Source organism: Adiantum capillus-veneris, chromosome 16, assembly GCF_014529385.1.
Source record: "Adiantum capillus-veneris isolate H3 chromosome 16, ASM1452938v2, whole genome shotgun sequence".
Taxonomy (NCBI): Eukaryota; Viridiplantae; Streptophyta; class Polypodiopsida; order Polypodiales; family Pteridaceae; genus Adiantum; species Adiantum capillus-veneris.
This window is the reverse complement of record NC_140946.1, coordinates 20,767,389-20,839,477: the sequence shown is the minus strand read 5'-3', so window position 1 is coordinate 20,839,477 and position 72,089 is coordinate 20,767,389. Positions and strand designations below refer to the sequence as shown.

The 72,089-nt window shown below is 43.8% G+C and overlaps 2 protein-coding genes and 1 pseudogene across 4 annotated transcripts; all 3 read right to left on the bottom strand.

Annotated features, from left to right (window-relative positions):
• Window positions 1-1,910: 1,910 nt before the first annotated feature.
• On the bottom strand, window positions 1,911-5,101 carry LOC147438688 (small ribosomal subunit protein eS1-like). The gene is made up of 7 exons (XM_086484701.1): window positions 4,985-5,101; window positions 4,775-4,822; window positions 4,592-4,697; window positions 3,137-3,274; window positions 2,864-3,049; window positions 2,340-2,540; window positions 1,911-2,248 (listed from the first exon to the last, which is right to left on the bottom strand). Exons 1-7 carry the CDS (start codon window positions 4,993-4,995, stop codon window positions 2,153-2,155), a joined length of 786 nt encoding a protein of 261 aa, XP_086340827.1. The 5' UTR covers window positions 4,996-5,101; the 3' UTR covers window positions 1,911-2,152.
• A 3,819-nt stretch (window positions 5,102-8,920) lies between these two features.
• LOC147438687 (uncharacterized) lies at window positions 8,921-9,455 on the bottom strand (annotated as a pseudogene).
• Window positions 9,456-23,722: 14,267 nt separating this feature from the next.
• On the bottom strand, window positions 23,723-66,948 carry LOC147438686 (uncharacterized). 3 transcript variants are annotated; one of them, XM_086484697.1, is made up of 9 exons: window positions 66,795-66,948; window positions 65,553-66,595; window positions 57,017-57,066; window positions 26,716-26,851; window positions 26,511-26,619; window positions 25,432-26,285; window positions 25,213-25,347; window positions 24,457-24,501; window positions 23,723-24,267 (listed from the first exon to the last, which is right to left on the bottom strand). In XM_086484697.1, the coding sequence occupies exons 2-9, from the start codon at window positions 66,108-66,110 to the stop codon at window positions 24,154-24,156; spliced, it is 2,001 nt and encodes a 666-aa protein (XP_086340823.1). In that variant the 5' UTR covers window positions 66,111-66,595; window positions 66,795-66,948; the 3' UTR covers window positions 23,723-24,153. The 3 variants fall into 3 exon arrangements, with proteins under 3 accessions (XP_086340823.1, XP_086340825.1, XP_086340826.1); XM_086484699.1 differs by having other exon boundaries at window positions 23,723-24,235; XM_086484700.1 differs by having other exon boundaries at window positions 25,432-26,177.
• Window positions 66,949-72,089: the final 5,141 nt, after the last annotated feature.

Here is a 72,089-nt window from a genome sequence, read left to right as displayed (position 1 = left end):
CTCACAAAATCTTCTCTATCCCAATCTCTCTTGTAGTTTTTAACTAAAGAACGATAGATAGTCACATTTGCTTCAATGAGCAGATGGAGAGCTGTCAAACTTGAATCGATAAAGCTGTTGGATAGCCATTGACCCATCATATGAAGGGTAGATGACCGAAAGAAAGAATGGTAAATGTCAAATCCTCTGCCCTTACGCACCTCCTTGATAAAGGAGGCAACACCTTGAGGAGTTGAGTGTTGCATCTCAGCTCTTAAGTACTAACACTATTCTCTCTTTGTCCCCCATGATATGATCTTGACTTGTCTTGCAGGATGAACTTCATATCTTTATGACTCAAATGTCCATTTCCCTTCAAAAGTGTCGCTTGTTTGCCAAGAAAAATGTGAGATCCATGTAATTTTCTTCAAACAATTAAATAAAGCATGGTTTGAAGAAAATTAAATAAAGCATGGTAATGTAAAGAGACAGATTTTCAACTCACCATTACATGCAAGCTTTGGCGATTTTTGTTACCATTGCCAGCGTGGGTAATGCAACACTCACAACACAATTGATCTTCGAAGATAGCTTTCAGAACATTCAACAGAGGTGGGTATAGTAACTTCTAAAATTTTCCAATCAAAGGTAATAAAGATGCATCTTTGGTTGGTATCGACGCCTGTGATGCGGTTCACACCTGTGATTGGGTTCATTTCTTTAAAAATCTCTCCTCTTCCTCGAAAACTCTCCTATGAGTGCATCTTACCTAGGAGGGTAATACAATCAACAAGTGGTCGGGTCCGTCAAACCATGTCCTATGAATGCTTAATTTGACAACATATAACATGTATGTAATAAAACAGAATGATGCAACTCAACAGAAGCAAGTTTCACTCAATATTCCGAAGGTTCACATCTTTCGAGGTTTTGCCAAATGCCCTCTTTGCTTATACATCAGGCTCAAGTAAACCCTCCCTCCACAATGTTATGACACAAAATAACAGTGACTACCTTCTGCTAGTATGAACCACAATTTTAAAAACGTCAATGAAAGTGAGAATTTTGGCAGATATGTTGCCTTAGTTAAAAAAAAGAAACAGGACGGTTGGCAGCAACACAGGCAGCACTAGGCAGGGGAGGCTTTGACCTCTTGCACAAGGCAAGCAGGGAAGAAGGGAGCACGCAAATGTCAGCCATGGGTCACAACAGTGACAAAGAACAGCATCACAACGAACTTCAAAAAATTTGGAAAAGAGTGGACATGGGAGGCAATGAGCCTGAGGTGTGATGGCTTGCATCAGAGTGGGTCCATGGGAGGCAATGAGCCTGAGGTGTGATGGCTTGCATCAGAGTGGGTCCAAATGAGTGGGTGTGAAGTTCAATCCCCACTCCTTGGGTGGCAATTTCTAACTTGGAGCAAAGTCTTGAATGGAATCTGTAGATTACTCCTAATAGAATATACATAAGACAGTAGCCCCTCAATTTCACCATGGACAATACCTTATTTAAAGAGGTCAAAAGCCAAATAGAGCAGCTTTTGAGCAGTACAGATATACATAACCAATGTAAGGCAAGAAAACCGACCAGTTGCAACTATCAGGTGAGTGTAATACAATCCAAGTAGTATTAGTACTCTGCATGAAGCTACAAAAGTGCTCAAAGGTACAGCTACCAGGGCCACACTACATTGGTGTATATATTTAGACAGAAAAAAGTACTCCCTTCAAAAAAGTTGAGCCAAACCTTGCCAGCAAAAATAAAAAAGGACGTAAACCACACAGACCAGCAACCTCGACTGGCAATGTTTCAGAAAGCAAGACCAGTAGCAAGGAACAAGTATGTAGAGTGCTAGCTTTCAAGTAAAATTGATGTCGCCTGATGTGAGAAGTTTTGTTCCTCCTTACAGAAGCTACCCATCAAGACAACCGTTTTGCAAAATACAAAAAGCATGAACTCAATGATAAAACTTGTGCCTTCCACCATACAAAACTTAGGAAACTCAATTCATCAGTATTACAATGCCTATTTTTCAAAAATCTTTGAAGCAGTATCACTCAGGACTAAACTGCCAGCCAAGGTTCTTCCTGAACCTACTCTTCCTAATGAAGGAATCCGCAATAGAAGGCACAACTAGCAATGCGCAAAATTCATAGAAGGCGGGCACTAAAATTTAAGCACCAACCAACTCCATCTCCACCTTGGGCTCTGCATCCTCCGCAGGCCTCTCAACCTTTACACCAACGTCCTCTGAATAATCCCCATGTACCTACAGACAGAAAACTCAAAATCATGTTTGATGCAATTAAAGCATCACAAAATGGTTCAATCAAAAGTAATAGATAGAGACTGGCTATTACCTCCATCAGCTTCCCCAAATCAAATTTGGGTGCTTTCAGAATTTTTACTTTTCTAATGTAAATGTTTTGCAGAGGATAAATGCCTGCAGTGGCCTTCTCAATCTCCTTTCCAATAGCCTCAGGTATAAACTTAGCCACAAGATCCTTCAGGTCACAAGATTGAGCTTCACGGACCATTATCTCAATCATTTTCTTACGGATCTGCATTGCAACAATTCAGTGCATGAGCTTATACACACAGAACACTAACTTCAAAGAGATTCCAACCAAGAAAACAGAGTGAACATTACAATAAAACTATATCAAGCGACAAATCAAGCACACGATTTCCCAGAGAAACAAGAACTTTAGGCTAAGCACACTTGATTTCAGGAAATCACAATGTTAAGCAAACACAATGAGCCACTTCAGACAAGAACTATAGCATAAACACGATATAAAGGAATTGATGCAGCAAAACGAAGGTAACAAACCTAGCAGCAATACAAAACTGCTGCCCTCTAATCTAGTGATGTTAAACTGACCTGTCGAATTTGACTCGTCTGAGCATAGCAAGTCTTCTTAATTTGATTGGGGCGCTTTTTTGTGAAGGCAATACAAAATAACCTCAAAGTGTAGTTGTCAGTGGTCTTCACATCCACATGTGCCTCAATCAATGATTGCCACTTGCGTACGAGGGATCGCAGCTTATCTGTTGTGAAGTCCATCCCCTGCAGCCAGGCAAATTGTTAAATCAAGCAATGATTGGCAAACATCTCCTGCTTCAAATATCTCGATCAGACCGAGAAGCAACCCACCCAGAAGTTTGTGAGGACGTTCTTTCCCTGAACATCTTCAGCGCGGAGCTTGATTTTGCGAGGAGCATGATCCTCGTCATTTTGTAAATCTGCCAGGGACACTTCAAACACCCTCCCTTTCAGACCATCCGCAGCAATCTGCAAACAAGCAGATAGAAAATTAAGCAACTTTTAACACCAACAAGAATGAAGCATCTGTAGGGTGACAATCAGTAACATTTGAGGACAGTACTATTCTTACCATTACGAAACAGCAAGCAGAATACTATAATACAAGATAGTTGCAATGCGCACACAAGCAGTGCATGGAAACCCCATACAAATCACCAGACTAGACAAGCCTCTGGGAAAACTCTAATTTTTCAGACTACAGACAAAAGCCTCCTGCAAGGCATTACTTTTATCTCTTGGCATAATTACTTGATCAACTGTACAGTTCACACCCTGCCCTTGACTCCAATACGGAAAGTATAATCGTTATGAAAATATCTGATCGTAATCTACTAAGCGAGGAATTACCTTCATCATCTCCTTCACAGCAGGACAAGCAGCGCACAAATGATCAACGCAAACAGTCGCTGAGCCCGCAGGGAAGAGGTCAATCCTCAGGTTTCTTGGGTTAAAAGAGACAATAGAAAAATACTAGAAATCATGAACATGTGGATATGGAAAATAGGGAAGTATCCAGGCAAGTATCACCAAACTTACAGGAAACATGTGTGCTACAGCGTGACTCGGGACTCTAGGGACAAGAGCTATTAGTCCTATACAAACTTCCTCTCCAAGATCATAAATTCCAGCTCATGACAACCTGCAAAATAACTAGAACTGTTTCGACAAGAAGTTCTGTAAGGTAGGCATTGCTGGCAATAGATTCTTTAGCATGTCACTATCAGAACCACCTGCCCCCATTTAACCTAAATTCAAGGCACCTCAATACTCAGAAACTAAGCAATTAAATTCTATGTTCTGACTAGTTCTCATTATGAGTGCTAGCAAAAGCTCGCCCCACACATACAATGTCAAATCTGGCTTGAGATGGCAAATTCGAAGGGATATAGCTTGCAGTAGTCCCTGCACCTCTTCCAAATTCTAGCACAATCCCACAACCATTTTGGAAAATGCAAATGGTTCGAAAAGCTAGATGTGACTCAAGATTTCGAATCTCATGTCCACAGTGCCTTTACAGCGAATATGCCATTGGTCATCCACAAAAGAATTCAGATTTGCTCCCCAAAGGTAAGACACTTGGATTGATCATGCCTTCTCCCTACCTTTATATTTTGATGATACGTTCCAGAAGAAGCTCAAAAACGTTCCAGACTTCCAATTAATAATCCACATTCCAGACTCGTAACAGTGCAGTAATCTAGAGATATAGATTCAACATTATGAAACCCGCACCATCTGCTAATGATCCACGCAGGAAACAGTAAATTAACAAAAAAATCTCACCTTAGTACCCTGAGTTCTGGTCACGAGGGTTTTGCCCACGGAGCGAACTTGAAAAGTAGAGGGAGCTTTCACATCATACCAGTCTTTCTTCGAGAAGGGATCAACACTGCCAGAACAATTCAGCCATAAGAAAGCAAAGATGAAACCAGCAGGCAAGGCGCTGGATGGAGAGTAGACTCTTACACTTTTTTCTTGCCGCCCTTCTTGCCCTTAGATATGCGCTTGTTCTTCCTGTAAAAGAAGATGAAGAAATAAGGGATCGTAGACAGATACAGAGTTCCGCAGCTTGCAATTTCGAAGCCAAGCATGGACACATAATGGTAGCATGATGCCTTAACCTAGAATACAAAAAGCTTTAAATGAGGTTGAGACGGATGGATGTAGGCAAATTACCCGACGGCCATGGCTTCTCGCGAGAAGCAGAGAAGGCGAAACGCAGGAGGAAGAGCTCCGTAGCGAAAGAATCAAGCGCCGGGCTATCCTGCTTTACTTATTTCCATGCGAGAAAAACCCTAAACAGACCCCTCCCTTTTCATATACATCACTCCATTTGCCCGCCCGGACAATCCGACTCCTGAGACCTTTAGTTCTATAAGGTCGTAACTACCACCATCAAGTGAGGAGCTTTTGAGCAGAGTAAAAATAAATAAATAGAGATAGGAGATGGCTAGAAGATGAAAAATGAACAACCGGGAAATAAATTTTTTTCGTTTATGTATTGTTGAATTCAATTTGGGGTTGGTGAGAATGTTGCTTTGTGAGGGATGAGGGTTGTACATTATGTGCTCTCTCTCTCTCTCTCTCTCTCTCTCTCTCTCTCTCTCTCTCTCTCAGTGTGAGTAACTCAATGACAATAGTCTTGTGATTCTTCGCACACACTTTATTTCATCACAAGACTATTGTCATTGAGTTACCCACACTCAGAGAGAGAGTTACTCACACTGAGTGTGTGTGTGTGTGTGAGTAACTCTCTCTCTCTCTCTCTCTCTCTCTCTCTCTCTCTCTCTCTCTCTCTCTCTCTCTCTCTCTCTCTCTCTCTCCACACACACACTCAGTGTGAGTAACTCAATGACAATAGTCTTGTGATGAAATAAAGTGTGTGCAAAGAGAACTCTCTCTCTCTCTCTCTCTCTCTCTCTCTCTCTCTCTCTCTCTCTCTCTCTCTCTCTCTCTCTGTGTGAGTGTGAGTAACTCAATGACAATAGTCTTGTGATGAAATAAAGTGTGTGCGAAGAATCACAAGACTATTGTCATTGAGTTACTCACACTGAGAGAGAGAGAGAGAGATAGAGAAGAGATTGTAATCTTAGGGGGAGAGAATATCCTTTTAAGAATTTGCTCGCCCAACTCCAAAAAGCGCTCATTGAATTTTGCTCACCAAAACATCCCCCGTTTTCAATACTCAAATGGGTAGGTCCAATTGCATACAAGCTAGATATGTCCAATTAATCTCCTATCCATCCATTGTCCCATGCAAGCCATGAAGGAAATCCTTCGGCAACAATGCCTATCTTGCAAAAGTGGGTAATAAGATGCCCTTGCAAATACACAAAACAATTGCATATAAGAGGAAACCAGCAAGCATACACACTTGGAGACTCGTGTGTATATGATATCTACAAGGAATACAAGCCGAGAGAGCAAAATAGGAAGAGGACATGTCATACATGCCTTCTTAGCTGAAGTGTTACAGATGCATGCATGAGAGGAGAATACCGACACAAGACCAGGGGGCAAAGGATACTCCACTATCAAGACAAAGGTCCTAAGACCTTAACATGGCCACGTGGGCAAGGTCTAGTGGCATGGCCACATGGACGACATGCATGAGAGCTCTCTCTAGGCCAAGGGCTCTAAGTATAGGAAGGGGATGATTGGGAGGAGTGTCAATCATAACTCTCCAGTGGCCTTGGGCCTTTTCATGGTATCAGAGCAAGCGTGGTCTTTTTGGACACACACACACACACACACACACACACAAAACCGTTGCTTTTGCATGGCATGCAAAGGTTGCTTGGCGGGCATGAAGGGCCGCTTACACACAAGCCAAGGAGGGAGTATAGGTGCATAGAACACAGTGGCTATGGCTCCAAACATGATCGCCCTACCTTCTTGAGTGTTTTTTGCTCCTAGAGTACCTCGAGTCGAGCATGGTAGATCGCGCACCATTAGAATCCATCTCTCTCTCTCTCTCTCTCTCTCTCTCTCTCTCTCTCTCTCTCTCTCTCTCTCTCTCTCTCTCTCTCTCTCTCTCTCTCTCTCTCTCTATGTGCACTGTCATGACCTCATGCCATAGCTCAAGCTTCCCCTTCTCACTTGGGTGCCCTTTAGGGCATTTAAAGTGGCCTCACCCCTTCCAAGGGGAGTATTCTCGTGTACAAGCAATGCTTCAAGTACGTTAAGCTCACATCCTTGGTGATTCTACCCGAAGAGTTGGTCTCAAGAGGCTTTCAAAGAAGGGTAAGCATGTGAGTTTAGAAAGTGAAAAAGAAACTTGTCTCAATTTTGTTTTAAAAATTGCATAATCATAAGGCAAGATGTTGGCGGATCAACTGCTTACGTCCAATCACCACGTCAATTTTGAAACCACTCTACCTTCGGAGCGAATACACCCATGGCGGAAGTGTGGGCTAAGCATAGTGATGGTCTTCGTGACGACCATCACTATGCTTAGCCCCACTATTGACCATCTCTATCCTTGATCGATATCTAAGAGTTTAATGCTCTTCTTTGTTGCACGGGATCAAATGGAGAAGAACTTGGTAGCCATCAACTCAAACTTAGCTACGCTCGTGGAGCTAGTTAACAACTTCATGATGCAAATGGCCAAGGCACAAAATCCGGTTGTGGCCAGTCAAGGGGCTAATGGTAGATCACCACCGCCCGACTCTATTTCAATGGGGCTATTATTGGGCTAATCCGCTAATTGACAAAAGCATGTCATCATACGTAGTGCCAGTTCAAGTCATCAGAACCCCACCGAACCCTATCAAAAATTACAAAGGCAAGCCGCCAGACAAACATTGTATGCATACATAGTGATTCAGGTTTATAATTCATTCGTGAATACAAAGCAATGTCTTTTGTGTCTTGTGCAGTGAGCATTACCCTTTTCCAACCACTCACATAGAGACTTCAGGTCCATAGTTACACTTTCAAAAAGAGGGAACATTTGAACTTCTCGTGACACTTTGGTCGAACACACTTTCTTGAATGTTTATCCAAGTTGACTTCCCAAAGCTAGAGGCAAGTTCGTTCTTCTCCCTCCATAATAGTTTTTGGACCTCCATAAAACACAATCTGCACTATCAACCAATTTTGTTGAGCCTCATCAACCATGGAACTCAGCTTTTGGGTAAGCCTCTATTTCCAACACTTCGCCAAAGTAATATTTGAGCTTGTGTATCCTCACATCCAAACTCATCAATGGCTAGTGTTTGAAGTTCTTGCATGTATGGATTATACAAATGGCATGCCATGGTATACCAATCACTAATCTTCTTCACATGGTCAAAGCATACCCAACAATTGCCCAACTTTCCGGATAGTCGCATTTTATTGATAAGATCTATTACATGAACCAACTCCCTTTGTACTCATCTTGAACACATGGCATGTGACATATTTTGTGGATGAAAACTGACCACGAAATACTACACCACTATGAAGTGCAATTGATTTTTGCTTTTATTTCTAATCCATGTTCTGAAACACACATACTATCTTTGTCATCCCTTTTCCACCTTGCAATCTTATTATAATTAGAAGAAAAGAAAAGCATTCTTAGTATGATTATTAGTAAGAAAAATAGGTAATGCAAGTGAGCGCAACCTTTTGGTACTTAATAATGGTTGAAGTTTCTGAAATAAGCAATAAGCTTCATATTCATCATTTGGCCCATTGTTTTCTATAGATAGCACAACCTCTAGCATGAAGTCTTTTGCTAGCTTTTGCTGCAAAGCCTTAGGTCTTAAACTTGTACCTAGATGCAATATATCTTGTTGCCTTAGTTTCATATCAACCAGGTCTTGCTTTGTAGACCCTTCACCAACCCTATGCATATGATACACCATATGATTGGCATATCATGTTATAGATCTAGTTGATGTATCATGTGGAAGACACAAGTATATTTTACATCCACACTAATCCATACAAGAAGGAGAGCACTTGTAATAAAGACATTTTAGGGATCCTGGAGTAGAATAACCAACATTTGGGACCTTCTTTACACAACCATTCCAATGACATTCATTCCTCATTCCTGTCCTACTTAGATAAAGGAAAAGATCATTCATACAAAACAGTTGGCCATCACACTTCTTAGCCTTACTGTCCCCGTAAATCTTGAGATGTGTGTTGTAACATTTGCACTCCAAAGGTGCCCACTATATTTGGTCTCCATTCCCTTACTCATTGGCCCATCATGAGATGGTGGAAATTGAAATAAAATATTTCCATCATATCTGCTTGGAAGTTCATCAACCTTTTAAAATGATAAAACCAGCTTGAAGGCTAAACGTAGAGTATTACTGGAAGGTAACCGTGCACTCAAGCTAATAATGTTGTTAGGTGATGTGTCTACTTGCAAATCGATTTGGGGGCTTCCAGAAATGTTAGACTTAGTACCAAACTAAATGTCCAAAGGAAATCCTTTGCCATTGTGACCCGCATGGCTCAACATTGCAAATAGAAACTCACCTCCATCCTTGTCATCTACCTGCTAATATAGTTGCAGTGTTTTACTTGTTGTAGTTTGAAGTATGAAGCCAGATATGAAGAACACACAATGGTGGAGACACTCAACATTGAGTTGCAAACCATCGGATTACTCAACACATGCCATTACAACATCATCTACCATGTGTGAGAAGATTCAATGGAGGCATGTGACTATTTGTGAGGTTGATGAAAATGGACGCTTGTAAGTGTGTTTGAAATTTAAGATAAAGTGGGCACAATAAACAGGGGAGTTATCTTGAATACAAGACGCATTGATAAATTGTGGGCACAATAAACAAGAAATTTAGCAACAATATGTGGGAAAAGGGTTTTATTTTGCGAACGTGGGTAGTTATTACTACTTATGAAAAAGTGATATCTTCTGAATTTTGTGATTTGGGATAGATTTGCACAATGTGAATAACGCTTGGTATCTTCCCTCATTGCTTGCATTTATAGGACACCACCATGGATTTTGCCAGCAAAATAGAAGCAAGCAACCTTCTACAAAGTGCTTGGGAAACTCAACTCCACAGTAGATCAGTCTTATCTTGAATCCAGGTAAGCTTAACACAAGATATTAACCCAAGTCAATACTCTAAGTGCTTGTCGAGAAGTTTGAGTACTATTTGGGATGCACATGTTTCTTAGGAAATACATGGATATTTTGATTGTGAAGCTACTATTTAAGTGCTTATTGGAATTAGGGTTGCAGGGAAACACACAGCTTAGAGAAGACGAATGAAACTCAAGGCATACAAAATAGAGTGTACTACTTAGTGTGCAATGGAAAAATCAGATAGCCCTAGAGTGATGGACATATTTACAATGCATGGGGGGAAAAACCTCATAGTGACGGAAAAAATGCCTCGGCACATCACTACCACATTTATATGGTAATAAATCCCACCGAGGAGTGATGCGGTGAACGAGAGCTGGCACATAAAGCATAGGGAAGTGCCATGCCTTGAGGAGATGATCTGTTCACAAAGGGGAGTAAGCCCAAAGCTATGCGGAAAGCTTGAACTTCTCACGAGAGAATGCGTTTGTGAAAAGATATGCGAGGTTGTCGTGTGTTGGCACATAAGCCAAGTTGATCTCTCCTGCTGAGAGTCTCTCCCTAACATAGTGATAATGCACCTCAATGTGCTTTGTGCGAGCATGAAAATATGGGTTCCTCACATCTACCAATGCGCTTTGATTGTCAGTGTAGATGATGTTGGCAGTGTCCTGGCCAACACCCAAATCAACCATAAGGCATATGAGCCATACACACTCAATTGTAGCTATGAAGACTGCCCTGCACTCAACCTCACAATAGGAAGTGGCCACAGTAGGTTGCTTCTTGCTCAAACATGATATGCATGAACTTGTGGACACTCATGTGTCAAAGCAACTAGCCCAATTCGAGTTCAAAAAAGCATGTAAATCTGGTGGCAATGATCCCCCGGGGATAAAACAACCCAAGATGTAAAGTGCCACTCAAGTAGCAAAAGATTTGCTTGACAACTTGCCAATGCTTAGACCATGGGCTACGCATAAATATGTTGACCTGTGAGATTGCAAACTGAATATCTGGCCTTGTCTTGCATACATGAATAAGGCATCCAACAACAGTCTGGTAAAGAGTGACATTAGCAGGATCACTCCTCAAATTTGTCACCATTCAAGAAAGCACTGACAATGTCTAATTGTTGTACATCCCAACCAAAAATGAGATGCCAATGCACATAGAAAATGTACAGTAGTCATACGACAAGTGGGAGCAAAAGTCTCTTCATAATCTTTGCCTTTTTTATGTGCATAGCCTTTTGCAACAAGTCAAGCCTTATAGCGATCAATCCAGTTTGCGTTTTAACTTGTAAACCCACTTTGTACCAATGGCCTTTTTGCCAGGAGGCAAATCACATAAAGTCCATGTGTCATTTCTATAAGTGCATCATATTATGATTGCATGGCAACCATCCAATTTTTTGAATTTTGTGCGTCATCAAAAGATAGAGGTTCCTCAACGTCACATAAACTGGAAACAGCCAAAGCATAGCATTCTGATGCATAAGATGCATGGCGAGAACTGAGTAGTATGACTAGACAAAGGTGCATCCAATTTACAGCCATGCAAAGTATAAAGAACCAGCCATTTTGGCATAACTCTAGCTTGCTCATTCTCGGCCCTTTCCTCATCTAGTACATCATGTACATCTGCATCATAAATTGACTAATCTGTAACATTTTCAAAAACCTCCATAGGCTGTACATTTGCCTCATTGGAATTTACATTCAAACTTCCACCACTAAAAAGAGGCAATAAACTGTCATAAATGTCATATGAGCTTACATTACTGTCTCTAGTACATGACATTGAGGGCTGAAATGAATCTTCCACAAACACAACATCTTGTGAAACTAAGATATGCTTGTTTGTGGATGGTACAACCTGTAACCTTTGCTTTTAGTACTGTAACCAACAAAAATGCATTTAACAGCCTTATCATCCAATTTTCTACGCTTCGTTTGTGGCATCAAAGCATAAGCTAAAAATCTATCATGCCATGCTTCATATGGAGACATAGACTGTAAAGCTTTTGTAGGACACATGTTGAATACATATGTGGCACACCTGATGGCCTCAAGCCAAAACGAATGTGGCAAAGCTTGACTTTTGGCCATACATCTTGCCATCTCTGTAGCGATCTGTTCTTCCTTTCACCAACACCATTTTGTTGAGGCGTATACGGCATTGTACAATGGTGTTTTATCCCACAACTAGCCAAAAATGCATTAAATTCATGAGACATGTACTCGCCCCCTCGATCGGAATCGAGGGTGCCCATAGTATATTTAGAGACATATTCAGCCATAGCCAGAAATTGCTTGAAGCACATAAACACTTCAGATTTCACCTTAAGAAAATACACCCATGCATGCATGGAGTAATCATCAATGAAAGTCATGAAGTAAAGGTAATTGCCCAAGGACGGAGTTTGCATAGGCCCACAAACGCCACTATGCACAAGTTGCAATCTACATGTGGCCGAACCATCCTTTGGAAACTTTGAATGTTGCATCTTACCCAAAATAGAGCCTTCACAAACATGCTTCACAGGTGCTTCAAGAGGCAACAAAGAAGCAAATTTTTACAAACGCAACAAATTGGCAAAATTCATATGCCCAAAACGTGCATGCCAAAGTTTTGAATCTAAAACAGCCTTTGAATCCACAATTGCATTTGCAAAATTCTGCCTACACTTGTCATACAAAGTGAGCTTATATAGTCCATGACACAAAATGCCAGATACAACAATTTCATCACCAAAACTGAGATCATGAACTGTACATCTGTCATTCACAAATTTCACAACATAGCCAAGTCTTGCAAGTGCAGATATAGACAAAAGATTCTTCTTGATCCCAGGTACATAAAACGGAGTAGTCAACACAATCTTTCCAACTCCCTGGACTAGATAAGAGGCATTGTTGGCACAAGTGACTGTATTCCCATGAGGGACAGTCTTGAGAGAGGTAAACAAGTCATGATGTGATGTAATGTGCTTTGTAGCACCATTGTCAAAGTACCACACATGTGAACCTGAAGCAACTGACATACATGCATTGTGGACAGAAGAATCATAAGTGCACTCTGCACTAAATGCCCACTCTGCATATATATCATCATCACAATCTTCTTTCACAGAATATTTTACAATATCTGCATTTGTAGTAAAACTTGCCTCTTTCTTCTTGGCCTCTTTTGCCTTCAATTTAGGACACTACTTGAGCAAGTGATCATTAACTTTACAATAATGGCAACGCATCTTCTTTTTGCCCTTTTCACCAAAATTCCCAGACAAGGTGTTGCCAGTAGAAGCATCAAAAAAAGAACCATGAGAAGTGGCTACATTGTTGTTACCGCCTTTTCTTTGAGCATCGATAAAAGCCTATTCAATTGCACGTTGTTTAGCCTTGTTTTTTCTTGAAAGTGACTCAAGGTGCATAATGCATCAAACTTGACAACATCGGGATTTCCTTGGGTCATAAGTCTCCAAGTACTAGCAAAAGTATGATAGGAATCTAGCAATGCATCAAGAACAGTCTGCACAAGGGAACTGTCTGAAATGACTTTGTCTGCAGAAATGTGTTGCTCATTAATATCCTTGATACCAGCAAGGAAAGTATCCATGTCATCTTCCTCATGCATAATCTTTGACTCCAGCTCTTTACACAACAATGCAATTTTACCTCATTGTTGCGACTTGCATAAAGACCACCTAGAATATCCCAAGCTTGTTTAGCTAACTTAGTTGAGCAAAATGTGAGGAGTAATAGTGCGCTTCATATATAATGCAATCAATGCATGAGCCTGTGCATCTCTAACATCCCAACAAGCCTGCTCAACCATAAACAGCTCTAGCAACAGCAATCCTGCCACCAAAACCTGCAACATCCTCAATAGTGCCCACATCCACAAAATCAGGATGTACATTGATGCCCTGCACAACATTCCAAGCGCCCTTTGACACAAGAAGATGTTGCATCATGTAAGACCACATAGGGTAATTGTCCCCATCCAATCTATCCTCAACATTAAACATCTTGAACACATCTGTGTTGTTGTTAGCAATGGCGTGTGCCTGCACCTGCTGTAAAAATCGCCCAAAAAGAGGGGAAACGAAGTGGGACTATATTGAACAACCCAAAGAAGACTGTAAGGACTTGTTATGTAGAAAATAGCACTGACAAAAATTTTGCACAAAAGGACAAAAATGACTGGGCAGTATTGCTTGTAGTGGAAACGGAGGCCGAAATGAGCCCGAATCAATCCATTACGATGGGCATAGAATGTCAACAATGTCAATCAATATAGCTAGCACCCAACAATCACGAATATTGATTAGAAGAAGGAGCCAACCCCCGCAATGAAGGCTAACTAAGAGTGCCAAGTGGCCCCCAACCAAATAAAACCTAATTGAAATCATCCCCTATTTATAAATATTTGTGAGTACACAATCAACGAAGAGTAAGCAATGCAGTCATCAAGGGTATAAAGACAACGGTCCAAGGGGTAGGGCTTCAATGGCTAGGAACCATAGAATAGCATGCCTGGGGGCATATATAATAGGCAAGGCAAGGCTATATATGGAATGGTTGGGAGGAGCATTAGCTATTAGCCTTCTATTTGGGGCTTGATTAAGGATTGAGGAGGAGCTCTAAGGTGCGCAGCCCCTTTCCCTTCAACCGCATAGTGGTGTCAAGGCTATCTCCTTCCTCTTCCTACATAAAAGCCACCACCGAGGGCAAAACAGAGCAATCGATGCTAGTTGTAGCTCTCAATAGCTACATGTGAGATGGCTCTAGCACACACATAAGGTATTCTTTCAACCTACACTAAATAACACCTAAGAGGGTCAAAGGGAGTACTTCCCTACTCATCAATATTTGTCTCTACATTGAGTCAGGTAGGAAAACACCACCCTATGTCCTTCTCCATACATTTTGCACATTGCCACCATCGTTCTTTGAAAAGCTGCCCACATTCAAGCTCTATTGCGGAAATTTTTTCCACCCAAAATTTGGTTAAGAAGCCCTTCCCACACAACACGTACTTTCCAACCTTCTCAAGTTTTTCCTAACTTTTCTTCGCGTGAAGCCTTTGCTATGCAAAATTATTTAATGTGCCTTTTTTTCCTTGTTTGTCGAATAACTCTCCAAGGTTGGTAATGAGAGATTGGTGCTCCGATATGCTGTAGAGGATGCCTCAATCATTGACAACATGGCAAATTAATTGACATGTATAAGTATCAAAGATGAAGAAACTTACTGCAAGGCACAAAGAAGTAGAAAAATTTGAAGGAGACTATCTTATAGGATTAAATATCTGCAAAGTTGAAAACTTTGAAGAAGGTGGAGATGGAGGCTTAGGGAGTTTTCCTCTAAGAAAGTATCCATACAACATGTGCTCAAAGGAAAAACCCTTTACTTACATGCTATCAAGTACTAAAGTAATCCTTTATTTTTGCCCAAAGTATTGTTTTTTTTTCCAAATTGCAACAAAAATCCCTTTTGTAAGTGTAATCCTATGAAATTTGAAGTTTTTTTGTCAAACTAAGTACCTCTCCTTTTGAACTCTAAAGGTTTACCTATCGTATTAATACAAGATTCCAATGCCGTTGCTAAGACATTATTTTCAATGCTTATGGGTTGCAAAGGTAGTGAGGGTAGACTTGATGCTCAAGATGACTAAGAAACTGGCTAGGAGCTAGCTAGTACCAAGTCTAAGAAGCCATGTGAGGTGTAGGATGTTGATGCCACTATGAATCATGATAAGCAAGTAATTCTAATTCTTAAAGTGCTTTTGTAAGTGTGAATATTGTAGGGGAGTGTTTGACATGAAAGGGAAACACCCGATGCTAGTACCAATATACTGAGAATACTGGTGCAAGCACAACCACTAAAGCTTAGAGATGTCAAGATGGAGAGGATTGTTGCCAATCACCCAAAGGGGCCATTGACACTCAACTAGATTCTACCAATGTTCATTTGAGTGAAGGGATTGTCATAGCCCTATTTGGTTGTAGCAATTATATTGTAAAGAGATAGAGAAGGAGAGAGCTTGAGCTCTTACATGTGTGCTGACCCCCCCCTCCATCCCCCAAAGAGCACACACAAAGATGGAGGCTAAAACTTGATTCATCGTTTCACCACTCAAAACAAGATAGGTCTCCAAACATGACTATGAAATACAACATAGGTAGTAGCTATGTAATTGTATTGGTCAATGTGAAAGGGCTATGGGATGGGCTCACACAATAAGGAGGCAATACTCTAGATAGGTAAACCGTGTCATTGACAATGGTCCATGTGTTCACTATCTCATGGGAGATGCAGTATTACTAGTGATAATTTGTGTGTTTACTACCTTGTACCAAAGATAAATGTAAGTGAATGTCATCCAAGAAAACATGTGTTGAGTTTAATACCCCAACACTCTCCCTCAAGCTCACCGACATCTCTTGTAGTTCAAGCAATGCTCAAAATCACCTCAACTTCTTTACTCCAAGGGCTTTCTTTAAGAAATTTGCAATATGCTCATATGTCTTCATGTAAAGGTGGGTGCCACTAATCAAGACCCTATATTTGATGAATTAGTAGCGAACCTCAATAACCTTCGCCCTTGTGTATAACATCGGCACCAACTATATATTGTTAAGGTTGCCATAGTAAATGATAACTAGCTTTGAACATGTATCTCCAACTCTCTAATGTCAACAACCATGCTACCTCATATGCTACCACTACAACACCCTTGCACTCACCCTCTTTACTCTATTACTTGTTGCTCCATGTCCCCCAAGTAGAATCATAAAACTGTTCGTAAATCACCAATCAAATATACTACCAATGCAATGAATATCTTTCTAATTGACTGGAACTTCGTGTATCATGAAAAATGGATAATTAAAAGGTAGTACTCACATTGCGCAATGTGCGCTTGACTGCATCCAAACATGGCATCTTGGGGAACTGCATAAATTGATTCTCCATCATAATTTATGGCATTTCCAGATTTTGTAAATGATAGTTTCCTTAGCATAATTTTTAATCCATGCTCAAATATTCAACCGCATTAGCAACTATGGATCAAAATTTCCACATTCTTTTAGGAATGTCAAGACATGGGCAAGGATACACTTATGGAAGAGAAGATCCTTGATACATGGCACTAGGCCTTGCACTATGCTAGACACTACTTACAAACCATCAAAATATTGTATTTTAAGTGGATCTAAGTGTTATGCATAGTGAGATTTGCACAATAGAAAAGGGTTAAGATACATAGTCCATAAAGATACCAAATAGCCATTTGTAGTTGCAACATATGGAAGAAAGATAGAGAGTTTTTGTAATGAATAGACAATTTAGACACAAAATACACCATGTTCAAAAGGCAGCTAGCTCCAAACATCAATAAAGTACTTGTACAAAAACATTTCTATATTCGAAGCATTCTTGTATAATTTGATTCAAATGAATAATCATTTCAGCTATCTTAGTATGTCTATAGATGAACTAGGTCTTCATCCTAACCTAAACACCTTTTAGCAAGGATAGGACTCTCACCTGCATCCATTAAAACAAAACACTAGATTTTTTAAAGCCTTGGATAAATATTACAAGTGTCTAAGAGCCTATCAATTGTTATCCATGTCAAAACTTAAATGTTGCTAGATTAATTACAGTCTTACTTAGTTCACTCCAAATACTGGTCTTGAATAACTAAAGTGGGACAGAAAGAGATAGTGACATCCTCAAAGGTTCAGAAAATGTTTCTTTCAAGATCAAGATTCAACTTTTAAGATCAAAGTTCAACTTTTATTTCTTCCTTTCATTTGAATTTCTCTCTCTTGATTTCCATAAAAAGGTCATCAACCCTCTTGATGGGCATGGCTATAAGTGGGGTTTTGTAAAAAAAACACTTGCATCAAATCAATTTTCTCAAAAATCCTCAAAAGAAAACATTTTTTTGTTGATCAGAAATAACCGGTTACAACAAAAAACAATCCACAATCAACATATCATTTTTTTTAAAAGACCAAGGAAAATAAAATTTCACAACTCTATTCTTCAAAAGAGCAATTAATACCTTTTTCATAAAACCATGCCTTCATAAAGCCTACTCACTATGGCTTTAAACACAAAGAGATATCTTATTTCTTCATTTCTAATCAAACCCTGGTCAATGTCTGAACAAGCAACAGTTTCTCTGCTTAATACTTGATCAAAAGAAGATATCCTAAGCTTTTTACATATAAAGAGTATTAAGCTAAACCAAAACCAAAATGATAATCAAACTTTCATTTTATCTCATTTTCTTACACTTAGCAATCTAACTTCCCAAGTTTCCAATTTGCAAATGGTTAGTTTATTTGCATTGGATCAATGAAAACCAATGTGTTTCCACCAAATCCCACTATGATAAAAACATCGAGCTCTAAAAAAGGTCCTCTAGTAAAATCAAGAGCTTAGCCTTAGATCAAAAGACCACCAATTTACTTAGAAGCTCTAGTAAAAAGTCTTAAGTAGCCCCATTTGTCCTCGTATGCCATAACAAGGAACCAAGAGCTCACGGCTAGGTCAGACTTAGAAAATATAGTAGAAAAGCAGATAGCCCCAAGTTTGAATAAACCCAAGCAACTTCAAGTATCATCATACTCAAAAGCTAGAAGGTAAATCAAAACCTATTTCGGTTAGAATCTCAATCTACATCAAAATCATTCAAGATTTCAAAAATGCATATGATTTTCGAGTATGTTTTGGTTTGCTTGAGGATAGTATGTATTCTCACTACAAGATAGTATCACCAAAGTCTTTTTTGAAACAAACAATATAATGGCCTATTGTTATTGATCAATAGGTACTAAAGAGTGTCCATTAACTCGGACTAAGTCTAACAAAGCCAGCACAACTCCCAATCCAACAAAACTGGTTTTTTTCCTGTAAAAAAGAAACGAACGTAGCATCATTTGATTCCAAGCCATATACCACCCAAGCAGTGCTAAATAGCCCCAAGGAACAAATAATAACCAACAGGTCCGTATTTGCTGCAGGTGATTGCCCAATATGCTTTGGATACCAAAAGCACTAGTATGTACCCATGTAATTTCTTTGACTCCTAAAATCATACCCAAGAAATAAGATACCCATTTTTTTACCACTTTAGAATGTCACTAAGAATGTTTAGTATCATCAAGAGCTTAGCAAAAGACATTTAGTATAATCAAAAGGATCAATGAAAGGGATAAGCAACCCTGTCCTCGATAGTATGCCCTATACAAGGTCTTAATAGTAGGTCAAAGTTACTCAATAAGACCAATCTAGTGGGCACTATGATTGTCTAGCAAAACCAAGAGTTTAGCAGTAGGTCCAATACCAAGAGCAAAAATAGAAAGCATGAAAACTCAAGAGATCTGAAAAATTATCAAACCATAATCATAGCCAAGAGTTCAAATGTTCTAAAGGTCCTCAAATATACTAAAAATTGAATAGACAAGAAAAATCGTTGAAGTGACTTTCCTAAAAAATGGGCATAACCAAGGGCTTAGCATTAGATAAAAGCCCATCAAAGACAGTTAGGTGTAGTAAACAATCCCAAGTCAACCCTATTTTTAATAGTATGCCATGACACAGTGCACATAACCACATCAAAAGTAAAGAATCTTATAAAAATCCAAGGACTTAGCAATAGGTCCAACCAAAAACACAATACAAAGCCCTGAGCATCCCCATCTCCCATAGTATGCTATGATAGGAATACTAGGTCAAGTCTTATAAAAGAGAGTATACTTGCTTGAAGTTTTACCATAACAAAGCAATCCATAATAAGCCCTAAAAAAACTAGTTGGTCAATTTTCATTACCAAGTTTCGGTTCTTAAAAACCACCATGTTTTTGCATCAGGCAATTTGAGCCTGTAAGCCACATCGCTGATCTTATCAAGCACTTGAAAAGGCCCATAGTAACGCATGCTGAGCTTAGGAAATAACCGTTCCTTCCCCTTCATCTTCATTAGCCTTGCCTTCTCGAATCTTAACAGAACCCAATCACCAGGTGATAACAGCAATTCACGACGGTGACGATCAGCAACCTTTTTCTGCTTTGCTTGAGTCTTCTCTCCAAGGCAACTTTAATTTTCTTATACATTTCATTCATGTTCTCAACATATCGATCTGCCTCAAAGGTCTTGTCCTTTGTATGCAAAATGGGAGGAACTTTTTTGCCGCCTTAAACAATCTCAAAAGGTGCTTTGCCAGTCGATGAATGCACCGTATTATTGTACGCATACTCAAGCATAGGCAAATACTCTTCCCACTTGCCTTTATCATCTGACACATAGCATTTCAGCAGATCTAAGACATAGAATTAGCCTCTTCTGATTGTCCATCAATTTGTGGATGAAACGAAGACGAGAACTTGAGCATAGTGCCATGTTCTCAAACAATCCTCTCCATAATACACTTGTCATGCAAGGATCACGATCACTGATAATTGATTGTGGCATACCATGGTACTTAAAACACATTGTACATGAACAAGCGTGCCATCTGATCATATTTTATCTTCTTCCTGACATGGATAAAATGGGCCTGCTTGCTGAACCTGCAGATAATGGTCCATATACCATCATTTTCTGTTGGGGTTCTTGGAAGATCAAAGATAAAGTCCATAGCAATGCTTTCCCATGGCTTATCCAGAATTGGCAGTGGTTGTAACAACCCTGGTGCCTTTTGCCTGTCAAACTTGACCTTTTGGCAAATCAAGCATGCTCGCACAAACATCGACATCTCTCCTCAAGGTAGGCCAATAGAAGAATGTTTCTACCGCATTAACTTTCGTATCAATACCATGATGCCCTACATACGGTGGGACACGATTCTCTTCCATGACCTTATGTCGCAATGGCCTAGTGACAAAAATTCTGCCATGCATCATCATAAAACCATCTTTGCGGAGGTAGTGCTCATGATGTTGCCCCTCTTGCAATTGTTCAAAGATCCTTGCAAAATCTTCATCAGTAGCATATTGTTCCTTCATGTCATCCAACTCATGATGATAGGGAATTGACACAACTGAAATTTGTGGCTTCCTTGATAATGCATCAGCCACAACATTGTAGCGTACTACCCACGACCAACTAAGCTCAAATTTCAAGATAATTTACCATGCATCAAAGAATCCAAGCAATTGCCTAGGAGAATTGACAAGCAGTGTGCCACCTGGGAGACCCACATCACTCCTGCAGGAGATCTAGTGGCCAATCTACCACCGGGCGACCTCTCTCTATCTCATCTTGGTTCATACTTGCACACCCTAAAAACGCAGTAGAAAATCAACCCTAATTTGATCATTTTTTGGCAAGACGAACGTACAAAATTTCATGTCTATCTTGCAAAGAGGAACCCTCTTCCACAATGGCCTTCCCTCGGCCATAGTGTAATCCCGCATTCCTGTACTCTGTCTTTATCCAAAACAAGCGAGGCTCACTTCTTGAGGAAAAAGTGATTTATGTCCCGACAACGGAACCTTGAAACCGGCCTGTCGAGCGGTAGGCTTTGGCTTTCACCCGAAATTCTTTACTTTACTTTAGACACACAGAGCGAGAGAGAGCACTTTGGAAAGGTAACATGAGACAAAAATCAACAATTAAGCACACACACGGCTCGGAAGCTAGAATGCTCCGAGCAGACGTCGACAACCTGTAGGTCCCAAAATTGGCGCCCCTTTTGGTATTTCTTTATTCTTTAGGAGTGTAAATTACAAAGAAGAGTCCTAGGAATCCTTTAACTGTATCCTGCTAGCTACCACCTGTTCTGGCAAAATTTTGACAGCATAACAACCCCAAAACTTGCCCGAAACCAATTCCCCTGTTAAAACTAGCTTCTACCGGCTCTGATTCTTGTCCAAAAACAATAAATTCAGCACACTGTATTTATTGATTTTTCATCTGTTTTCAATCCTAAACAACCCCCGAACTGTCGTCTAACAATGGGACACGGTTTCGAATGCTTCTGACGTCATCGCGACTACAAAACAATCCAAAAGCAACACATACACCACCAAAAACGCACATGTTTGGTGAGGTTGACCCTCACCAATGCTTGCTTTGAAGTAACAATTAGCTACTCCTGTTCATGCTTGAGTAGACTCTTGCCTCGACATAAAAGCATGAAATCACACAACTGTCAAATGAAGAGCCCTTTTGTGGAGCATCACATGACTGCACGTAGGGGAGAGAGAGAGAGCAGTGTGTAGTGTGCAGGTCATCACTCCTAGCACCATGCTCTACATAGAGAAGAAAGAATGCACTCCATAGCTCTTAACCTGTAACAAAAGACTACAAATGACCCTCCCAAGTATAAACATCAGCACCCATTTTTTTGCAAAAGAAAATGGCACCATTTTGTGCCACTTGGCGATTACAAGCATTTTTTCGTTTCAGGGTTGCTACCTAAAAATCTCCCGATTGGTTGCCCAATTGACTTTGCGACAGAGTTCTAAAATGTTCCCCTTGTCATTCATTCCGGAGATAATGACCCGAACAAATTTCATGACCCAAAATAGTAGTTCCCTAAATTTTAGGGGATGCTTTCGTTGGACTCCCACTGGTCATTTGACCATCTATCCTCATTGGAATCGCATCCAAAAGTACAATGTGGCCCAACTTTCAGATACTTTCCTTTGGTGATCCCACTTTGGCTCTGTGCCTTTATTGAGTTCACTTCTTAGTATCTTAGTATCCACCAACTTGCTAAGTGCGACAAGGGGACCTACATGATCTTGAACTGACCTAGACATCCTCTTACTATACGAATTCCAATGCCGGCCAACTTCCCGTCTACGAGTGAAACTACCATTCACATTGGCCATACAATGTCCAACCATTTGCAACTTCAAAAAGAGGATCTCAAAAATAAAACAAAAATCATTGGAAAGAAACCAACAACTAAAGTTACCAGTTGCCATGTCCTCGTGACATAGTTAAGAGTTGCCACGTCCTCGTGACATCAATCGCCACTGCTTTTTATAAATTGACAACATTAGAGGACTCTAAAAGTAATGCCTATTCATCAACATCAAAGGCATCATGTATTATGCCACCAAGTGAAATTGATAGAGGCCAGATTGTGCAATCTAGAGACCATCTTAGTGCACCTGTCATTTTGAGAGATACTACACCTAAGCATACATTTAAAGAGATTCGCATATACATGACAGATAAGACTGCCAATCTGACTTGTGAGCCATTATTGAACCATCCACATGTGAGCATTCACCACTTAATCACCATGAGATTCTGCAAACTATTGAAGTCGGAATAGCAGTACCATTAAGTGCAGATGCCCTGTATGTCAAACTCAAAACACTGAAGCAAGAATTTGACACAACAGTCTGCTCCTTTAGCCAGATGATGCAATATTACATTTCACAAAGCTTGGTTGAGAATCATGACCACAGACAAAGAGCGTTACTTCCCTTGAACTGAGTCACGCTACTTGCAACGCTTGTACGCCGAGGCAACTCAACTTTCAAAAGGGCCGTATTGGGCTGCAAGAGGCAGAAAGTTTCGATCCAAGATGCCACCTTGATTACCTGGACTCAGCTTGTAAAGCCTTTGGCTACTTAATGAGAGGATAGCCTTATCAAAGGACTTGTCCCACTCCATGTCGGCACTTGCTGACCAATCACCTGCTTCCCCTTTGCTGAAAGCTCCTTAGCAAAAGCCTGCGTAAATTTCTCCTTACAAATCTGTCTACTCCATCCCTTCTAATTTCCATTACTTCCACCGAATTTCTTCATGACAAAAACTGGTAGCTTGAGAGCATCGTCAAAGAACAGAAAGACAGTAAAAAAAACATCAAGAGAAATTGCAGCCTCTTCCGTCAGAAAGTGCTTTACATGATGCCGAGTACAGTGCACAAGCAAATTATACCACAGAGCTTAAGACCACTTGCTCATACATGGGAGCTGCTGGCCAATTTACATCCATAGACATGAGGGTTCTCAAAAGACACTTCATCTATTCGCGATCAATCCACAGCGGTAGACTACTATTACAAGCAAGATCGCAGCTTAGAGGGATTGAAGGCACTTCATCCTGAAAATCGTAAAGATGTTCTCTCTCGGGAGACAGGCTCTTCCTAAGATGAACCTGTTCGCAGCAGCATTTTACTCGAGGGTTGACGAGTACCTTGAAACGCTATTCCCGCTCTTCATAAGCGAGTGTCCGAACTCCTCAGTTTTGGAAAGGGAAGTACAAAGTAAGATGACTTTTCCTACTTCTGCCTGCTAGCTCAACCCAGTGCTTCCATCATTCTTGAATTTTTGATACAGTAAAGAGGCACCCCGAGTTGCTGGGCCAATTTTTTTCCTAAGAGATTCCAAGAGTGCATCATGAGATTCCTGAAGCCATGAACAAAACATTGAATTGTGACCTTGCCAGGAATAGAGCCCATACATGAGCAATTATCTTTCTACCAACTTCTCCTTGCAAGGAAATAGGAAAACACACCTGTGCAATGCATGCTACAATTACAGGCACATAGCTACAATGCAACAACCAAAATGTTCACTTTCACATTGAAACATTACCTTCAACACTCTCACTTCCGCCTCAAGGGCTGCCGCTGACTCCCTCTGCAAAAAGAATTTGCACTGCTCAAAACCTGTGAGATAATTGGTATGAAGCAAAACTGCTCAAATTTCTAAACAGTGCTAAGGATAAATATCCTTTCTTCTGGAGCAAGCATGCCATAAAAGAAACAGCATTTCAAACATTCAACCGCTGTTGTTTGACTGTCACCCCAACATACTGTTCTGTAACTTGCAGCACTAGAAAACCTTCTTCAGCTTCAACTACGGACAAGCAGGGTCATGATTTTGAGATGCCTTTGATAGCTCAGATATGAGACTAAATAGAAGGAAATAAATATAACTATTTAAGAAAACCAAGACACTTTAAAATAAACATGCTTACATAAGATCAACGAATCGACCACGTACTAGACTACAAATACGGCTCATGCAAATCATTCCAAACCAAATGACAGTAGATATTATGAGGGCAGGAATGTAGCATGCTCAAATTTCCTATTAAAAAACTCCAGATTGTGAATAATAACCATACATATCGGTACACCCACAAAAGGTCAGAAAGTTCTGAACTTTCAAAATGCAAAAGGCACAGAGAAAGCCAAAAACAAAAAAATAAAAAAAATTCACGTACATTTTATAATTCTTCATGCTTGCCATGGCAAGCATGAAAAGAACCTCTCGAGCTGCTTTGCATTTTGCCTTTGCTTCGAAGGCACAACATGTTTCAATATTAACAACGAGAAAACACCGTACCTGTCTGCTGATCTTTCCTTCCAACTCCCGGCTTCTCTCTCTCTCTTCAGCAAGTGCAAGGACAGCAGCCTGACCATTCTGCTCTGCAGCCTCAACAGCTTTGCGAAGCTCCTCAATACGTTTTCTTACACTTGGCTATTAGAAGAAAAGCACATGAACCATTCAAACGCTATAAGAAGACAAATAATTCCCATTACAATAACAAGCAGTATAGCATACTTCCTCCTCTCCCTGTGTAACCGCAGCAGCCCCATCATCTTTTACAAGGCGAAAGTCGTTATCAAACCTCATTGAACCCCCTTGTAATTCGTCCCTTTGGCCTGCAAAGGAGTTTTTGGATGGAAACATTGACTCATTGTCCTCGCAGAGTCCAGCAGTCTCTCGTGCAATTGAAGACGGCGCTGTCGGCTTACTGTCTTCCCTCATCCGAGATACAGAACCAGATTGTCTAATGGACCTGCTGCACTGTCCTGGCTGCTTTCCCCTCATGGACTCAGTCCCTAACTTGGAATTTCTGGTCTTTTGGAACGGAGCAGGAGCATATACATCTTTTTTACTGACACCATACGGTTTAGGAGTCCCATTCTGCACACCATGTCCCAAACTGGATATGTGCCTCCACCGTGGAAATAGCTTTTTCTCATGAACACCCAGAGCATCAGCCTCGCCAAGGGCATTCGTATCTGTAGTATAGGCAGGCTTCCTGCTGGTAAGCTGTGAAATGTTACTCTCAATGCTTGCCCCGTTGGTGCTTGGACTAGTGCTTACCTTCTTCTCATCACTTGATTGAGAGTTGTGCTTCTCTAAATCATTAAATCGAACAATTTTTCGCTTAACAAGGTTGTTTTGAGCAGGTAGGGAAGAGACTCTAGAAATAAGTAAACCGAAGAGGATCCCAACCACTAGGAAAGCAATCCCTGATACGAGCCTGGAATCACCTTCAGGCATTGCTGCTTTGAAAACATCTGCCCATGATGTCAAAAAAGCCTGGATAAGGTAACTACTTTCCAAAACCCCCAAGTTTACATACTTGAAATGTCCTAATGAGCAATCAAACCACTCCGATAAGGATCCTATACAAACACATCAAGAAACATGTATCGGCGTTGAATCTGTGACACAAGAAACAAGAATCTTGTAATGAAAGTTTTAGGTCTATGCAACGAAATTGGCCCTACACAGACCCATCAAGCAGGATATACAATGTCCATTTTGGAACACAAATCGATACTTGTGTAGTGGGAGCTTTAGGTCTAGACTAATATTACAATAAGGATAATTAAGAGGGTGCCAAATACCAGCAAGCTTCATGGGGGTCCAAGATTGGCATACTTGTGCAAAGATATCTGATTTACTTCTAGAGTCACAGTTTTGAACTGCAGCTGATTTGCTGGACTTCTCATCAACCTGGCATAAGTGATTAGAAACACCAAGACTGAATTCTCAAAAGGCTGCATAATAGACAACAAAAGGACGTCATTGGATTACTCTTGAAACACTGACCGCTCTGTGCAAGATTTCGGCAGAGACACTATGCCACAGTGCTTGTTTAGAGAGAGGACCCCATAAACCAGTTTGGCCGACTCCATGAGCTTCTTGAAATTCTCGTAATGCTTGCTTTGTTTCTATACCAAAATACCTACATAACACACTTTTACTAAACCCCCCACACTGATCATTTCCGCAATCTTCAAACTGAACAAAAGCATCTTTGCACAATATAAGCCAAAGAAATAACAAGTAGCAACAGGCCGTGTTTCTAGGAGTCGGAAAACTTGATTTTCTAGGGAAAGAGAACGGGGGGTGGGGGGTTGTGTTGTGGTTCCCTCATTTTTTAAAGCCTGCCACTCTAGAACCATAGATTTAGTCCTGCTGACTCCTGCACTACTCAAGGGTTTGCCTAATTCAGGGGCAATTGGTCTGTATGTCCTTAAATCATACATCCAAGATCGGATGTCACAAAATGGTGACGTGTCATGTTGTGCCCAACTGGACAAAGCAGAGCTGACCAGAAGCAGACTGGAAACAATACCCAAGAGCCGAGTCTGAGTGCAGCTGCCCGCTAATCACAACGCCATTCACGGTGAACTGTATGGACTAAAGATGTGGCAGCTATGTACAGGCTGCTGACATGGCAGCATACGGACATGGCTGACATGGAACTTTTACGCTAGAGATTGTTTTTTGGTGCGTTGCACTAGCAGATGCTTTTGATGTACTTTCAGCACTGTTGTAACAGATCATTTTCAAGCTGCTTTTGGGCTATACTTTCAATAGCCAGTGATTTTTAAGTGACCAAGACTCAAGTGCATACAAAAGGAGAAGCCAGGGTGCAACTAGCACTCAGATTGTATCAGACTGTGTGTGAGATCACACAGACCAGTTGTAGCCACAATAGCTCGTCATGAAAATAAAGAAATACCACCAAAGACACCTAGTTGAGGGGCCACTGCTTGTAAGATTCTATTTTTCTTTCTGCCAAGTTATTTTTCTGTTTTCAGTTCAGTTCATCATTGTTACACTATTGTTACTGCATTCTCAGGTGACTCGCCAGTTTCAGTGGTATCAGAGACGGTATTGTTCTTGCCTTTAGTCAAGCAGTTTGAATAATCCTCATTCTAATACTGTTGGTAGGACTCCCTGTGAAGCTGCTTTTGGCTCTTTGCGTTGTTGCCACCATCACCATGCTCTCTTCACGGGGGAGGGTGTAAAACAACAATAAGGGTGGGTGTGAAGCACGAAGTCTAAATAAAGGCACAGCAGAAGTATGATATTGGTGCAACTAGCATGGGCAGGTGGCAAGGCAGAAGGCGACAAGAGATATGCATAGAAAAAACATGTGTGTAACATCCATCGGCAAAGGTCCTTGGTAAATAATGAAGAAGTAAAGGGACTGCTTGTAGTGGATAGGCAAGGAGGCTGCCTGCTTTACATAAGCAAGGGGGCTATTTTCTCTACAGACTACGTGCTGATTCTCTGATCTTTAAAAACAGCTAGGCTACAAAATTTTTAAAGAACATGTCTTAATCAATGGAGGGAGGAGAAGAAGATGAAATATCTGCCATACTCTCACAAGTGTACAATGCCTAATGTAGAAAAATGAGAAAGTCTTGAAGGCTTGTAAAAGATAGGCCATAGAGATAAATCCCTTACCAAGACACAAAAATATAAATATGGGCAAAGATGTGTATCATGCAACAAGGGCGTGGAAATGAATCCACTGAGACCCTCTGTGCCCAAAAGAATGTGATGAAATGCTCATGGATGAAATGTATGCCAAGGTAAAAGACGGGATGAAAGCTCAAGTATGGGTCGAAACGAAGGTTGCTAACACTTTCACGCATCCTGTGATAAGTAAGGAATGCAAATAGAACTCAACAAAAGCCTATGCTTGACAAGAACTAGATGATTCAAGACTTGCAAAAGGAATTCACAACCTGCAAAGAGAAAAATAAAGAAACATTCCAATTTAATTAGTCTCCAGGTCTTATTGAAGTGCTTAAAAGTTTGTCCCATCTGTTCTCTTCCATTTCTCCCATTGCATTGGTATCAGAACTTCATTCGTGTACACCGGTCCTTCTAGAGAGCAGACAGAGCAAGATGGTGCTTCCAGATTTCACAAGAATTTTTTTTCACTTTTCCGGAGAGAGACCCAAGGAAAGCTTTACAGTTTCTGCTACAGTTTGACAACATCTATGCCATGGGGAACTCCTCACAAGAATCAAGGATTTTTCGAGCCACCGCTTTTCTCAGAGACAGTGCCATGCAGTGGTGGATGTCTATAGCTACCAAGCCGCACACTCCAAGGACTCGGCAAGCTTTTAGATTTTTTTTGCCCGAAGTTACATGCCCTTTGACATCTTCCTTCAAAGTGCAGCTTCTGGCAAAGCACGGTATCCTAAAATGCTGCCACGGAAACCCTAACAAAGTATAACTTAAAATTCATAGGCATCTGTCCTTAGGTGTCTCTCCACGAGATGATAACCTTGGAGGCCCAATGTGATTGCTATCTCGTTGAACTGCCATCACCACTATGGGAACATTGTCTCTCCCAGCCAGTTTCGACCATTCAAGAGCTTAAGGACAATGCCGCGGTTGACTACAACCTTCTAGGAGGAAACTAACCCTAATTTTGGTGTAGGTTTTAGAATGGAAAGCCAGTCGTGTTTTCGAGCTCGACTAACCAAGATACACCGAGATTGCTTTTCAGTCTGATTTAGACACTTTTTGAACTTTGGGTTGCTTTTGCTTGTCAAATTTGACTTTTTGGCATACTAGGCATGATCTTACAAATGTGTCAACATCTTGATGTAAGCTGGCCAATAAAAGAATGCCTCATCTCCTTTCACTGTCGCATCAATTCCATGATGCCCAACATATGGTGGAGCATGACTTTCCATCAAAACCTTTGGCCGCAACTGTTTAGTAACGCATAACTTTCCATGCATCATGTGAAATTCATTCTTAAGCATATAATGTTCATGATGTTGCCCATCAACAAGTTGATCATAAATCCTTGCAAAATCTGAATCTTCAACATATTAAGTCTTCATTTCATCTAGTGCATAATGGTACCGAATTGATACTGCCGAAATTTGGGGCTTTCGTGACAACGCTTCAGCGACCATGTTCCTTTTCCCTTCCACATGCACAATCTAAAAATGGAACATTGACAAGATGTTTGCCCATTGCATGTGTTTCTCACACAACTTCGTTAGAGCGAGAAAGTATCGCAAGGTTTGATGATCTGTTTGGACAACAAAATCAGCTCCTAGCAGATAGTGTTTCCAACTAGTCAAAGCATGAATTCCTACCAATTCTTTCTCATAAACTTGCAAGTTCTTTTTGGTCTTCAAAAGAATTCTACTCTCATATGCAACTACTCGGCCATTCTGCATTAGAACTGCACTAAGATTGTGGCTACATGCATCACATTGAACCACAAAAGGTTTCGAAAGATCTGGCAAAATGATTACTGGTCAGCTTTTCTTTCAAGTGTTTGAAGGCTAAAATTTCCTTGGCTGTCCACTTGAAAGTAACTCCTTTCCCTTGTAGTGCATGGAGTGGAGAAGCAATCTCATTAAATTTCAGATGAATCTCCTATAATAGGAACATAAGCCTAGAAAGCTTCAAATGTCATGTATGAACTTCAAGTTTGGCCATGACCTAATTGCTTCCACTTTGGCCGGATCCATACATACCCCATCCGTTGAAACAATGTGCCCAAGAAAGTGAATCTCTTCCAAAAAGAATTCACTCTTCTTCGCATTAATGAGTGGTCTGTTCTTGCGTAGCTCATTGAAAACTGCAGTCCAATGATCCCTATGCTCCTCTTCACACTTCGAATAGACAATCATGTCATCAAAGAATGTACCCAAGAAGTTTCTATGTGGTCTAAATATTATGTCCATCATTCTAATTTTTATTGAACGTGGTGGAAGCATTTGTGAGACCGAATGGCATGACAAGAAACTCATAGAGACCAAATGTTGTCCCGACGCAGTCTTCTGGACATCTTCTCGCCTAATGCGTATATGATGGTACCCACTCTTTAGGTCTATTCTAGTAATAAACAGTAACGCTCCCTTAAGCCGATCAAGGATGTCATCTATCCTCGGTATGGGTAACTTGTTCTTGATGGTATTCTTATTCAAAGCGCGGTAGTCAATGCACATGCGCCATGAACCATCCCTACGAGTACATGAACAAAAAGGGGAGGTATTGCGCTGAATCAGCCCCTTCTCTAAAAGGTCATTGACCTGACTCATAATCTCTTTCTACAGGGCTGCACTATTCCTGTACACAGGCCTGTTCGGTGGACTAGAACTTGGCACAAGATCTATGGTATGATCCTCAGGTCTCTCAAGAGGTAACTCCCTTGGCAAAGAGTCCGAAAAACAATCACTAAAACCACTCAGAAAAGTTGACCTATCTTTATCTAAGGTAGACAAATTAGATACAACTTCAAGTACTTCTTTTGCAAAGATCAAGTACGTAGAAAGATGATTCTTTATTACAGATGCAATAGCAGAAGCACAAACAGCTGGAACAGACTCGCCTTTAAGCTTTACATCAAGGACATGAGTCTTTCCTCTGTACAATAGTAATCTTTTTGTTGTAAGTATCCACCATAGCATGCAACCTGACACCATAGTATACCTAATAACACATCACAGCCCTCAAGTGGCATAATATGAAATTCTTCCGCATCCACATAACTCTGAATGTGTAAACGAAGTAACAGGCTCTGAATGACCTGGGCATGCTGAACCTGCTTCACCTGTCATACCTATCTCCTCTGCACGAATGCCCAACTTTGATGCCAATTCTCGTGATATGAAATTTGGACGGGCTCTTTGATCAAAGAAAACCAAAACTGTCTGATCTCTAACTTTGTCTGTCACGAATCGGGCACCACGTGCCAAAGGAAAAGAACAGATTGAACAGACTTCAAATAACACTGAACTGAAAGAGATAGACGACACACGAGACAGGGAGTGGCGAAGTTCCACCCCAGAGAGCACTGCCCCAAACCTTGGTGCCCCTTTCGGTATTTCTTTATATTGCTTGACCTCAGTACATCGCCAGTACTCCATCCTCTGCACCTCACACGGAGCATGTCAGAGAATGGGCCCTTGGCTCATATTTGAAGGCCCTTGGCCTATGAAAAGCAGTTTATATGAAAAGCTAGAAACTCAAAACCATGTGGTCCAAAAGTAGAAATCCGTACAGCTCTACCACGTCAACAGTCAGCGTAAAATGCAGAAATCCGTACATGTCTGCCATGTCAGCATGTCAGTGTAAAATCCGAAAATCCATATAGCTCTGTCAGCGCAAAATTCGGGACTCCGTACTGCTGCCACATCTTCTCTGCATGTGTGTATGTGGGCTTGATTTATTTTAATGCGTTTATGTCAATTGGGCCCCATCGGACGGGATCCCATAAGTTGGTGGGAACTTCTTCCGCTTCTTCTTCTTCTGTTGCTTTTGCTTCTTAGGGTTTAAGCTTCTCGGCCGGGATCTGTAGGTTGGCTCCGTTCTTCGATGGCTTGACACATAAACAATTTGTGACATCCCCCCTTCTTGAAAGAAAGTAATCGTCCGCGATTAAAGCATATCTGCAAAACAACTCAAGTTAGCTCAAAATTTTCCGAGGGATGTTCCAAGGGACAATCTGTTTTCTCAATCCAAATTGGAGCTCTTGATTTCCTGGGTCGTTGGCTTCCCAAAAGAATCTCATCCAATAAGGAGTCATTCCAGATTGGAACTCTTGATATCATGGGTCGTTGGTTTCCCAAAAGTATCTCATCCAATAAGGAGCCTCATTCTAGATCGGAACTTGATTCCAAACAGGATCACCAAGTAAGTTCTCAAACAAAACTCAAACTTAAAAGCAATCTCGACATCAATCGAGCTTGAAAAGACGATTGGTTTTCCATTCTGAAACCTGCACCAAGATTAGGGTTAGATTTCTTCTATAAGATTGTAGCCGTCTGCAACATGGTTCATAAGCTCTTGAACATTTGAAACAAGCCTCGATAGACAGTGTTCCTGTGGTGGTGATGGTAGTCCCAAGACATAGCAATCACACTGGACCTCCAAGGTTTTTAGCTCGGGACAAGACAACTGATGAGATATGTCAAGAAATTTCAAGTCGTCATCTTTGCAAGGGTTTCAGTGGCAAGCATTTCAGGACACCCCACTCTACCAGAAACCATATAACTTTGGGTAAAAATTTTCTTGAAAGCTTGCCAAGTCCTTGGAGTGTGTGGCTTGGTAGCTATAGACATCCACCACTGCATGGCACTACCTCTAAGAAAAACAGCGGCTTGAAAAAAAAAATTAATCCTTCTCTGCAATTGATCTTTCCTGTAAGACAGAGCAATGAAGACGGGAGCGCGTTCGATGCGCGATGAAGTAAGGGTGGGAGTGGCTAATAAGTCCGGGATTGGGCCACGAAGATTCTTCGAATAAAATTCCAATAGACTTTGGAAGCACCGGTTTGCTGCTCTTTGGTAGGACCTATATGCTTTCAGAAAAGCACATGCCTGAAGCTTTGATACCACTGTCACAAGACAGGCACCACGTGCCAACAGAAAAGAACAGACTGAATAGACCTTTAGCACTTCAAATAACACTAAATTGAAAGAGATAGACGACACAGGAGACGGGGAGTGGCGGAGTTCCACCCTAAAGAGCACTGGCCCCAAACCTTGGTGCCCCTTTCGGTATTTCTCTATATTGCTTGAACTCAATACATTGCCGGTACTCCATCCTCTGCACCTCACGTGGAGCATGCTAGAGAATGAGCCCTTGACTCATAACTGAAGGCCCTTGGCCTATGAAAAGCAGTTTACATGAAAAGCTAGAAACTCAAAAGCATCTAGTCCAAAAGAAGATGCCCAAAAGTTGCCAGCACAAAAGCAGGAATCCGTACAACTCTGCCACGTCAGTAGTCAACATAAAACACGAAAATCTGTACAGGTTTGCTTGCCACGTCAATATGTCAGTGTAAAATCCAAAAACCCATACAGCTCTGTCACCGCAAAAATCCGGGCCTCCATATTGCTGCCACAACTTCTCCGCGCGTGTGTGTGTGGGCTTGCCTTATTTTAATGCGTTTATGTCACTGGGCCCCATCGGACAGGGTCCCGCAAGTTGGTGGGAACTTCTTCCGCTTCTTCTTCTGCTGCTTTTGCTTCTTAGGGTTTAGGCTTCTCGGCCGGGATCTGTAGGTTGGCTCCGTTCTTCAGTGGCGTGACATGTCAGCAATTTGTGACATCCCCACTTCTTGAAAGAAAGTAATCGTCTGTGATTACAGCATATCTGCAAAACAGCTCAAGTTAGCTCAAAAATTTCCTAGGGACAATCAGTTTTCTCAATCCAAATCGGAGCTCTTGATTTCCTAGGTCGTTGGCTTCCCAGAAGAATCTCATCCAATAAGGAGTCTCATTCCAGATTGGAACTATTGATATCTTGGGTCGTTGGTTTCCCAGAAGTATCTCATCCAATAAGGAGTCTCATTCCATATCGGAACTCTTGATGTCCTACGTCGTTCACTTCCCAGACGTATCTATCCAATAAGGAATATTCAGTGGTTGGCACATCACAATGTAACACAAATGCTCACATATGCATGTTTACAAGACATAGAAACGTAAAGTCACCGATGAATACTCCCGCAAATAACCATCCAGGTCCGGGCCAAGAGTTGTTCAACGACTCCCTCATCACTCCTCCCGCATGACCTAAAAAGGTTCAGGCAGGGAGATATAGAGGCCTTTTACAACCGAATGCCCCCCAGACCGCAGCTTGCGTCGTTTGGAGGTGCTGACAGTAACCACTACTCAAACTACTTAATACTCCCCCCGTAAATAACCACAAGGGTCTGGGCCATGAGTAAAAACAACACTTTTAAACATCACTTTTCAAACATTCAGTACTCCCCCCCGCAAATAACCACAAGGGTTCGGGCCATGAGTATGAACAAGCATTCTCAAACATCATTTTTCAATACTCCACCCGCGAGTACAATCACCAATCATTGAAACCAGTATTAAAACCAGAGCCAAACAATTCAAATCGGCACCAAGACAAGTTCAAAACAGATACCATCCATTTCAAACAAATTCCAAACAGGATCACCAAGCAAGTTCTCAAACAGAACTCAAACTTAAAAAGCAATCTCGACATCAGTCGAGCTTGAAAAGACGACTCACATTCCATTCCGAAACATGCACCAAGATTAGGGTTAGATTTCTTCTATAAGAATGCCGTCCGCAGCATGGTTCATAAGCTCTTGAATGGTTGAAACAAGCCTCGACAGACAGTGTTCCTGTGGTGGTGATGGTAGTCCCAAGACATAGTAATCACACTGGACTTCCAAGGTTTTTAGCTCGGGACGAGACACTTGATGAGATATGTCAAGAAATATCCAATCGTGATCTTTGTAAGGGTTTCCGTGGCAAGCATTTCAAGATACCCCACTCTGCCAGAAGTTGCCGGAAACCATATAGCTTCGGGCAAAAATTTTCTTGAAAGCTTCCCAAGTCCTTGGAGTGTGTGGCTGGGTAGCTACAGACATCCACCACTGCATGGCACTGCCTCTGAGAAAAACAACGGCTTGAAAAAAAAAATTGATCTTTCTCTTCAAGGGATCTTTATGGCTCATGCCCTGCAAGACAGCAATGAAGATGGGAGCGCGGGAGCACACCCAATGCGCGATGTAGTAAGGGTGGGAGTGGCTAATAAGTCCGGGATCAGACCACGAAGATTCTTCAAATAAAATTGCAATAGACTTTGGAAGCGCAAGTTTGCTCTGTCTGCTCTTTGGTAGGACCTATATGCTTTCAGAAAAGCACACGCCTGAAGCTTTGATACCACTGTCACGAGACGGACACCACGTGCCAACGGAAAAGAACAGACTAAACAGACTTTTTGTCATGTGCACATCTAACCCTATGTGTACGTGGATAAGCTACAGTATGACAAGGGTTTAATTCAGTCAAGTCAGCCTAGAATAGGAAGTGATCTGGCACTCTTGTGAGTCTATTCACTGACCGTGCATGTCCAGACACTTAGATTAGATGCATATCCTCTGGTTGCACACAGCATGATCATTAGATTTTCATCAGAACCCATCAGGAGCATTTTTATAGTGCATAGACCTAATTTCCCTATTTTTGACATTTTTCACTTATTATTTTTAAGTGACTTTTGTTGGGAACTAGGTAGGGCAATTTTGCTAAGTTTGTATATATGGAAACCTAGCGCTAGCACTTTTTGGCAGAAGAGGCAGCACGGACTTCGGTTGAACAGGCACCTTCTCAGCCAGACCCCAACAAGCCTAGCGTTTTGCAACACAGCAACAAGGACCTAGCGTTTTGCAACCACAGATCAGCCTTGGCGTTTTTGCGTTGCAGAGTAGCCCCGACGACCACAAGACACAGCAGATCAGCCCTAGCGATAGCAAATCCCCCAGCGACGACAGATCAGCCCTAGCGTTAGCAGTTTCCTCCGCAAGACAGATTTCAGCCCCTAGCGCTTTTTATTTGCATATCAACCTCAGCGTTTTTGCATAGCTTCACGACGGAATCAGCCCTAGACTCAGTGTTTTCGATTTTCAGCAGTCAGTTTCTAGAATACCCTGAACCTCGCAGATCTCACCTTCCCATAGCAGATCCTCGCTGCACGGTCAGATCTAGCGTAGTTTGCAGTTTCAGCCCGGAAAACGCACATTTCAGCATCTGCATTTTCAGCGCATCGTCATCGTCGACACAGAGTCAGAATTCAGCAGATAAAGATTTGCAAATTTCAGCCCTTAGCATTCTCAGATTTCAGTGTCTTATCGTCGTCGACATCGTCGGCAAGTCCAAGCATTGTAGAGATTTGTGCAATCATAAGTAGACCGCTCTCGCCATAGAGAGTGGGGCCTTCACAGGAGGGTTTGACAACATCCTGGTGTCGTATTCTTTTCTCTCTCTATCTCTCAGTGTAAGGTGCAGCGGAAGTGAATGTTGAACTTTGCTCAAGATGAGTGCTCCAAACTGTGCTCAAGGTTCCTTTTACTTACGGAAGGGAGAGCCTTCTGTTCCTTTAGTAAGAGAGTGCAATGGACACAAACAAAGTGGTGAACATTGTGAACGAAGGTGCTGAGACTGAGAGATAGAGAGAGAAGAGAATACAACAGAATGTTATCAAAACCCTCCTCTGAATGTCACGTGACACAGCAAACCCTATGTATCCGTGGACAAGCTACAGCACGACAAGGGTTCAGTTCAGTCAAGTCAGTCTAGAATAGAAAGTGATCTGGCACTTTTGTGAGTCTGTTCGCAGACCGTGCATGTCCAGACACTTAGATTAGATCTGGTTGCACACAGCATGACCATCAAATTCCCATCAGATCCCATCAGTAGCATTTTTACAGTGCATAGATCTATTTTCCCTATTTTTGACATTTTTCACTTATTATTTTTAAGTGACTTTTGTTGGAAAGTAGGCAGGGCAAATTTGCTAAGTTTGTATAAATAGAAACCTAGCGCTAGCACTTTCTGGCAGAAGAGGCAGCAGGAGCACCTTGCTCGATAGGCAACTTCTCAACAAGACCAACCCCCGCAACAACTCTGGCGTTTTCTCTCAACAGAAGGCCTAGCGTATTTGCACCAGATCAGCCAGCGTTTTTGCACTTGCAGATTCCCGGCGACAATAGACAGCAGATCAGCCCTAGCGTTAGCAGATTTCCCCGCAAGGTCAGTTTTCAGCCCTAGAGTTTTTGCAGATCTTCGCGACAGATTCAGCCCTAGAACCAACGTTTTCAGTTTTCAGTAGTTAGACATCGCAGAACAAGTCCCGAACCTCGCAGATCTCACCTCCCCGTAGCAGTTCCTCGCCGCACGGTGGGATCCATCGAAGTTTGCAGTTTCAGCCCGGAAAACGTAGATTCAGCATTTCAGCGGGTCGTCGTCGCATCGTCGCCATCAACATCGTCACTGACATAGAGTCAGAATTCAGCAGATAGAAGATTTCCAGATTTCAGCCCTTATTGTTTTCAGATTTCAGCCCGTCTCCTCGTCGTCGACATGGTCGGCAAGTCCAAGCATTGTAAAGATTTGTGCAATCATAAGTAGACCACTCTCGCCATAGAGAGTGGGGCCTTCGGAGGAGGGTTTTACAACGCCTCTTGTGTTGTATTCTCTTCTCTCTCTATCTCTCAGTCTCATACACTTTCACGCACAGTGTCCATTCACTTTGTTTGTGTTCATTACACTCTCTCATTAAAAACGAAAGGCTCTTCCTTCCATAAGAACAAAAGGAACCTTGAGTACAGTTCGGAGCACTCATCTTGAGCAAAGTTCAAACATTCATTCCACTGCACCTTACATTGGTATCAGAGCTTTGGCAGTGTTCTGTATCACTCAAGGAAAAAACCACAAGAATCTGTTGCGGTCGCACGAGCCCAAATTTGCTTGGGCATGTCGATTGCTAATCGTGTTTTTGAAGAGTGACAGGACACCCAAGAAAGAAGGGCTTGTCCAGCCTCCCGTTGTGCCTCTTTTCACTCATTGAGAGCGGATCGTGCACTTAGCGGCTGGCCAATCGACGTGAGGTGGGAAAAAGCAACCTTGGTGTGAGCGCAAGGCCGCCAAGGGGTGCGCCCGCGGAAAAGAGCAGAACTCGGGTGAAGAGAAGATCCTTCTCACACAAATTGCAAGCGAAAGAAGAACCCAAGAACCTCAAGAACCAAGACCCTCAAGAACCCAAGTTCCTCGTGAACTTAAGAACCCACGACTTCAGTAGATAGTCATCACTCGAAGCGGAATGGATACTTCGCTTGGAGGTGATGAGCATGAGAGAGGCAAAGAAGAATTTTTGTCACCAGCGTGTGACTACTATCTATCCTTTTTGTTGATTTCTTTCTTATTATTTATTTACTTTCACTTTTTGGAAACACCCCTCGGGAAATCTAACTGCCCTGCATTGCATAGCTAGTGTGGAACTGTCCAGAGGGAGTCCAGGCCTGAGGGCAAGAGAGCACTAAGGTTGGACAAGGACTATGGTTAGCCAAAGTGGGGTCATTGACTAGCCAAAGTGGAATCCTTTGCTACAGAGGCTACATTTCAGTTTTGGGTGTGGCTGCAGTGTACAAAGGGGGTCAGATGACCTAGAAAGATACAATGGCAGCATCTCCTAAAATTTAGGGAACTGCTATTTTGGGACCTGAAAATGTGTTTGCGTCATTACCTCCAGAATGACAAGGAGAACATTTTATTACTCTGCCGTGAAGTCAACTGGGCAACCGGTTGGGAGATTTTTAGGCGGCAACCCCGAAACGGGAAAATGCATGTAAATGCGCCAAGTGACACATTCTGGTGCACTTTCCTCATGCAACAAGAAGTGGCGCTGAATTTAGGAGGAAGAGGGCTCATTTTTCAGTTTTGTCACAGGTTAAGAGCTATGGAGTGCTTCCTTTCCCTCCTATGTACAGTGCGGTGCCAGGAGTGATGCCCTGCACGCTACCCACTGCCCTCTCTCTCCCCTATGGCAGTATGTTATGCCCCTCTAGTGGGCTTTTCATTTGACCAATGTACAATTGTGTGGGTTCATGCGCGATTGCCGAGGCAAGAGCCTCTTGCACAGGTACTGGATTAGCTAGCGGCTCATCCCCCGCAGGTACAGGTGAATTCGGAGAGGTTTCACGCCAGAAATCTCGTCTGCTTCAAAGGGCAAGTAGCCCTACAGGTGCGGGAGCTCGAGGACTTGCTACGGATGCGACCAACACGCAAAACGGAGCCCGAAACAATAAATTACAGCCTGCTGTGTATTTTTGCAGGTTTAGGGTTTTGCCCCTAAACGGTCCCTAATACCCCCAGGAGGTTCGAGGACACGAGGGGACCGCTGTACAGGTGACCTGGCGCATTTTCGGGGCTGAAAACAGAGAATTCAGCGTGTTGCAGATTCTCGCCACGTTTTGCAAAGTGCCCCGTATGCGTCTGGAAAGTCGTTCAATGAGTGGGAATACTGACTGTGAAGGGTCCTAGTACAGTTATGCTGCCGAAATCGGGCCGGAACAGTTGAAATTCAGCCAAGCTTGTGCGGGGCAGCTTATAGGGAACCACAGCGTTTATTCCTTCTTTTAAGCAATAAAGAAATACCGAAAGGGGCGCCTAAGTTAGGGGCCAATCTGGTGTCGGTCTACTCATACAGGTGCAATCTAGCAGCCTGTATCCCTCTCCCCTTTGTTGTGTCTTGAAAGTACAGGTAAAGTGGACGACAAATTAAATGGGTGAAAGCAAATAAGGTTTAAGTTTAAAGTCTACCGCCCTTTTTGGATTGAACAAGCCGGTTTCAATTTTCCCCACCAAGAGGTTTTTCCGACCCTCCCCCTTCCCCATCTACGCCAAGGAATGCACCAGATCCTATGGCAGCCATAGACCGTGAATACGAAGAAAGAGTGGCAACCATAGAGCGTGAGTACGAGCAAGAACGCTTGGAAGCCAAAGAAAGACAAGCCGAATTCGATCGCGAGCGCGAAGAAAGACGGTTAGCGTATGAAGCGCAGAGTGCCCAACAAATGAAAGAGATGTTGCGTCTCTTTTCTCAAGTGCAGGCACAGATGCAACAGGAACGGGAAAAGGAGACTCTCTCAGTCTCTTCTTCTCCCAAGCATGACACACATGATTTGCATGATGATAAGCATGATGATTTGAATGATAAAGACAAGCATGATGATTTGGATGACAATGACAAGCATGATGATCAAGATGTGATTTCTCACAAGCATGATGATTTGCATGATGACCAAGATGTGATTTCTCACGAGCATGATGATTTGCATGAAGATGATGTGATTGTTCACAAGGATGATGTGTTAGTTGATACTTTCTCTAGTGAAGCTAACCTCATTGCAGATTTGATCAATCACGAAGAACCGATCTTGGCTCTCGAGTCAAGGTCCAAAGAACCCCCTCAGGAAGAACCGATCTTTGCTCTCGAGCCTAGGTCCAAAGAACCCTTACAGGAAGTACTATGTGTTCAAATGATTTGTCAGCACGCATTGTTCGAGTGTTTCATTCATGATGGTTTCCTGTATTTTCGTCAGCGTCTTTATGTGATCCCTTTTCCTAGGCATGACATATTGTACGTTGAGCACATTTCGCTCATGAATGAGCACGCATGTATACGGATTGTTCATGAAAAGCTGAAAAGTATGCATTCAAGGAAGTCACATTCCATGTCTCTCCCTTGGCACGACATAGTTGTAGCAAGAGCACAAGAAAGTATGAGCACCAAGCATGGGCATTTCCGTTGTGAATTGCCACAGTTGACTGATTTAGATCAGCATGACAAGATTCGATCTCTTGTTTGCGTGTGCGTGGTGAACGGGTTAGCACTCCAACTCTTTGTTCATCTACATTGCATGCACAGTCTTTGAGGAAGACAAGATTTTTTCCACTCACTTTACATGGAATGGGTATGTTCATGTTTTTGTGTTGGAAGTGGGTTCATGAATTTTCAGCCATGAAGATTCTTGAAGGAGAAAGAAGCATGACTCTAGTTGAAGCATCGAAGGAACCACGGAAGACTTTGTGTCGCTTTCGGCGCGGCCCAAAGAAGCAAGCATTGCAGACCTTTATGAAGTTCAAGTACCGCACGACCTGTACGACCTACACATCAGAGTGGACCGACGAAGAGTCTCTTCCAGGATTCCGGATGCTATTGGCGATCTCCATCGATGCCATACAGTTCGGTATCAGCACCTCACTTTGAAAAGGAGGGGATGTCGCGTGACACATCCAACCCTATGTGTCCGTGGACAAGCTACAGCACGACAAGGGTTCAGTTCAGTCAAGCCAATCTAGAATAGGAAGTGATCTGGCACTTTTGTGAGTCTATTCGCAAACCATGCATGTCCAGACACTTAGATTGGATGCATATCCTCTGGTTGCACACACCATGACCATCAAATTCCCATCAGATCCCATCAATAGCATTTTTACAATGCATAGATCTATTTTCCCTATTTTTGACATTTTTCACTTATTATTTTTAAGTGACTTTTGTTGGAAAGTAGGTAGGGCAAATTTGCTAAGTTTGTATAAATAGAAACCTAGCGCTAGCACTTTCTGGCAGAAGAGGCAGCAGGAGCACCTTGCTGCCTCTCAGCAAGGCAGCAAGACCAACCCCCGCGACAACTCTGGCATTTTCTCTCAACAGAAGGCCTAGCGTTTTTGCACCAGATCAGCCAGCGTTTTTGCACTTGCAGATTCCCGGCGACAGTAGACAACAGATCAGCCCTAGCGTTGGCAGATTTCCCCGCAAGGTCAGTTTTCAGCCCTAGTGTTTTTGCAGATCTTCGCGACAAATTCAGCCCTAGAACCAGCGTTTTCAGTTTTCAGCAGTTAGACATCGCAGAACAAGTCCCAAACCGCACAGATCTCACCTCCCCGCAGCAGTTTCTCACCGCACGGTGGGATCCATCTAAGTTTGCAGTTGCAGCCCGTAAAACGCAGATTTCAGCATCTGTGTTTTCAGCGTGTCATCGTCGCATCGTCGCCATCGACATCGTCACCGACATAGAGTCAGAATTCAGCAGATAGAAGATTTGCAGATTTCAATCCTTAGCGTTTTCAGATTTCAGCCCATCTCATCGTCGTCCTCATCGTCGTCGACATCGTCAGCAAGTCCAAACATTGTAGAGATTTGTGCAATCATAAGTAGACCGCTCTCGCCATAGAGAGTGGGGCCTTCGGAGGAGGGTTTTACAACGTCTCTGGTGTCGTATTCTCTTTTCTCTCTATCTCTCACTCTCATACACTTTCACGCACAGTGTCCATTCACTTTGTTTGTGTTCATTGCACTCTCTCATTAAGAACGGGAGGCTCTTCCTTCCATAAGAACAAAAGGGACCTTGAGTACAGTTCGGAGCACTCATCTTGAGCAAAGTTCAAACATTCACTTCCGCTGCACCTTACACCGAAGGCCCCACTCTCTATGGCGAGAGCAGTCTACTATTGATTGCACAAATCTCTACAATGCTTTGACTTGTCGACAACGATGAGGACGACGACGAGACGGGCTGAAATCTGAAAATGCTAATGGCTGAAATCTGCAAATCTTCTATCTGCTGAATTCTAACTCTATGTCCGTGACGATGTCGGTGGCGACGATGCAACGACGACGCGCTGAAAACGCAGATGCTGAAATCTGCGTTTTCCGAGCCGAAACTGCAAACTTTGCGGGATCTGACCGTGCGGCGAGGATCTGCTGCGACAAGGTGAGATCTGCGAGGTTTGGGGGTTCTATTGCGGAAATTGACTGCTGAAAACTGAAAACGCTGAGTCTAGGGCTGATTCTGTCGTGAAGATCTGCAAAAACGTTGAGGTTGATCTGCAAAGCAAAATTGCTAGGGGCTGAAATCTGTCTTTGCTGAGGAAACTGCTAACGCTAGGGCTGCTTCCTATTCTAGACTGACTTGATTGAACTGAGTTGACAAAAATACAGAAAACGATCACGAATGAAACACTCGAACAATGCGTGCTGACTAATCATTCGAACACATAATACTTCTTGTGGGGGTTCTCTGGACCTAGGCTCGAGAGCCAAGATCGGTTCTTTCTGATTGGTTGAATCTTCCTATGGGGGTTCTTTGGACCTAGGCTCGAGAGCCAAGATTGGTTCTTCGTGATTGATCGAATCTGCAATGAGGTTAGCTTCACTAGAGAAAGTAACAACTAATACATCATCCTTGTGAACAATCACATCATCTCCATGCAAATCATCATGCTTGTGAGAAATGACATCTTGATCATGCAAATCATCATGCTTATCATTGTCATGCAATTCATCATGCTTATCATTGTCATTCAAATCATCATGCTTATCATAATCATGCAAATCATGTGTGTCATGCTTGGGAGAGGAAGAGACGGAGAGAGTCTCCGTTTCCCGAATCTCTTGCATCTGTGCTGCACTTAAGAAAAGAGTCGCAACATCTTCTTCATGTGTCGGTCGTTCATTGCTTGTCTTGCTTTGTTCGCGCGATCAAATTTTGCTCGTCTTTCTTTGTTCTTGCGATCAAATTTTGCTTCTCTTTCGTCGCGCTCACGCGCTATGGCTTCCATTCTTTCTTCGTATTCACGATCTATGGATGCCCTTCTTTCTGCAGATTCACGATCTATGGCTGCCATTCTTTCTGCTTTTCTTGCTTAGCGTTCTAACTCCCTGTCCATCATCATCTTGTCAAAAGCTGCCATAGGAGTTAGTGCAATCCTTGTCGTAGATGGGGAAGGGGGAGGGTCGGAAAAACCTCCTGGTGGGGAAAATTCTTCTTTGCCACCTCCATGCTCATCACCTTCATGCAAACTTCAAAGTATCCATACCGCTTCGGGTGATGACCATCCACTGAAGTCTTGGGTTCTTAAGTTCAAGAGGAACTTGGGTTCTTGTGGTTCTTGGGTTCTTGAGGGTCTTGAGGTTCTTGAGTTTCTTCTTTAGCTTGCAATCTGTGTTAGAGAAGGATCTTCTCTTCACCCGAGTTCTGCTCTTTTTCGCGGGCACACCCCTTGACGGCCTTGCGCTCACACCAAGGTTGCTTTTTCCCACCTCACGTCAATTGGCCGGCCGCTAAGTGCACGGTCCCTCTCAATGAGTGAAAAGAGGCACAAGGGGAGGCTGGACAAGCCCTTCTTTCTTGGGTTTCCTGTCACTCTTCAAAAACACGATTAGGAATCGAAACGCCCAAGAGGACTTGGGTTACGTGCGACCACAACAAGCAAAAAAAAATTATGTGATTCTTTCCTTGAGTGATACAGAACACTGCCAAAGCTCTGATACCAATGTAAGGTGCAACGGAAGTGAATGTTGAACCTTGCTCAAGATGCTCAAGGTTTTTTTTACTTAGGGAAGGGAGAGCCTTCGTTCTTTAGTGAGAGAGTGCAAGTGATCACAAACAAAGTGGATAAACACTGTGAATGAAGGTGCATGAGATTGAGTGTCACGTGACACATCCAACCCTATGTGTCCGTGGACAAGCTACAGCATGACCAGGGTTCAGTTCAGTCAAGTCAATCTAGAATAGGAAGTGATCTGGCACTTTTGTGAGTCTGTTCACAGACCGTGCATGTCCAGACAATTAAATTAGATGCATATCCTCTGGTTGCACACAACATGATCATCAGCATTCCCATTAGATTCCATCACGATCAGTTTCCAGTGCATTAAACCTATTTTCCCTATTTTTGACATTTTTCACTTATTATTTTTAAGTGACTTTTGTTGGGAACTGGATAGGGCAATCTGACTAAGTGAGTATATAAGCAAACCTAGCGCTAGCATTCCACAACAGAAGAGGCAGTTGGAACTTCGGTTCAACAGGCACCTTCTCAGCAAGACCCCCGCAGGCCTAGCGTTTTTGCAACACAGCAGCAAGGACCGAGCGTTTTGCAACCATAGATCACCCTTGGCGTTTTTGCATGGCAGATCAGCCTCAACGACCACAAGACACAGCAGATCAACTCTAGCAATAGCAGATTCCCCATCGATAACATTGAGTCTGTTCGAAGACCGTGCATGTCCAGACACTTAGATTAGATGCATATCCTCTGGTTGCACACAGCATGATCATTATATTTCCATCATAACCCATCAGGAGCATTTTTACAGTGCATAGACCTATTTTCCCTATTTTTGACATTTTTCACTTATTATTTTTAAGTGACTTTTGTTAAGAACTAGGTAGGGCAATTTTGCTAAGTTTGTATATATAGAAACCTAGCACTAGCACTTTCTGGCAGAAGAGGCAGCAGGGACTTCGGTTCAACAGGCACCTTCTCAACAAGACCCCAACAGGCCTAGCGTTTTGCAACCACAGATCAGCCTTGGCATTTTTGAAAGCCCCAGCGACCACAACACACAGCAGATCAGCCCTAGCGATAGCAGATCCCCCAGAGGCAGTAGATCAGCCCTAGTGTTGGCAGTTTCCTCCGCAAGACAAATTTCAACCCCTAGTGTTTTTGGTTTGCAGATCAACCTCAACGTTTTTGCAGATCTTCGTGACGGAATCAGCCCTAGACTCAGTGTTTTCAGTTTTCAGCAATCAGTTCCCGCAGTAGAACCCCCTAACCTCGCAGATCTCATCTTCCCGCAGTAGATCCTCGCCACACGGTCAGATCTAGCGTAGTTTGCAGTTTCAGCCCGGAAAACGCAGATTTCAGCATCTGCGTTCTCAGCGCATCGTCATTGCATCGTCGTCATCGACATAGAGTCAGAATTCAGCAGATAAAGATTTGCAGATTTCAGCCCTTAGCATTCTCAGATTTCAGCCCGTCTCATCGTCGTCGACATCGTCGGCAAGTCCAAGCATTGTAGAGATTTGTGCAATCATAAGTAGACCGCTCTCGCCATAGAGAGTGGGGCCTTCGGAGGAGGGTTTGACAACATCCTGGTGTCGTATTCTTCTCTCTCTATCTCTCAGTCTCATGCACGGTTGCACCTTCATTCACAGTGTTTATCCACTTTGTTGGTGATCACTTGCACTCTCTAGACTCTCACTAAAGAACGGAAGGCTCTCCCAGGAACCTTGAGCCCAGCTCAGAGCACTCATCTTGAGCAAGGTTCAACGTTCACTTCCGCTGCACCTTACACTTTTAGCACTTCAAATAACGCTCAACTGAAAGAGATAGACGACACACGAGACGGGGAGTGGCGGAGTTCCACCCTAGAGAGCACTGGCCCCAAACCTTGGTGCCCCTTTCGGTATTTCTCTATATTGCTTGAACTCAGTACATCGACAATACTCCATCCTCTGCACCTCACGCGAGCATGCCAGAGAATGAGCCCTTGGCTCATATTTGAAGGCCCTTGGCCTATAAAAAGCAATTTACATGAAAAATTAGAAACTCAAAAGCATCTGGTCCAAAAGCAAATGCCCAAAAGCTGTCATCGCAAAAACAGAAATCCATACAATTCTGCCATGTGAGCAATCAGTGTAAAACGTGAAAATCCGTACAGGTCTGCCACGTCAACATGTTAGTGTAAAATCCGGGACTCTGTACTGCTGCCACATCTTCTCAGTGTGTGTGTGTGTGTGTGTGTGTGTGTGTGTGTGTGTGTGTGTGTGTGTGTGTCAGCTTGCTTTATTTTAATGCGTTTATCTCACTTGGGGCCAATCGAAACAATCCCGCAAGTTGGTGGGAACTTCTTCCGCTTCTTTTTCTTCTTCTGCTGCTGCTTTTGCTTCTTAGGGTTCAGGCTTCTCGGCCGGGATCTGTAGGTTGGCTCCGTTTTTCAGTGGCTTGACACTTCAGCAATTTGTGACATCCCCCCTTCTTGAAAAAAAGTGATCGTCCGCGATTAAAGCATACCTACAAAACAACCCAGGATAGCTCAAAAATTTCCAAGGGACAATCAGTTTTCTCAATCCAAATCGGAGCTCTTGATTTCCTGGGTCGTTGACTTCCCAGAAGAATCTCATCCAATAAGGAGTCTCGTTCCAGATTGAAACTCTTGATATCTTGGGTCGTTGGTTTCCCAAAAGTATCTCATCCAATAAGGAGTCTCATTCCAGATCAGAACTCTTGATGTCTTGGGTCGTTCACTTCCCAGAAGTATCTATCCAATAAGGATATTCAGTGGTTGGCACATCACAATGCAACACAAATGCTCACATATGCAAGTTTACAAGACATAGAAACGTAAAGTCATCGATGAACACTCTCCCGAAAAAAACCAAGTCCGGGACATGAGCTGTTCAACGACTCCCTCATCACTCCTCCCGCATAACCTAAAAAGGTTCGGGCTGGGAGATATAAAGGCCTTTTATAACCAAACGCCTCCAGACTGCAGCCTGCGTCATTTGGAGGTGTTGAGAGTCAGCACTACTCAGACTACTTAATACTCCCCCCGTAAATAACCACAGGGGTCCGGGCCATGAGTAAAACCGGCACTTTTCAAACATTCGATACTCCCCCCGCAAATAACCACAAGGGTCCGGGCAATCAGTATACACAAGCATTGTCAAACATCATTTTTCAATACTACCACCCAGGAGTAAAATCACCAATCATTGAAACCAGTGTTAAAACCAAAGTCAAACATTTCAAATCAGCACCAAGACAGGTTCAAAACAAATACAATCCATTTCAAACAAATTCCAAGCAGGATCACAAACAAGTCCTCAAACAGAACTCAGACTTAAAAGCAATCTCGACATCAATCGAGCTTGAAAAGACGACTGGCTTTCCATTCTGAAACCTGCACCAAGATTAGGGTTAGATTTCTTGTATAAGGCTATAGCCGTCTGCAGCATGGTTCATAAGCTCTTGAATAGTTGAAACAAGCCTCGACAGACAGTGTTCCTGTGGTGGTGATGGTAGTCCCAAGACATAGCAATCACACTGGACCTCCAAGGTTTTTAGCTCGGGACGAGACACCTGATGAGATATGTCGAGAAATTTCAAGTCGTCATCTTTGCAAGGGTTTCCGTGGCAAGCATTTCAGGATACCCCACTCTACCAGAAACCATATAACTTCGGGCAAAAATTTTCTTGAAAGCTTGCCAAGTCCTTGAAGTGTGTGGCTTGGTAGCTATAGACATCCACCACTGCATGGCACTGTCTCTAAGAAAAACAACGGCTTGAAAAAAAAAAATTTATGCTTCTCTGAAATTGATCTTTATGGCTTATGCCCTGTAAGACAGAGCAATGAAGACGGGAGCGTGTCCGATGTGCGATGAAGTAAGGGTGGGAGTGGCTAATAAGTCCGGGATTGGGCCACGAAGATTCTTCGAATAAAATTCCAATAGACTTTGGAAGCACTGGTTTGGTCCATCTGCTCTTTGGTAGGACCTACATGCTTTCAGAAAAGCACACGCCTGAAGCTTTGATACCACTGTCACAAGACGGGCACCACGTGCAACGGAAAAGAACAAACCGAATAGACCTTTAGCACTTCAAATAACACTGAATTGAAAGAGATAGACGAAACACGAGACGGGAGGGAGTGGCGAAGTTTTACCCTAGAGAGCACTGGCCCCAAACCTTGGTGCCCTTTTCGGTATTTATTTATGTTGCCGACAATAACCAAAACTCTCGGTAACAACGAACAAAGTCTTGAGATTCTTGTGAAGGTCAACCGCAAAGGGCTCGTTTGACGCCTCAACAAGGAGACACCTTATTACAAGAAGGCAAATGCTTTGGATGCTTTCAAACAAAGCATAATTATTTTGGTTGTCCCCTTCGCACTGACACACTAGCAGAGCCGATGCCCGCGCCCACGGTCAACAAAACTCTAGGACCACCATCTCCAGTCAAACAAGCTAAACCAGCCATTGGCCTTGTACCTGACATCTATGGCATAAACCTTGAAAGTACAAATAAATTGTGTGGAGCATATGGCAAAGTCAACAGCTTGAAAGCCCTAATTTTCTTCGACCCAAGAGCAACTGAAAACTTTATCCATCCAGAATTCCTGAAGCAAATGGACTTTGATTATAATGCACAGGGTGGCGAACTTAAAGCTGAGCTAGCCACGGGACAAACTCAGAGAGTGGTGCCGCTCATTGGTGCTCTTCCAGTGACTATCCAAGGATATCACAGAAATGCCGATTTCCACATTAAGAAGTTGGGCGACTGCAACATTCTCTTTAGCATGCCTTGGCATGACAAGAATGACGCAACACTCCGGATCCGGAACCATACAATTACCTTGATGCAGAAGGACAAGCCAGTTGTCCTCAAAGTTTGGCTGTCCAAACAAAAAACCAAATGATTATTCTTTTGTATTTAGATACTTACGAGCTTTATTTGATAAAATACTGTTTGAAATTTGTTTGAAATGGATGGAATCTGTTTTAAACCTGCCTTGGTGCCGATTTGAATTGTTTGACTCTCATTTTAATACTGGTGTCAATGACGAGTGATTTTCTCCCAAGAGAAGTACTGAAGAGAATTGTTGTTTGAGAATGCTTGCATGTATGCATGGACTGGACCCTTGTGGTTATTTGCGGGGGGAGTATTGAATGTTTGAAAATTGTTATTTTTACTCATGGCCCAGACCCTTGTGGTTATTTACAGGGGGAAGTATTAAGAAGTCTGAGTAGTGGTTACGCTCAGCACCTCCAAGCGACGCAGGCTGCGGTCTTGGGAGTGTTTGGCCTCTATATAACATAGCCCGAACCTTTTTAGGTTATTTGCAAGAGGAATCATGAGGGAGTCGTTGAACAACTCAAGGCCCGGACCAAGATGGTTATTTGAAGGGAGAGTGTTCATCGGTGACTGTATGTTTCTATGTCTTGTAACATGCATATGTGAGCATTAGTGTTGCATTGTGATGTGCCAACCATTGAATATTCCTAATTGTATTAGTTTCCTAGCTATGTAATTTTAGTGCATCGAGACACCTGTTCAGATCAGCGCGGTCTGGGTGTGATGGCTAATTTGCTACGGCGGAATATCAAGAGCTCCGATCTGGAATGAGAAAACTGATTGTCCATCAAAATGACCCCTCGAAATTTTTGAGCTAACTTGAGTTGTTTTGCAGATATACGATAATTGCGGACGATTACTCTTCTTTCAAGAAGGGGGGATATCACAAATTGCTCGTGGCACTCTGTACGGATAGCCTCGTAAAACGCGCTAACAGGTTGCTGACGTGGCAGTACGGATTTATGCAAAACGCGTTGGCTGCTTTTAAGCGCTGGCTTTTGGAGTTCATGTGTTTTTAGACCAAATGCTTTTCATGTATTGCGTTACCAAGGCCAAGGGCCTTTAAATACGTGTCTAGGGTCCACTCACTGGCAATCTTCCGGGTGGAAGTACAGAGTGCAGGGTTCTGGCGTTGTACTCAGTTGAAGCAAGACTGAAAGGGGCGTAAAGGTTTGGGGCCAGTGCTCTCTTAGGGTGGACCACCACTCCCCATCTCACATGTCGTGCACTCTCTCTCGATTCAATTGTTATTTGAAGTGCCTAAAAGCTTGCCTCGTCTATTCTTTTCCGTTGGCATGTGGTGCCTTCCCATTACAAGAAGAATGAAAAGGTCAATGAAGCGATGTCACGTGACACATCCAACCCTATGTGCCCGTGGACAAGCTACAACATGATCAGGGTTCAATCAGTCCAGTCAGTCTAGATTAGAAGTGATCTGGCACTTTTGTGAGTCTATTCGTAGACCGTGCATGCCCAGTCACTTAGTATAGATGCATATCCTTTGGTTGCACACAGCATGATCATAAGCATTCCCATCAGAATCCATCAGGGGAATTTTCCAGTGCATTAAACCTATTTTACCTATTTTTGACATTTTTCACTTATTATTTTTAAGTGACTTTTGTTGGAAAGTAGGTAGGGCAAATTGAGTAAGTTTGTATATAAGCAAACTAGAGCTAGCACTATTTGGTAGAAGAGGCAGCAGGAGCCCATGCTCAACAGGCACCTTCTCAGCAGAACCCCCCCAAGAGACCTAGTGTTTTTGCTCCAACAGCAACAGCCTAGCGTTTTTGGACCAGATCAGCCAGCGATTTGCACTTGCAGATTCCGGCGACAACAACAGGACATCAGAACAGCCTAGCATTTTTGGTTTGCAGATCACCCCCGGCGTTTTGCAGCTTTACTGCGACGGAACAGCAAGGAGCATCAGCGTTTTCAGTTTTCAGCAGTTAGCACCCACAGATAAAGTCCCGAACCTCGCAGATCTCGCCTTCTCACAACAGTTCCTCGCCGCACGGTCAGTTTCTGCAAGGTTTACAGTTTCAGCCCGGAAAACGTAGATGCTGAAATCTGCGTTTTCAGCGTGTCGTCGTCGCATCGTCGTCATCGACATAGAGTCACAATTCAGTAGATAGAAGATTAGCAGATTTCAGCCATAGCGTTTTTGGACAGCAATAGAAAGATTGCAGATTTCAGCCCTTAGGTCCACTTTGTCATCACCGTCGTCATGGTCGACATAGCCTAGACTTGCATCATACCATGCATACCATTTGTACCAGATTGTGCAATCATAAGTAGACCACTCTCGCCGACGAGAGTGGGGCCTTCCGAGGAGGGTTTTACAACGTCTTTGGTGTTGTATCTCTCTTCTCTCTCTATCTCTCAGTCTCATACACTTGCACGCACAGTGTCCATTCACTTTGTTTGTGATCATTGCACTCTCTCATTAAGAACAGAAGGCTCTCCCTTCCATAAGAGCAAAAAGGAACCTTGAGCACAGTTCGGAGCACTCATCTTGAGCAAAGTGCAGACATTCATTCCGTTGCACCTAACAAGTGAAAGAGAGCAGCTCTTCAAGGCAATGGAGCAACTCCAGGAAAAGTGGATGCTCTACTTCAAAGCAAAGGAAGAGAGTCCACCCAAGTCGAAGTTCATCCTTAACTTCAAAGTCATCCGGTCCCTTCTCAGATGGATCTTCATCCAGTGTTACAGAGTTACCGTGTCATCAAGGAAATCTCACCATAGGCAAAGACATCGGTACTCTTCACCCTCTTCCTCGCCTTCCTCAATTAGCTCCTCCTCTTCACTTCAAGATCTAGGCATGGGTGGAGGCACAAGAAGAGAACAAAGTCACTCTCCCAGCTCGAGAAAAAGATAAATTTTTGTACTTATGATGGTTCACGCAATTATGATCTTCTTCTTAGGTTATTCGTCAATTCCAAATGATGTATGTTCGTGATAACTAGAAAGGAAAGGAAAAGATCAAGTTTGTAGCTTTGCATTTAACCAACTTGGCTCGCACTTCCCTATCCTTACTATTGTTAAGCTGGATATTCTTTGCCCCAAAGTCCACCACGAAATTGTTATGAGCGTGTCAAGGCATTCTAAACGAACTTCACACCCTTCCTTTCAAAGGCATAATGTTGAAGTCTTGACTCCTCATGCCCTATGTAACCCTAGCAGTGCAGCCACAGCTTGCCTATGACAAGAGTTATGGCGACTTCATGTCCCGGTGCCGCTAACACTGTGGCCCCATGTCTTCAAGCTTGATTCCCAAAAGAGCCGCCATTTATGTCAATGTAAAGTCGGCCTTCTCCGCTGTCAAAGAAAATGAGGGCTTCTTGATCTTGTACCTTGCCCCACATCCTACAGAGCTCTATATTGGAATCCGTGTGATTCTTAAGCGTCTCCATATAATCTAGTACAAGTCCAGCATCGTTTTCCCCTTCTTAGCTCTTTCTTTATCGCCTTGGATGTTTTCGGTTTGTCTTCAGCCTTCTCCTCTTTCGTAGGAGGCTTGGCTAAGATATACCTTGTTTCACCGAACCCGAAGCACTTACACTGCGAATTCAGCCTTCTGCTCAGTAGACAACTCTAGGGTTTCTTTTTTTGTACCAACTTCTTGGATTTCTTCTTGTCCTTTGATGCTTCTTTCTCTACAATTTTGGTCACTGGCTCATCTGCTGCATAAGTCAACAATCCTTTTCTTAATGAAAAATTGTACATAGCTCCTCCATGAGTCGTCGTATACTCAAAGACCTCTGCTATCTTTAGATTTCTTTGGGTATACCGCAACAAGATCGTTCCATCTATTCCTTGAGGCTTCCGGAAAGAAGCCACTGGTAGGAATGTACCCCAACACCTCCGATTGTAGGTTGAGATGGTATCTTCCTCCTCCATCTAGAGATGATTCCAAACCGTCAAAACATCGGCTTCAAACTGGGGAGTTAGCCAAATAGATGAAAACAATTTCTTGAACTTAACCCAGTTTTTAGGTGCTTTCCAATGCAGTAAAAGTGTAGACCACCAAGTCTATGCATTCCCTTTCAACTGGGATGCCACCTTCCAAACCTTTGAGGCTTCAGTACCCTTGCCACCGGAAAAAGCGGCGTTGAACTATGGGTGTCCTTGTGGCCAGAGAAAGTGTCGAACTTTATGCTTTGGGCCCATCCTAAATTCCTTCTTGCCCTTCCTTTGCTCAAGGTTGTCGTACTTTGGATCTTGAATCAGATGATTCTTGTTTTTGCTAAAAGTGGTCCCAAAGGTGTAGGAATTAGAGTCGTCAGAAGCAGTGTCGATGTCTGAGCGACAAGAGTTCTTGTAGCTCTTTCGCCGTATGCTCTTCCATTGCTTTCGTTTCTTTGCCTCCCATCGATCATCCTCATTGAAAGAAGGAGAAGAAGGACCAGTGTTGTCTTCAAAGTGAACACGTTGGCAGTGTTTCTTGAATAACAGGTCTTCAGTTCAACTTTGCTCGTCGGATAGATCTTTAAGGTCTCTTGGGATACTTTCCTACGATGTTAAAATTCTCTTCTTCTTCTTCTTCTTCTTCTAGTTCTTCAAAAGTAGATTGCCAATCAAGACATCGGAGAAAGGCTCGGAGCTCCATTTCTTGCGTGAGTGTCTCTAGTGCTTTGGTAGTTCATTGATTTTCCTCTTTTGTCAAAAGAGAGAGAGCTGATTGTCAGATTTCGGCTTTGCTTTAACTTTCATTGCCGACTTGAGGGACTGATTGGCGAACTTCTGTCAGCTCCAATAGAACTCTAGAATTGGTTGATCTTTAGGAGACTTGGTATATTTTATATCCCTATAAAACTTCATCAAGCGCTTTGCACAAGTGCTAGCTTGCAATTGTCGTCGAAGATCTACAAGTTGTAGATCCTCAATCAAAGTTTCCTCAAGTGAATCTCCATTGCTATAAGATTCCTCTTCCTACAAAATTGTAGGCAGGACACGCTCCCATTTTTTATCGAATTCTCTATCAAGATCCTCTATCAGAATCCATGGCGTGTGCTAGAAAAAGTCGGAATGGATCCTCCATAGAAGAAGAATCGACTCAAGCTCTCAAGCTCTGGTATATAACTTGCTTTCACAACAACAAACAACAACATAGCGAACTTCATACTCAAAGTAGCCGCAACATGAAGTGGCAGAGTTTCACTTACAGATTGCATTGGCCCCAAAGTCTGGCGCCCCTTGCAATACTTCTTTTATATTAGATGATCAGAGAGTACAACTACCGGAGGCTCCACTCTGCTAATAAGCTGATTTGTATAAGTGGCCCTCTATGAAGGCTCTTGGCCAAAAAGTAGCGGATCAACAAGCTGGCGATGTCTGCAAAAGCACCTACTTTCAATAACTTGCACCCAAAAGCTTTCAAATTGCGTAAGGGCTACCACGCTAGCACCTAATTTTTCCACCGCAATTTTTAAAGATGCAATGTCAGCATTTGTACGAAATTGCCACGTCATCACTTCATCGCCATTCTCTCTCTCTCTCTCTCTCTCTCTCTCTCTCTCTCTCTCTCTCTCCTCCAATCGGCGGTGCCACATCATCACTTCTATGACAAGCATCACCAAGAAATATATTGGTAAACCATCGAGAGCACTAAACTGGAGATGCCAAGGAGGTCTTGGTTACTGTAGAAGAGAGTCCACTTGTTGAAGGTGGCTCCTATAATCCAAAGTTGGGGAGGCTAACTCAAAGAAGACATTGGAGAAAACTATGGGGCGCCCAGAAGACCTCCACCAGCAGAGAGCCTAGTAGAGAGAGTAAAGCTCCAAACCTGACACCCCATAACACAGATAGTCATTAGGCAATCTAAGCAACCATAAGTATTCCCAACCCTCTAGTTTTTACTCCTGTTCCTACCCCCCTTCTATTATAGTTTTGGAGGTCATCTCTTGGGTTTCCCCGTCTAGATCTTGTGAGTGAGCTTCTTTGTGGCTGTGCCTGGCCTTGTGGGGTGTTTCCAACTTCTAGGCATGTGGGAGGATTCAGCCTATTTTCCCAGTTTTTTCCCAGTTATGGGTCAGGGGTATTTTAGGCTGGTCTGGCATTTTTGTTGGCCCCCTATAAAGGGAGAGGGGGGCGCCCCCATTCCAGCACTGTGAGTAGCCTTGTACTCTCTTGATTCGCAAAGTTTGTGCCCCGTAGGGCTTGTACCACTCTCCAGATGGTTTTGTGACGAGACCCAGATACATGGACACCCACCTGTCTCATGGGATACGATGTGCTATTGGCCAGATACGCACATCTTCACACCAGCTGCGGATTGAGACTGGGAGATACAGCAGAGTACCAGCAAAGGCCAGGACATGCCCCTTGTGTGACATGGAGCCTGAGACAGAGTTGCACTATACATGCCGCTGCCCCATCTACTACGAGATACGAGGCCGCTTCCATTGCTTGTTTAGAGAGGGTTTTGGACCACTCTCCAGAATCATGGGGTACGAGGATCAGAGATGCCTGGGTTTGTTCCTGCTCGAGTTGCACAGACACAGAGATAGCCTGATGAGAGGAGTGGCTAGCCAGTCTCAGAGATAGATCACAGATTTCTTTAGAGTAGACACTGGATAGCCGAAGGAGCTACTCCCACAGCAAAGCCCACATTCATCTCCCACCAGAGGCACACTGATCGACCAAGCGATTGAGCTTGGGAGATCCAGGCGCCCACGACTGCGGAGGACTACACAGCATCCACGGAGGCTACATCAGAAGACGGATCACTTTGGCTAGACATGCACGACGCCCGGTCAGACTACTGACCATGGAGGAGATTGATGAGATCCGCAAGCGACCGATGTTGGATCTCCGGTGATTTAGCTATTTGGTTATCCCAGCTAGCTACGTACTTTGCTTGGTTCATATCGAGCAGCTTAGGATGCCATAGTATTTTTGTTTTGTTATGTTGTTAGTTTGTTAGTTAGTTTATTCTATCACTCTGACTTTGTATCAGATCCACCACATTGTAACTTTCTGGTCTCATAGGTCACTTTGGCCTTTTGAAGACGTTAATATAACATTTCATTTCATTTAATATCTCTCTCTCTCTCTCTCTCTCTCTCTCTCTCTCTCTCTCTCTCTCTCTCTCTCTCTCGTTCCCTTGTCACCACACCTTCCACTGCACTTTGACACGTTCCTACCCTCGCTCCCTGTTCAATGTGGCTATGGAAGGAAGGGAGCTAGGATTACTGCGATCTCTGATTCTGATCACGTTTATCATCCGTTGTGGCTGACAAGCCATGACTTATTTCCTCTCATAAACCTGACATTCTTTCAAAATGTGTGGAACGTCAGGTCCTTGTCTTCTCTAGAGTCTAACCTCGTCCTGTGCATGTCCGAGTAAGAAAGACATAGCATCATCTGCCTTGTGTTTTTAGTAACCAGAACAAAGATTTGCCATCCATGTGCCATCACAAACAATCTTCACTGATCAAATTTAAAAGTAATGTCGCCCAGAAGTATCATAGAGCTGGGTAGTTTGTGCTAGGCTGTAACTTTGAAATTGTTTTCCTTGTAAAACTGAACATTTTAACACTAATAAACAGAACATCTCTTCAATGTACAGGAATGTTAACAAGATAGGGATTCAGAATCGTTACCCTGTGATATGAGACTGCTTTGACAAATAACCAAGCCAAAAGAGTGCTTTCTGTTCAGCATGCCAAACAAAAAAATCATTGTAACATTTACAGACAAGGCCTACACCACTAACCAGCTATTGATTCATAGGCAATCGGAAACCAATTAAATAGCGTTGCAAAATGAATGGCAGAATTGAAAACAGTCGAAGGGAAAGAGTAGGTACTGACCTCAGAAACCTCAAAAGGAACCAGTAACATAGATTAAACTTCAAGTATATCTATATTCTAGCATACATTCAACTTCAAGCATCATACTAGGAGCATAAAACCAGTAGTAGTTATAAGAACCTGGTGAACCGCTGGCTAGTAGAAGTTCATTATGGGAACAAACTAATGCAGAAGTATGACACCTATATCCAACTAAAAGCCAAGACATCTGGTATCAGTACCAATGATTTGAGCCATTTGATACAAGTACCAATGGCAATGCCAAACGAAACGAATGCATCCAATAAGGCATCAAGTGACTCAAGGGCAGTGAGTACATACCACTGTAGGATCTACATTCTTTTCATATCCAAATCCTTGCACTTCATTTTAGAGGTAATTGTATGTTTCAGGTGCAGAAAGTTAAACTCACAAAAACTTTTTCTCCTGGGCCATGACTCATAGTAAGAGGGCTCCTCATGATGCATGCCATCAAGGAGACTTCATTCAGTAATAGACATACTGACTTTGGTAAGGGGTCACTGGCTAGTCACTACTGACAACTTAGACGTGTGCAACAATCTAGTGCTAGGCAACAAATTAGTACATGAAAGCTTGATTCTGCATTAAGATTCGAAAACAAGTTATAACAAAGACCTGGCTCCTCCATCAAGGTGACCAATATGGCGCAGTTGATTGAGAATGCGACAGTGACCAATAATCTGTGGCAATTCCGATGGATTTAAGGGCAACAGGAGCGAGCCCTAGGGCAACCAGTTTTCAGCTATAACATATGGTTAAGATGTTTTTGAACTTTAAGTATCACGAGATGCCTCAGTCAATTGCCAGTGGCAAGGATCCACGTATGACGAGTCTTTTCTAGAAAGCATTTATTGAAAACATGGGCACTACGCTAAAGTACTCATCTTCGTTTCATTCACAAACTGAAGGACCTTCAAAAGAGGCAAATTCTATTGTCTTGGATCTGCTCAAATGTTGTGTGTCAGAGCACAAGGCAACTTCGGAACACCATCTCCCATTGGTTGCATATGTTTACATTAACACTGTGCATACATCAACAGGCCAGGCGCCATTTGAGATAGTGGAAGGAGGGAAGAAAGTCCCACCCATTTTGCAGACTAAAGACAAGATATTTGAAGCAGACATGTGTAAGATATGGATGAAACATACAGGAAAATAAAGATAGCTCTTTAGAAGACTCGGGCTAAGCAAAAGAAAGTTGTTGATCAGTGAGAGTGCGCGTGTGCGGAAGAGAGAGAGAGAGAGAAAGAGAGAGAGTACCCCCACTTCTAGATTCCTCTTCATTTCCCTCAGATTTCAGCCTTGAGAGTGCGCATGTGCGGAAGCGAGAGAGAGAGAGAGAGAGAGAGAGAGAGAGAGAGAGAGAGAGACGTTGGGGGAAGAGGGAAAGCATAAGACTTGTACAAATTCCAGATGATACAGGTCTTATGCTTTGGTAGTCTGTGGGGGGGCTGATCGCCCCCTCTTCCACATACCAGCGTTTTTTGTCTCTCTCTCTCTCTCTCTCTCTCTCTCTCTCTCTCTCTCTCTCTCTCTCTCTCTCTCTCTCTCTCTCACATGGTATCAGTCGCCAATACTTGGGAGATCCTGCAATCCAGCACCTGCTCAGGCCTAGCGTTTTTCAGCCAGGTGGCAATTTTACCAATCTTGCCAGTTCTAAGGGTGCTTCCACTACCAGCATCACGTTCTCCTCCCGAAGAGGGTTTTTGCAAATCTGCCTGCAAGAGGGGGTGGCGCCATCTTCTGGACAGCTTCCATCGCGAAGGAATGCTTTGCCACCTGCACTTTTGCAAGCAACCATCATATCTGCTGTTTCTATTGCTAGCGCTACACTTCTGGAACAATTCGTCGCCGGAACACCCCTCCCTCCACCTGGGTTTTTGGCTGATTCAGCAGCGTTTTTGCAAGAGAGGCGGAGCGTTGGGCTTCCAACCCGGATCTTGCATCGACCTACCCGGCTTGGCATCCGGTGCCTTGCCAGCCAAAAATCCTCTTCGTTTACAACAGTTTTCAGCCATTAACCACTGCTGTTTTCTCTGTTTTCAGCCCACTTGGGGTTGTGACTATGATTCCCCACCCTCTGCACCGCTCCTGACCATGCCAGGAGCTTACGAGCATGCTGAATTCGCTGAACAGCAGTGTTTTCATCACCTTGCGGTTGTGTTTTTGGGTGGACAGCAGCCTCTTGGCTTGTGTTTTTCACAGAGGATGAAGTTACCTCCTACCAGAACACCAACCAATGGTGGTTCGTGCGGTCTCTCAGTGACTGCTGCAGTACACGATATCTTCGACATCGGCTTGATCATCAACGAGCGTACGATCCTTGGGAGATCCATTCATTCCAGCCATCATTTGGCGATTGCGCACTCCAGAGGGGGTGGTGTGTCACGTGACACATCTTAAACCTATGTGTCCGTGGACAAGCTACACCACAGCAGGGTTCAGTCAGTCAAGTCAAGTCTAGATTAGCAGTGATCTGGCACTTTTGTGAGTCTATTCGTAGACCGTGCATGCCCAGTCACTTGGCATGGATGCATATCCTCCGGTTGCACACAGCATGATCATCGGAATTCCCATCAGAATCCATTAGCATCAGTTAGGGGAACTTTCCAGTGCATTTAGCCTATTTTCCTATTTTTTGTTATTTTCACTTATTATTTTTAAGTGACTTTCCAACAAAAGTAGGTAGGGCAATTTTGCTAAGTTAATATATAAGCAAACCCAAGTTAGCACTTTCTGGCAGAAGAGGCAGCAGGAGCTTCCCGCTCAACAGGCAACTTCTCAGCAATACCCCCCCCCCCCCCCCCCCCCCCCCCCCCCCCCCAGCACCCCCAAGCGTTTTTGGACCTCCTCCTTCACGGGGATTCGGGCAACAGAACCATCGCCTTGAAGCTTCCCTCTTCTAGCGCTTGTTCCCTTTGCAGATCAGCCTCTTCCATAGCGTTGTGCTCACCTAGCATCTGCCCCAAGCCAGCGTCTTTGCAGCCCCTCACTAACGCCAGCCAACCAGCCACCTTAGCGTTTTTGATCCCCCTTCAGGCAGCCCAAGAGCCAGCGTTTTTGGAATTGAAGACCACCAGCAACATCAGCGTTTTGCTCAGCTTTAGGACCCCTCTCACACCAGCGATTTTCAGCATGTATGTGCCTGCATAACCAGCGTTTTCCAGCAGGTACAAAAACAGTCCAAAACGCAGCCTGACAGGTCCAGCCTCTCAGCGTTTTTGCCCCAGCAAGAACCCGACAAGAGCCATTCATTTTCAGCCATAACCACGGCGACAAAACAGTCAATTTCAGCCCGAAACAGTCCATGAAAATCAGCAGATAGAAGATCCCAATTTTCAGCCACGAAGTCGTCGTCGTCATCACCGTCGTCGTCATCGGCATAGTCCCATTGCATCAGTCCATTGCATTTGCATTGTACACCTTTGTGCAATCAAGTAGACCACTCTCGCCGACGAGAGTGGGGCCTTCGGAGGAGGGTTTTACAACCTCTCGGGTGTCGTATCTCTTCTCTCTCCTTCTCTCAGTCTCATTCACTTGCACGCACAATATCCACTCACTTTGTTCGTGATCATAGCACTCTCCATAAGACGGAAAACTCTCTTTTTCCCTAAGAACTAAAAAGGAACCTTGAGCAATAAAGATCACTAATCTTGAGAAAATACAACATTCATTCCGCTGCACCTTACATGGTGACTTGTGGTTTGCTATGGACACACCTATGCACTCATCAGAGGAGTTCACACGCGATATAGCCATGCTCATGGCATATGGGATTTCGACATTCCTAGAGAAGACACCACCAACTTGGGTGGACAAACGCATACCACTTGACCTCGACATGTCAGATCACTTGCTTACACAAGAGCATCTGCATGGACTAAGGGAGAGGATCTTGGATCTCTTCTTGGACAGGCTCATTGCTTGGATCTACAGACTGGAGTGGGACTTCAGTGCTTTGGACTCTCTTGGAGAGTTTACCCGCTAGATGCAGGAGATCAGGCATCCCGCGACTACATCCAAAGTCACCCGGAGCTTGGCTTGGATGGTAGTGCAGTTGCTCTTCTTTACTCTTGATCATTTGGATTGCCACCTTCAGAGTTGCTTATACTCACCCTCGATAATCTTAAAGCACACTTATCCCCCGACCTGGGCAGTAAGCCACTCCCAACTCATTCACATTGAGAGCCACACCGAGATACGGTTTGATGGCGTTGTTGGTGCGGATTCTGTTTTGGTTGACACCGGAGGATTGGAGGTAGGAGATACAGGCAAGACGACGCACACATTAATGATCTTCACAATGCAGACTTCTCAGTCTGGCTTCCCTTCTTCATACACAATGATTACGGTGCAAACATCTTGGTCTGACCACCACTCTTCTCACGGGCCCTTCACAGTGCAGACTATTGAGTCTGGCTTTCCCCTCATCTTGGATTACCCTACGTACTGACAGGACACAATCTGGTGGTGGTCTGTGTGGTCTCTCAAGACTGATGCAACTTACAGTAGCTTCAACAGTGCAGACTGTTTAATCTGGCTTTCCTTGTTTCGGAGGACGTTTACGGGGCAGATTGCTACATCTGGCCTTCCTGGAGTTTCACACAGCTTAGCCACCTGGCCACACTAGGTTACAGGTTCACGCATTGACAGGCTTCCGATCACTCTCACGACGGTTCCTGGATTTCCCCATTTTCTCCATACGGTTTGACTACAGACACCACAGATCCTATTGGGCAGGACACTTGCAGGTCTATTGGCACTTCTTCTACAACAAGGAGTTGTTTTCACACTCAGTTCGGGACCTTCACGCAGTATCTTCACCCTGTATCGGCGGAGTACAGCAGTTTACTACACTGCTTGTGATGGCACTTTGCCATGGAGATCTCTCGGTGGTTGAGACACCCAAGACTGCTGCTACAGTTGCAAAGTTCGCCGGAGTATTATTTTTCAATGGACATCGTAGCAGACATCTTCATCATTTGCCTCACATCTTCGTCTTCACGCGGTTTGTTCAGCATCAGGTGCTGAGAGGGGGTGTTAGATTTACACCTCTGCTGCTTCACGTAGGTCTAGGGCACTTCCTGTACGGCTAGTGTCTTCGGGTTGGCCACCCATAGTATAGGTTGTACCTTGTCCGACCACCCGAGTTTGGGGTTGGGCGTCCACCTTGGTCACTCATATATATGGGACCAGGGGGGGTACACATATATCATCTGATCATTGTACGGGTCCTCTGCTCTGGTAGTCATGGGGGGCTGATCGCCCTCTCTTCCCCCACACCAACGTTTGTGTCTATTCTCTCTCTCTCTCTCTCTCTCTCTCTCTCTCTCTCTCTCTCTCTCTCTCTCTCTCTCTCTCTCTCTCTCTTCCGCACACGTGCATTTACATGGTATCAGAGCTCAGGCATCACATGGTATCAGTAGCGAGCTTCCCATGGTCTTGAGACCGGGCGCATCACCTTCTGCATCAGGTTCTCCCTCCCAAGAAGATCAGCCAGCGTTTTGCATCAGCTAGGCAAGCGATGGGATATGCTGTTTTCCATCGCTGAGAAACCCTGCTCCATCTGCGTTTTTGCTCTCCCACATGGCGAACACCTCAAGACAGCAAGCGCTGGCCTCTACAGGCCCTTTCGTCGCGAAAACCCCCTCCCTCTACCTGCGTTTTCAGCCAGATCTGCATTTTTGGACAGAAGGCAGTGTTTGCTGCACCGAGAAGGAGCGTTGGGCTTCCTACCCTGATCTTGCCTTTCAACACACCGGCTTGGCATCTGGTGCCTTGCAGGCAGTCTCCTCTCCATTTCCATCGGATTTCAGCCATAAACACCTGCTGTTTTCTCTGTTTTCAGCTCACCTGGGGCTGTGACATTGATTGCCCGCCCTCCCTACACCCTCTGCACCACTCCGGACCTCGCCGGGAGCGTACAAGCACGCTGAAAATCGCTGGACAGCAGCGTTTTCATCACCTCGCAGTTGCATTTTTGGGTGGACAGCAGCCTCTTGGCTTGTGTTTTTCACAAAGGATGAAGTTACCTCCTATCAAGACACCATCCGATGGTGGTCCATGCGGTCTCCCAGTGACTGCTGCAGTACACGGTATCTTCGACATCGGTTTGATCATCTACGAGCGTACGATCGTTGGGAGATCCATTCATTCCAGCCATCATTCGGCAGTTGCGCACTCGAGGGGGTGGTGACTTGTGGTTTGCTATGGACACACCTATGCACTCATCACAGGAGTTCACACAAGATATGGCCATGCTCATGGCATGTGGGATCACGACATTCCTAGAGAAGACACCACCATCTTTGGTGGACAAACACTTACCACTTGACCTCGACACGTCATATCACTTGCTTACACAGGAGCATCTACATGGACTTAGGGAGAGGATCTTGGATCTCTTCTTGGACAGGTTCATTTCTTGGATCTACAAACTGGAGTGGGACTGCATCTGCATTTTTCTGTCGCGGAGGTACACTAGCCGTACATTCATACCTACCTCCCCTTGTGCACCTATATATGGGGTCAGGGGGGTACCCACTTCCACATAGTCTTGACACACTGTATTGGGTCTTCTACTCATGGTAGTCATGGGGGGCTGATCGCCCCCTCTTCCTACATCTAGCGTTTGTGCTCTCTCTCTCTCTCTCTCTCTCTCTCTCTCTCTCTCTCTCTCTCTCTCTCTCTCTCTCTCTCTCTCTCTCTCTCTCTCTCTTCCGCACACGCGCACTCTCACATGGTATCAGCAGCTTCAGGCTCTCCATGGTCCAAGCGCATCAACCCATCAGGTCTTCTCTCCCAAGAAGCATCAGCCAGCGTTTTCTATTGGGCTGCTTGCATTTTTGCTTGAGGCTGCCAGCGCTACCCTTACTGGCCATTTTCGTCGCCGGAAAACCCCCTCCCCCTCTACCTGCGTTTTCAGCATGTACCTGCGTTTTTGGGTGCAGCTGTCCAGCAAGAAAAAACCAGCGTTTGCAGCGATTGCAGGGCAGGAGCATCAGCGTTTTTGCACCCGAAGCAAAGAAAGACATCTGCGTTTTCAGGACAGCAGGGCAACATTTTGCAAGAGAGGGGGAGCGCTAGCCTCACCCACTTGATCTTGCCTTCCAGACCGGCTTGGCATCCGGTGCCTTGCCGGCCCGTATCATCTCCACTTCCGTCGGATTTCAGCCATAAACACCTTCTGTTTTTTCTGTGTTTTCAGCCCACCTAGGGTTGTGACATTGATTCCCCACCGTCCCCAAACCCCCAGCACCGCTCCAGACCATGCCAGGAGCGTACTGCACGATGAAAATCGCTGGACAGCAGCGTTTTCATCACCTCGCAGTTGCGTTTATGGGTGGACAGAAGCCTCTCGGCTTTGTGTTTTTCAAAGAGAATGAAGTTACCTCCTGCCAGGACACCATCCGATGGTGGTCCATGCAGTCTCTCAGTGACTGCTGCAATACACGGGATCTTCGACGTCGGCTTGAACATCTGCAGGCGTACGATCCTTGGCAGATCCTTTCATTCCAGCCATCATTCGGCGGTTACGCACTCTAGAGGGGGTGGTGACTTGTGGTTTTCTATGGACACACCTATGCACTCATCAAAGGAGTTCACACGAGATATGGCCATGCTCATGGCATATGGGATTCCAACATTCCCAGAGAAGACACCACTCATCTTGGGTGGACAGATACTTACCACTTGACCTCGACACGTCAGATCACCTGCTTACACAGGAGCATCTACATGGACTTAAGGAGAGGATCCTGGATCTCTTCTTGGACAAGTTCATTGCCTTGGATCTACAGACTGGAGTGGGACTTCAGTGCCTTGGAGACTCTCTTGGAGAGCTTACCCGTGAGATGTGGGAGATTGGGCATCCGCGACTACATTCGGAGTCACCCGGAGCTTCGCTTGGATGGTAGTGCAGTTGCTCTTCTACATTGTGACAGTGGGGATTAAAGCACCTTTTGCTTGTTAAAGTTGGCTATAATTCCATAAATTGTACTGGCTTTAGTGTCTTGGTTTCAGAAAACAGAGTGCCATTCAAATGCTTAAAGACATGTGCCTCACAATAACTACAAAGACAAAATGCTGAAAGAAGCTTCTCAAAGTAATTCACTGGAAAGCAATGATGATTAAACATGCCTGAGAAACGTTCTTATGTATCACAAGATATTCAAAATCTCTTCCATTTGCAATTACAAATGTTCAAAAGATCTTTACGGAAACTTGCAATATTGAAATCCATTCATTCACAATACATTAGAAGCAAGGAGGCCATTTTGAAGCAAGCCTGAAGTAAATGTCCTACCTGTAGAAGCACCACTTGGCTTCCACTATCCCCCTCGTTCATATCGTTTGAAAATCTCAACTCTGCAATCCTCATAAGGTCGCGGTTGGATATGGCAGAAACCTTTGGACCTGAGGCAAGGGCACGTGACAGGCTCCTCCAGTCCTCACCATTAGAATCTCGGGCATACGGTAATTGCATTTCACTGAAACGGTCACTGCCTGACAATCCAAAAACATCCTGCTTGCAAGAGGCGTCTGACACCAGCGTCTTCTTGCTCTTCTTGGACACTTCATCCTCAATGTATTCACCGTTGCTAGCACTGCTTGCTTCTGGTGATTTAAGCTTGGCCTCCTCTCTCCCCAAAGGCTTGCCTTTGTATGGCAGGTTTGTCGGCTTCAACACTGATTCTCTTTTAAATTTATCGGGTTTGAAATCAAACAATTGGCTCCTTGGAACTTGCCTGCAATGGCTCAATCTTGTTTCAAGCTCTTTAAAAGGCTTCTCAATTTCATTCTCTGAATAACCAGCAATCTGTCCAGGTGATCTAAGAAGAATCAAGCCCCCATGGCACAGCATTATGAAGAAAAATATTCGGATTGTATATTATCATGGGCTGCATCAATTGTCTCTACAAGAATGATGATCATACTCTATTTCTTGATCTGTGCGTATACAGTTATGGTGTTTGTGTCATCATTGCTAAACCTTCAACAGACAGAGACTGTTCCACTTGCCCCTGTTAATACAATTAGAATCCATGTCACAAGACGGAGAATGTACCACTTGCTCCTGTCGATACAATTAGAGTCCATGTGACAATCTGCCGCAAAAGAAGCCTTGTGTGGGGTCCCTTACACTGTTAAAGATACATCTTTTGCAGAGCTTCTAGAAAACTTCACACCATACTCTCGATGTATGCAAAAAACCTTCAAGAAGGATAAAAGATGCTCCATTCTGTTGATTCGTGCATCATAAGAACATTGTCAATGACATGCTTGGCGCCTTTTCATGGGCAATTTCTCACACTCAGACCCTGCCCTCCGCATATGCACCAGGAATACCTGAGTAGAATGTACATGCTTCGTGATGTGTGTAAAAGAGCTCTCTCTCTCTCTCTCTCTCTCTCTCTCTCCATTTCGAATATTTGAGAGAGAGAGAGAGAGAGAGAGTTCGAAATGGGGAGAGAGAGAGAGAGAGAGAGAGAGTTCGAAATGGGGAGAGAGAGAGAGAGAGAGAGAGAGAGAGAATGAGCGTACATACCTCTGCAGCGCGAGCCTGCAAGGATGGTCAAGGAGGAGGATGAGCATGTAATGCGCGTGAGCTCAGGCCTCGTGACGGGTGTCAGCAGGCCTTCTCAAAACCTTTGCACGCTCGAACTTTTTGGCTCGACCAGTTGTAAAATTGACTAAACCTATGGTTTCTTGGACGCGAATCTGACGCGAATCATGATCCTATCTTCTAGGCCCTAGAGGGGACAAAGGGCCTAGCCAAGCCTCAGCACTAAAGGGCACGGGCATTAAATGAAGCTCGGGAGGTGGGATCGACGGTTGAGAAGCCCGGGCACGAATCTCAAGGAGATTTGAGGGCTCAAAAAAATGAGGCATGAGGTGTTGCACGCGGGTTTGAACCCTGGTAGATGTCGGGCAAGGCGCATGAATTATCCAACCCCCCTATGCGCATACGTTGACCATAGTGGGCAACAAATGCATGATAAGTAAACGTCGACAGGGTGTGCCCATGTCCAAGTTTACTTTTCGGCGTCCTAGTTTACTTCTAGGCATCCTACGGCCCTGCGCGCCTCTGCTTTTGTGCCCGGGCTTCTCAGCCGTAGATCCCACCTCTTGAGCTTCCTTTAATGCCTCGTGCCCTTTAGTGCTGAGGCTAGCCAGGGGGATGACTCGGTCCTCGTCATTATATCACACTGTGTCGGCTCACCTCGGGTCTAAGTGGCATGGGCATGGGAGGGTGGGATCTACGATCCGGGGATTGTGGGTCGTAAATGTGGGTAGCGGCGTCGAAAGTAATCTAGGGTACCCTTTTGTAATCTAGGGTATCCTTTTGTACTCTAGGGTACCCTAGATTACTTTCGAGTATCACCCTTTTGCATACATGTTTTAAGTAAATTAGGACCCCTTAGGGTATGCGCCTCTCATGGGTGAGGTCACGGGTTCAAAACCCATGCCCGTAAAAGAGGGTACCCTAAATTACTTTCAAACCACGGATACCCTAGATTACTTTTGTCAAAAGTAATCTAGGATACCCGCATTCTAGATCTACGGCCCACAATCCCCTGGCCGTAGATCCCACCCTCCCATGCTGTGCCACTTAGTCCCGAGGGTCCCACCCAGAGGGGATCTAGGGCCGAGGTTGAGGGGGGATGCACAGAGCCTAGAGGGGAGATAGGGCCAAGGTTGAGGGGGGATGCACAGCTTTGATCTTCGTGGTCTGATCGTCACGATGACTAGGGGCAAAAATGACATCCCAAGTTCACCCTTAGTTTGTAGGCCTCGTTGGGCACAAGTCGAACTCGAAACCTTCTGGTTGCCACACAAAACACAACATCTACTCCTTCTCCTTCTTCCCCTTCCTGCACCGCTTCCACGTCTGAGCGCACGCACTCTTCAGTTTGGTATCAGAGCTTTGGCACTTAGCGGTGGTAGATTTGGCCCTGCGGTGAGCTCGCTGGCTATGGCGACATTAATGGAAGCTTGACGCTCGCGGTCGATTTTCGGGATCACCCTTAGTTTGTAGGCCTCGTTGGGCCCAGAGGGGATCTAGGGCCGAGGTTGAGGGGGATGCACCCTCACCGCTTCCACATCCGCGCACACGCACTCTTCAGTTGGTATCAAAGCTTTGGCACTTAGCCGTGGTAGATTTGGCCCTATGGTGAGCTCATTGGCTATGGCGACGGCTATGGAAGCTTGACGCTCGCGGTCAATTTCAGGATCAAGCGGACAATGGTAGATTTTGGATCTTGGAGCCTCGCAGTGATGGCGGACCTTGTGGAGCCTGATTGGTGCGGATCGGAGCCGAATCCGCAAGATCGGAGCCCCAACGTGCGCAGGTCACATTGTACTCAAGAGGGAATCTTGAGAGGCTTGGAGAATCAAGCAAGATTCTGCAGAGATCACAGAGCAGAGCCTTGAAAGCTTGAGAGCATAGGGAGCGTGTGTAGAGAATGGAGCTCGGGAGCATCGATAAGCTTTGCACTATGTGCATCTTGAAGTAATTGAGCAGAACAGAGCTTGGAGCTTTGAGTGCAACAGTAATCAAGTAGGCTTTGGGCAGGGTACAACACACTGGGACAGCCCTCGGTTGAGCAAGGAGCTCACGGCATAGGAGTTGTAGGAGGAGGAGCTGAGGGAGTGACCAGTTCCCAAGGCAAGCTCATGCCAGGCCAATGTTGCACACGCGCGCACACACGCACACACACACTCGGCACTTGCAAGGAACAACAGTGGCTAACGAGCAACAAAGATTCGGAAGGCTTAGAGAGTCGAGACATTGAGCAGGTCAAAATCGGGCAGCAGCTTGGTGTGAGAGCACTTAAAGCTTTGGAATAGACAATGGTGTAGCGCTGCAAGGGGGCTTTGTAGTGCAATTGCAGGCAAATTGAAGGCAGTGATGGTCAACAAGTGAGCAGAATCAAGCATGTGAGCATTGGAGAAGTATTGGAATTCTAGATTCGTTAAGCAAAACCAGCGCAACAAATTGGGCACAATCTTGAAGTCGATTGGGCAAACCAAATTTGGCAGCGCTAGAGCAAGGGGGAGTCGGGTTGGGAGAGTGGAAGACCGGAGGTCGAGCAGAGCTTGTTGTTACACACACGCACACACACACACACACACACACACACACACACACACACTGATGAAGCAGAAAAGTTTGACAGAGACCATAAAACCATTTTAGACAGTCACAAGTTTCACAAGTTTTTTGCAGGTTTTTGTAGGCAGTTTCTCTTGTGGGATGAGTTTTGAGCTAGTTTGCTCACTACTTGCTTATATGGTTTTGCGCTTTACGCTCAGTTGAGCTATTTGTCCTAGATTGTATTCTTGCAGATATAGCAAATTGTGGAGCTGATTTTATGCATATGTGAGCATTGCGTTTGATCATGGGTTTCATGATTGTGTAGTGGTCGAGTGATCTCCCACTTTGTTACTAGTATTGGCATGGTTTATGATAGAGATTGTACTCGAGGTTTTGCTCAGTTTACAGGGGAGACTCTGCCAGTTTTCTCCCAAGATTTCTCACCACAGTTTCTTGGCATCCAGTTTGCAAATATGTGTGACAATTTAGAGTCAACAATGATGACTCGTAAGAGACGGCGGTCTCGTAGTTGCGGATACATGTGATGTTGGCATTGTGATCACACAGGCTTTTAGACGTATAAGGCAACAACAAAGATCTATGTGTGATGCACGTGAGGTTTTGACACATACTAGAGCAGTGGCTTCATATGCCAGTGATGGTGATGTCACTTTTTCCTTTAGCGTTCCTCCTGATTACATGTCTTTGAGAGGTGACACTTCTCCACATTGGTTGCTAGATGAGGATGCAATCTTTCACATCACACCACATCATGATTGGTTTAGCACCTTCTCTAGTGGGAGCTTTGGTTGTCTACACTTGATCGATGGTTTGGCGTTTGACATTGCAGATGCAGGAGATGTTTGCTTGTCATTGCCCAATGGTGCATCATATACGCTACGACATGTGCGCTATGTTTCTAAGCTAAGACGGATCCTGATGACTCGTGAGGGACGGCGGTCTTGTAGTTGTTGATACATGTGATGTTGGCATTGTGGTCACACAGGGCACATTAGGTGCCGTTGTTTCAGACGTATGAGACAACAACAAAGATCTATGTGTGATACACATGAGGTTTTGACACGTGCTAGAGCAGTGGCTTCATATGTCAGTGATGGTGATGTCATTTTTGCCTTTAGCGTTCCTCCTGATTACATGTCTTTGAGAGGTGAGACTTCTCCACATTGGTTGCTAGATGAGGATGCAATCTTCCACATCACACCACATCATGATTGGTTTAGCACCTTCTCTAGTGGGATCTTTGGTTGTCTAGACTTGGCCGATGGTTCGGTGTTTGACATTGCAGGTGCAGGAGATGTTTGCTTGTCATTGCCCAATGGTGCATCATATACACTACAACATATGCACTATGTTTCTCAACTAAGACGGAGTTTGATCTCAGTAAGACAATAAGCACATTATGGGTGTCATATACTGTTTAGAGAGCAATCTTTCCGGATGCATTGCGGTTCCTTATAGTGATTGCCAGAGGACCCGACAATGGCTTGGTATATCCTTTGCATGTGTCTGAGGTTCGAGATGACATAGTCTCGGTTTTGTTGTTGGCATGCTTTGAGCGAGAGACGAGACGTGTCTCCTTCACGGGTGAGCTCCACCATGCTCACAAGACAGAGCATTTAGCTTTGCAGGACGTGCTAGTAGACTATGTAGAGACAAAGGTAGAGCGACAGCGCTCTAGTGAGACATAGCAGGTGTATTCAGAGTCTGTGTAGGCAGTGGTAGAGCGGATCTGCTCCCTAGATACATAGGTAGAGATGACAGACATGTAGTTATTTGATATGCTCATGCTAGAGCTAATGAGTTGGTGCTAGGACCCACAGTTCTGCCTATGGACGAGAGGGACGTAGCCATCCCAATGTCAGCGTTGACACATCCATACACGATGAGTAGTCCTGATGATGCAGTACATGCAGATAGTGCAGGGGAGGCTAGGACAGCCAGGTTTGTACAGTTTTGTCAGCGTTTAGGCGTCTCATGTACGACCTACTAGTGTCAAAGCCCGACCTAACAGCTGTAGTAAGAGCATTTGCAACAGAGATTGTCAGACGTATGGTGACTGACACTAGCATGATGCATAGTGGAGCTTTGCACACCATATAGAGTTATCTGCAAGATTTACATGCAGGCTCTAGCATGGATATGCATGCTCATCTATCACTAGAGCCGATACGGGTGCATGTAGATCGACTAAGCAAGCCAATGGGCATAGGTTGAGAGAGTCTCTCACCTATTTTCTTGTACATACTAGTAGTTTAGCTAGTAGGACCCACTATTTGTTGTACATATACACAACAATGAGGAGTAGCTCATTTGAAGCCCTACATATACACAACAATGAGGAGTAGCTCATTTAAGCCCTACTCCACCTACACAACGTCTACTCCTTCTCCTTCTTCCCCTTCCCGCATGCATTGCACCGCGCACGCATTTCGTACCATGGCACTCTTCACAAAGCAAGCTTGGGATACTCTTGCTGGTCTTTATGCAAGTCGCAATGAGGCAAAAATTTCATTGCTACATAAAGAGCTAGAGTCTAAAATTATGCAAGAGGAAGATGACGTGGACACTTTTCTTGCTGGTATCAAGGATATCAATGAGAAACTCATTTTTGCAGGTGAAGTTACTTATGAGAGTTCACTTGTGCAGACTGTTCTCGATGCATTGCCAGACTCTTACTAGATTTTTGCCAGTACTTGGAGACTTATGACCCAAGGAAACCCTCAA

Bases quoted from the DNA above. Each gene is read 5' to 3' on its own strand.
- LOC147438688 (XM_086484701.1), bottom strand. The intron at 3,050-3,136 runs GTGGGTTGCTTC...GCCTGGCTGCAG, and splicing joins ACGTCCTCACAAACTTCTGG to GGGATGGACTTCACAACAGA. The intron at 2,541-2,863 runs GTCAGTTTAACA...GTTGCAATGCAG, and splicing joins AGACGAGTCAAATTCGACAG to ATCCGTAAGAAAATGATTGA.
- LOC147438686 (XM_086484697.1), bottom strand. From the start codon at position 66,110: ATGCTGTGCCATGGGGGCTTGATTCTTCTTAGATCACCTGGACAGATT. The intron at 26,620-26,715 runs GTCAGTGTTTCA...CACTTATGCCAG, and splicing joins CCGAAATCTTGCACAGAGCG to GTTGATGAGAAGTCCAGCAA. The intron at 26,286-26,510 runs GTATTTGGCACC...GTGTTTGTATAG, and splicing joins GACCCCCATGAAGCTTGCTG to GATCCTTATCGGAGTGGTTT.